General features: G+C 40.2%; 1 protein-coding gene across 2 annotated transcripts; it reads right to left on the bottom strand.

Annotated features, from left to right (window-relative positions):
* Positions 1 to 30258: 30258 nt before the first annotated feature.
* Positions 30259 to 59126, bottom strand: LOC117960508 (vasorin-like). 2 transcript variants are annotated; one of them, XR_004660174.1, is made up of 3 exons: positions 58861 to 59126; positions 30841 to 33147; positions 30259 to 30804 (listed from the first exon to the last, which is right to left on the bottom strand). XR_004660174.1 is itself a non-coding variant. In XM_034898456.1 (2 exons), the coding sequence occupies exon 2, from the start codon at positions 33125 to 33127 to the stop codon at positions 30995 to 30997; it is 2133 nt and encodes a 710-aa protein (XP_034754347.1). In that variant the 5' UTR covers positions 33128 to 33147; positions 58861 to 59126; the 3' UTR covers positions 30259 to 30994. The 2 variants fall into 2 exon arrangements, 1 of the variants encoding a protein (XP_034754347.1); XM_034898456.1 differs by having other exon boundaries at positions 30259 to 33147.
* Between the last annotated feature and the right edge of the window lie 12963 nt (positions 59127 to 72089).

The following is a 72089-nucleotide window of genomic DNA, read 5'->3' as shown; positions in this document are numbered from 1 at the left end:
GAAGCTCTGAGAAACTGTTTGCACAATCAGCTTCTTCCGTGGAGGTTAACGGGGTCCTAGATTGACACAAAAGATTTCTGTAATTAGGTGTCTTTGCACAGGCCTCATTAGGAAAGTGGTGATGTCATCCACACCGTCCTGATAAAGAAGGTTAGAATGTTAAACTTACTTAAGACGTTTATTTTTTCTAACCTTGACTTGCTTTTTAGAATAATTTGACTTTATAGTACTTTGACTTCATGCAGTTTTACTTTTGTGGTTGCTTGCATAATTGTACAATGTGAAACTATTCAGAACCATCTGTTCTTCACCAAAAAGCCACAGCGCTCCCTCCAAGGCAGATTTACCAGAGAAAACATCTTTTCAGCAAATGTGAATGTCTGACTGTTGTACAGAATGTCTTGTCCCCCTGTCACTGTATACTTGTCAGTATCCTGTAGCGCGCACACACACACACACACACACACACACACACACACACACACACACACCTAAAACAATCTTTTGCAGCTTGTGAAATAAAACCATCCTTAAATCCCGTGGGTTTATGCAGGCGAAACGAACACCAACATGTTGGTGTGCATGTTGTAATTTGTTAAAGGTTCTGACATATTGAAAGTTAGCCAAGTTAAACACCATTGGTGGTCCATCCATTTTGCGCTGTATGGGGAGAAAAAAACATACTTGTTTCATTCCAGAGCCGAGATGAAAGAAACCTGACCCAGTGCGATGCCCCGAGGCTGCAATGTATTTACACATCTCTGCATAGAAGTAAAGAACACAGTAGGTGATGGTGACGGATACCATTTATCTACTGTCAGTGTGTGAAGCACGTTTCATCTGCGCTGCACAAAGGAAACTACTGTTGACCTGATGAAGATATTGTTTCTAATCAAACCCAAATCTTACACACTGTGCTCTTATATCAACCTGGGATGTTCAAAGCAATCCAGTAGTTCTGAGATTAAAGGTGCTCTGTGCGATGTCACACATTTCTTTTTTCTTTTTTTTTTCTTTTTTTACTGGAAAAAAAAAACAGCGGTCTCTGTAGACAGCCCAGTCTCCACAAACAACAACAAAAACAAACCGCGCTAACCTGCACCACCAAACCTAAACCGTGTTCCAGCTAATAACCCACAAGAGGGGGATGGGGGGTGGACAATACTTTTTGAACGTCAACAAGAAGTGATATAACCCATCAATGCTTAGAGCCCCTTAAGTCTTTTTTTACAGACCTGTTGTATTTGCTCAACTTGCCTGCACATCTTTCTTTCAGTCAGTGAACTTCTATAACGAGTGTTGATTGTAGTTTTGAGGCTTTTTATCTTTATGTAAGCTGGGCGATATAGACAAAATCAAATATCACAACATTTTTGAACAAATACCTTGATACCGCTACAGTATTGTAGTGTTGACTATTGGTGCTTTTGCAAAATAGTAAAACAATGATATTCTTGATAATTATTAGCACTGTAGATATAATGACGTGAAGTGGGTAAAGGCAAATAATACAGTTACAATAGTCTGATAAGTTCAGAAAATGACATGACTTTACCGTATTGCAGCCTTTAAAACAAAGAAAAGACGACACTTAGGCCATATTACGACATCCAAAATCTGAGACTATATAGCCTCATATCACAATATCGGTATAATATCCATAAATTGCTCAGCTCCTATGTAATATGACCAAATCCAGCCAAAATAGCCATGATTGAGGAAGATTAGTTATTACATATCCTGAAATGCATGTTGACAGCTCCTAAGGAGTGGGTGTGGACTGTTTTCAGCTGTAGGTAAAACTCAGTTAGTAGGCAGGCAGGCAAGGCAGCTTTATTTGTATAGCACATTTCAGCAACAGTAAAACTATAACAAGCAACAGTGGGAATGGCACAGCGCATAATACAAGAGTCCAGAAATGAGATGAGAAGGCCAGGAGAGACTGATGTCTGTGGGGAGAACTAATCAAATACATTTGTCGGTAAATGTTGCAGATTTTTAAATAACATGTTATTATAATAAAATATTCACGCACACAATCGGCATTAAAAGGTGACAGTCAGTACAAAATATAAATGTAAAATTAATTATTATAGGTATATGTTTGGCCAGTTACTGACTGGCCCCAGGCCTGTTGAACTGTGGGAGCTTTGGGAAGATAAGGCTTGAATGATTATGCTCATTGTAGTATCTGTTTCTCCAATTAGGTTTCACTCCCACAGTCGCTGGTGTCCAAGCTTGGGTTACGGTTAGAGTGCCATTTGCAGAAGTAAAACATAGTTGAAAAAAACAGTAGGCTGTCTTTCTAAGCTTTGGTCGAGTGTGTACAGAAAAGAATTAGGGCCACATGTGAAAAAAAACTACTGTTGTTTAAACTCAAATCTAAGAATGAAGTCTGAATTTTGAGTTTAAAGTTGAAATCCGGATGTGTTTCAAAAAGCATTTCCTACACGTGGCCCTAAGCCTGTTTGTTTTTCAAGGACACATATTTTCAAGTACTTGTGAGGTCTGAGCTGTGGTGCCCTGTTTGGTCGGAACACTGGTGTAATGTCTTTGGTACTTAAGGGAAATATTAGGTGTTTCCTCTGCTGAGGGGTGTGTTGGACAGATGTTGCAACAAGGTGACGCCCTGATGTTGAAGTTCCTGTTCATATTTTCAAAGCCATTGTCAAATAATCATTTTAGGAAGGCACCAAAGCCTTATTTTAACTTTGACAATCATTTTTGAGCTAAATAAATGTGTTACCAAATGGTTTATTAAGAGGAAAGATAATCAACATAAACACTAGTCTTTCATTAAAAAGAGTCTGATAATTTTCGCTTGTTAGCACAGTCTTGTCACACGGTAACAACATGTTTGATTGCGCTCTTAACCCTCCCCTCCCATCCCATTTTGTTGTCTCTCACTACATACTAATCTCAATCTTGCTCTTCCCCTCACATATAATCTTTTCCTTTGGCTTTCCTTTTTCCTTTCGTTTGGTTTTAGTCATTTACATTGCAAAATGGTCCTCATCTTTCTTTACCTGTTTCTTCTTGTTTTTTTTCTCTCTGACAATGAGAAACTTCCGTGACCCATCTGGGTAGATGAAAGTTGATAAAAACATTGCATTTATGCTGCAGATGTGCATTAGTTCTGATCGCACATAGTCAGCTACAGAAGAGTAGTCCTACTCTGCATCAATTGCTCAAGAGCCCTTAAAAAAAAGTCGGGCACACTCTTAACAGCACAATAACCCTGCATGGTGACACGGAGTGAGGCGATTAAAGGAATAATTGAATATTTGCAACCAATTTTCTTTTATCGTAAACATTGTATACATTTTGTTTCTATTCCTTGTCGCTGGTCTTTTGTGGTTTTTGTTCCATCTTGAGAAAGATGAGTCATCTCTTGTTCTCCACTTTGCTGTGTCCCATAAAGCCCATATATCAAATCAAAACTGTTCAGACACAAATGGCAAATTCATTGTTGTCGTTACAAAATCTAAGATCTGACTGCTTCTACAAAATGTGTCCTAAATTAAGGGGCCATTGCAGTAATGTTGCCAATTTATCGTGTTAAACTTGATTTTCTGGGCTCTGTTGTTTTTGCGGCAGATGAGAGCAGACGATGGTTATGGTGTATGAAGGCTGACCGGTTTGTCGAAATGATTTTACTTAGTGTTTTTCCAAGTAAACAGTTCTGTGGTCCAGTTTGTTTTTTTAAAGATAAAAATAGAGAGAAGTTGTTTTCTTCCTGAACCTTCCACATGCAGACAGAGAGACTACCCTCCTCTCCTTTGATCCTGATTTTTTTTTTTTAGAATAACCCACAAATACTACAGTGGTGACCCTGCAGGTGGTACGGTCGCAACCTCTCAGCTGTTCCTAGCAGTGGGGAATGGTTATGGAAAATATTCGTGACAGTTTGGTGCTTTGCCAGATTACAATCTAAAAAGGTTTAGATAGTTGCTCTTCTAAGGCAGTGGTGCTCATTAGTTTACATGCCCATGCTTAATTTGACTAAAAAGAGGAATAAAAAAAAAAGAGGTGAAATCCAACCTTTAAGGAAACCAATTTTCTGTGTGATTGAATAATGTATTGTATATAAATAAATGTTCTTCCTTAAAATACAGGGGTCATTAGTATGCACCACCCTATGTTAAATTCCCATAGAGGCAGGCAGATTTTATTATTAAATAAAATAATTTGATTATTATAATGATATTGATAATTTTCTGATTATGATAATTATAATGATTTTATTATTATCAGCGGAGCTGCCGTATTAGACTGCATTATTCTAACCTTATTAGAACCAATTTTAGTTTAACACACTAAAAGCAGGAGAAGTTTTGAAAAATGAGGACATTTAAACGTCTCCTATTTTCTTCAAAATGGTTGTTTAAGGGTTAAAGACTTGGTTTAAGGGTTAACTTAGATGTAGGTTTGGTTAAATTAGTGTGAAGTTTGGAGGTATGGTGGTTACTTTGTAATGTTTGAGGTTCTGGGTTCTCACAAGTAAAGAAGTAGAGACGTGTAAGTGCTTCTCTCTGCCACATCTGTTCTCCTCAAATTAAAGCCAGAAAACCTACTAATCAGACAAACATGCTAAAAGTACATGAAACCACTGTCATTTGTAATAAATAATAAAGAGTGGGTTTGAAGCATTTTTGATTCAATACAAATGAGAGAGAAATTCATAATTTGCAAACGTGTACGTTTTCTGCAACAGTAGGTCCGTGCGGTCTCTGTGAGACTGACCCACAATTTCCACCAACTGAGGACTGGCTGCGGATCGGCTCTGCGGCATGTTGGTGCCATCCTCCGTGATATAATAGGATGCAGTTTCTGTAAACAGAACCACAACACCGCTGACCAATTGATTTCAAGCCTGTCTCCACCATAGTGACGTTTTCAAAGTATAGTGCAGGGAACTATGATCCGCCCTGAGCCCGATGTATTTTATTTAAAAAATTACCCGCATGTTTTAAATAGTTTCTTTGGTCGACTTCCTGTCCTGCACAATCTGCCCTGTATTACAGAGCGCTCCGGCATTCGCCAAAAAAAGAAGCTTCGCGCATCTGCTCCGGAGGGCTGTGGATCGCCGGTGCTGGGGCGGATTCGGGACGCAGCCATTTTGTAGTCAGTGAAAATACTCACATTGACTGAAACTTATTGACTCCGCTGCTGCTTCAGAATGGATCCGCAGCCGTTCTGCAGTTGGTTGAAATTGCGGGTTATGATGACTGTTTCCACCACAGCGTGTTTCCTCAAAGCTGTAGAGAAGTGACACAGACAGCCATTTGTTTTTAAGAAGGATTCCACCAGAAAGGAAAAATAAAAAATGTAACATGTACTTAATCAAGGCTGCATGCTGACTTGGCAAGACATAAGTCTGAAATGATTACCCTGCAGGTTTTCGTTGAGAGAGGGTCTGACTTTTCTAGTTTAAGATGCAGCATTAGATGAAAAAGAGACTAAAAAGACAAAAAAGAGGATCATTTATCAGTTTTAATGGAACATATGACTCACAGGAAATTCCTCCCCGCTGTGATTATCTTGCAGTTTATCTGCATAAACACAATCACAGCAAACTTAATGGGCCTCATGGTCCCTCATTCCAGACCTGACTCCAAACATTTAAAGACCCGTCAGTGACACCTGGGTGTAGTTCAATGCATGCAATCTTTCAGACAATTACAGAGACACTCTGCTTTCTTTCTGTGATACTAATCTAGTGTTACTGTTCCTCCTGTAGTAGTTCTCATCTGGAGCTGTATGCTAGTGCACTGCTATGCTACCAACCAAGACTTGAAGTCTACAGCCATTCCATAGGCACAGTGTCGGTTAAAGGTCAATGCTAACGTCAATATGCTAACACGTTGACAACTCTAACATGCTGATGTTTGAAAGGTATATATTTACAATATGATACTGATGGTCATAAACCAAAGCCTTGGACAAAAAATACAATGGCACTGGATAAAAAATCATAGGATCACCAAAGTTAGTAAATCCTCAAGGTACCTTCAGGGGCCATAGATGTCTGTACCAAACGTCAAAAGCAATCCATCCAATAGCTGTTTAGGTATTTCAGTCAAAATCATAAATGTCTACCTCATGGCATTGCTAAAGGAAAATTCAGAGGATCACCAAGGTCGTTAGAACTCGTCCTCTGGGGATCAAGAATTTCTGTGCAAAACATAATCTTAATCCATCCAATAGTTGGAGAGACATTTTGTCTGGAGCAAAATGGTTGACTGACCGACTGACACTACCATCATTTTCGTCTTTTGAAACCCGGGAGCTACAGTGGAGAAGACCCTGGGCTGTCTACTGATCGAGTTCACCGACAGCCAGGACGCTCTGGACATGAGTCCTGACTGTCTGCATTGTCTGTTTGATGAAGATAATTTCTTATATTGATTGGCTAACGTTACCTGCTTGGGACCCAAGCTTAAGGATGCCGTGTTAACAGCCTGCCTGGATGTGGCTGCACCAGTCGCAGCAAATTTCAACCCTCTTAGCGGGCTTCCATCACACGTAGCCGTGGGTCCCTTACACCGGCCAGTGCCCAACTTCTCGCTGGACACCGAACATTAGAGCATCCTGGTCTGACGTGGTTTGCGGCCGAGGCAGAACCTCAGGAGGGGCTCCATCGCTTCCTGCATTGCCTCCCACCATCAGCTTATACAACCCCTTTAATGTCTTGTCGGAGCAGGATGTCAACACGGCTAACTGCCCTGGCTCGCACATGAGGACTGGGGCTACCCGAGCCTCTTATCTGTTGGTGGCTTATAAAGTGGCTACGACCTATCTTGGACCAACCCCTGCTGTGGTCCCCCGTGGATTTATATCGACTCTCTCAGAGTTAGCTGTTATGAGTCCTCACAGCTTGACGTCTTCTCCTCGGATGTCAGCTGACCCCCGAGCTTCAAAACCGGCTGGCCAGCTTTCATCAAGGGAGAAAATAGCTGTGTCAAGTCGAAAGCTTCTGAATGAAGCGGTGATGAGACGTTCGGGTGGCCTAAACCGCCTGGACAGATTGAATACCAATACAATCAAGCAATCTTCTCTTCCTTGTCCATCTGAAACCGCCACTGACTGTTTTCTTCCTGACACTGCCCGTCCAAAATCCCCCACTCCTTGTCCGCTCTTCCTTCCAAACACAACAAATATGAATAATTCCAACACCCGGTGCATACGCTTTCTTAAATGCTGTCACACACTGCTTTCCTGGAGCCTGGCTTAAGTTGTAGAGCTGATGCCCTCATTCCCAACGTTCATTAAACGCATCCTGGTCCAGTGTGGACACAATGACATACCGGGAAAGTAAAATACACAAACGTATGCTCCATATATCTGGAACAAACTCCCTGTAAACTGTAGATCAGCACCAATGCTCTGCTCTTTTAAGTCAAGGCTGAAGAACTTCCTTTTCAATATTGCCGTTGTTTAATTATGTGCACTGCACTGTACTGTGAATTTATTCTGGTATTCAAGCTGTTTTTCATTGTTTTTAATTTTGCATTGTTTTTAACTTACTTTAACTAACTTATTTACTGTTCTTAATTTTGTGTTAATATTTGTTATATATAATTTCTAATAATGTGTTTGATGTTTTATGTAAAGCACTTTGAATTGCCTTGCATTGCCTCTCCTTACCATCCCCAGAGCCACTAGTGTGACTGAATCCCACTCAGAAATATGTTGCAAGCTTTGTAATAGCGCTACATGACCAACTCATGCAACATTTTCTAAATACATATAGTGTATCCACAAATATGACATATTTCTTTTGACTCACATGAAAATGTTTATTTATGCTTGGCATTAAAGATCTACCAAAGAAAATAAATGACATGACTGTATTCAGAATGGCCCACGGCTGAAACAAACAACACCGCCTTTGCTTGAACCCATCTGAAACCATGCAGCTCTTTGATTTGTGTGATGTAAAACACGCTCCAAATGCTCGCCCTCGCATGAGAAGAAACCAGATATATAATAAAGGGAATCTTGTTCAGCTCATGAAGGTTGCACCAGAATGACTGCGCTCGTGGTTAAACGGTGATTGCTGTTAACTTTTTTAAATGTGTTAAGCTTTGTTCACATTTGTGTGTGGTGCACTGTGAAGTAAGACCGGCTTTTCTGGTTAGTTTACAGAGTAAACACACTGCTCAAAAAGAAGGCATTGCTTTAAAGAATAACTCTTTCTGTACCAATAAAAGGAGATCCTTCAACAGCAGGCTGATCTATGCATTGAGTGTAATTGACCGAGCAAAGTTTGAGTGATAAAACGAGCGATGGGAGGGATTTGTGTGTGTTTGTGTGTGTGTGTATGTGTGTGTGTGTGTGTGTGTGAGAGAAGGGGAGCATGTTAGTCTCACTGCAGTAAAGTAACATTCTGAGTTGCAGATGAGGCGTGACAGAACTGGCAGCAGTGGGAGTGTTTTTCATTAACAGCAACCAATAAAATGTCATGTTTATTTTTCTCTGTCCATACTCCTGCGTGCTTTACAATCCCACCTTCGCATGTATACTCATATGGTAGTTTGATACTCTTTGTAAGTACTAGTAGGCATATATTTTAACTTTGGACACAGCCAGACTAACTGTTTCTCCCTGCTTCCAGTCTTTATGCTATGCTAAAATAATCTCTTCTTAACACTAGTTCTATTACTTATGAATGAACATGAGAGGGCTCCATTCAGAGTGCAGAATTGGGTCAACCTTTTTACACAAGCTTAATTGATTTCCACGTTTCGTTCTACAACATAAAATACGTCTATTAATACTCCACACATGAAAAGCTTGTGAGTTTCTGTGAAAAAGCAGTTGCTAACAAGTCACTAAATAAGACTTCAGATGTTGCCCAACGGCATAACGTCCTACAGACAAAAGGTAGTGGTGGGGACATTGAAGTCATGCAACTGGGGTGTTGTTCCTTCATAGCCTAACATTGACTTTTTACTCCTGGCGATTGTATTTACACTTCTAAAATCTTAAAAGTGGTTTTCAAAAGTATATCGCTGAACAATACATGTGTGGTGAACTGTTGTTTGCCACAGAGCTCATTTCTTTAGATATAATCTAAAAGCAAATGGGATAAACCCATTGGCATTTTGTCGAGGGAACCATGCCGGGAGATGCTAACTTGGTAGGTCTAGAAAAATACAAGGTCCCTGCAGCACTCTATTTCAATACTGGTGTGTCCACTTTCCCATACATGCCAGCACACATAAATACAAGCTTTATGTCCTACACACATTGGCTCCTATGGGGAAGGTTGTGGGTTCCGTCTTTTGAGGTGGGTGGCCCCGCGTGGGGGTCCTGTCAGACAGGACAGAGGTGTGTTTGGAGGGGGGGGCTGTTTGTCACGCTGCATGCCTTATTAAGATTGTCAGGGTCATGTGAAATATTGACCTGGCTGTTTGCCTTCACAGGACTTGACTCAGATTAAAACGGATCACTACCTCTGTAATCAGTGACAGACACACACACACACACACACACACACACACACACACACACACACACACAGTTCAATTGGCTTCAACATCTCTCACCCCTTTCCACTGTGATTGTCTTCTGTCTTTTTTGCACATTTGCCCATGTGTATAATGTTTAGTTTAGTATCATAGTAGATTTTGAAGTAAAATGTTAAGTCAACTGATAACATTTATTTGGGGGTGTCCAGGGTTGTGTACATTATTGTAATGTTTATGTCCTTGAAAACAATTAGATGAAGGGAATGTAGTTCACTTTCAAAGCTGGGATTGGCTTGGAACTCTCCTGGTTGAATTGTGTGAACATCAGCACACAGAAAATATCTGGAGCACGGTTTGCAAAAACAGTTGTCTCGAAAATAGCAGAAGCATTTGCGAGTCCATTGGGAGTGGGACTCTGCAACACATTCTCAGATGGGTAGTAGCATGGCATTTGTTTTCATTGGTGTGCTTTGACATGTTAAAATGAGCGACACAATCTTGTGTTGCTAATGGCAGCTTGCATTTTTAGTAAAAGGGCCCCCCCCGTTTCTTCTCAAGCTAAATCCAATGGTTTGGGTACATGCTGCCAAGAGTGGGAAGTGAAAGGTTAAGCTTTGCAGAAACCTGATATTCAGCAGTTCAAATGTGTTCACATTTGGATTCTTGTTCAACTTTGGATGAATTCAGAAAGTATGATGTTTCCAGTTTAGCTAAGGAACCGTTCTGAATTTGCTAACAAAATGTACTGTAACAAGTAAGGTATCTTACATTTTACCTCTACGGTTGAATAAGCAGTAAAGTAATATGATTATTTGCCATAAACAAGTGAGTAATTAACTCACTTTTCAGAGTTATTTGCTCAGCACTGGTTGTGGCAATTGCTTAGTAGATCCACAAATAACCCTGGAAAAAGAAAAAAATATATAATTATTGATTCTTTGTTGTTTTTTTCTGCAGCTTTTTCTCATTTGTGTATTTGTGACGTCCCTCTCTTCTGTTTAAATCACAGACCGATGATGCCCTCAGGCTCTAACAGTGGTGAGCCTTGAAGAGAGCTGTTTATGAATCCAGTAGAACTGCACACATACACACAAGCTCATTCCTCTTTCTTACAGCCTCTTTTTGATACATTTAACATGAATTACAGGAAACCCTCCAAACCTGAAAGGTTGCCATGGGGTTAAGGAGGGAAAAATTGTGGGAAAAAATGTAATAAAAACCAACAGGGAAAAAGGCCCAGCCAAAGGAAGCCATTAAAAACGTATGTATGTGAACTTGAAGAAAACAGAAATGTGAGTTTTAGATTATAGGTTATACATTAAACAGTAATAGGCTGCAGACTCAAGAACTCTTTCGTCATCTCTGAATAAAACCTTCAGTCAGATGAACAAATTATGAGAAGAGCCTTGGATCACTAGGCAGCGCTGCAGTAAATCCGTCAGCATTTCCACCTTAGATTTACAGCAGGAACATTCAGTTGAAACCGGTCGGTAACACTGTTCGGTGGACTCCCTCTTTTTATTTTATTCATCCAAGGAATGTGTTAACCGCTTCTACTCACTTTTACACAGTTTATACACATTTACACTTTTTCAGATGCCCTGTTTTTGCTCTGCTGCATCTGTCCAAAGCCCTAACTGAATAATAAATTTATTTAAAACACTATACTGAAGTAACACTGGCTCACAGGAAGTTCCACATATATCATCATCGGTCCTTTTGGCATGAGACTACATTAGGAATGCATACCAGTAAAATTCAATTTGTGGGTGTCTTTGTTTCCCTGTTTAGTATTTGTTGTATTCAGCACACATTTTGGATGGCACTGTTCAAATATTTGTGGTGTTTTCCCATTAGATGGTATAGTAGTCTGGTTTTTTATTCTCCATTTTCTCTCATTGTCTTTCTGCGACAGCATGGCCGACTTTTCAAGACTATTTCAACATTTTGGAAAATGCGCTTATTTGCTTTCATCAGAGAAGATTGATCTAACTTTCATGTCTGTCCAGTAAATATGTAACCGAGCCTGGTTAGCCTGGAACTTCGGCAAAGGAGCTGTCATTTCCATGGAGTCTCCACTGTCCAAAATGAAACATCCTCCGAAATTATAATACATGTCATTTAGCTGACTCTTTTATCCAAAGCCACTTCCAATGAAGTGTTTTAACCCTGAAGGTGCGAACTCAGGACAAAAAGTAGAAAGTGCCAGTACATTAGCTTTAAATGAGCAAATCTGCGAACATTGTTGTTTTACACTTGTATTCGATCATTCAAGAAGAAATCCAGTTTATTATTCAGCTTTAGAGGTGTTGGTAGACTGTTTTTGTTATGTTTGGACAGAGCTAGACTGGCCGTCTCAGCCTTTCTAGTATTTAAGCTAACTGGCCAGAGTCTCCAACCATCCGACTTTAAGCAGAAACAGTTGAAGGGAAAGACACAGCATTTCAGAAACGTTCCCCTCAGTTGCTGTAGTAGTGGGTACGGCAAACCAGTCCTACTTCCCTACTACACAGTTTCAACAGAAACCCATTGGAATGTTTCTCGAACACCGTAGCCATCCCTTGAAACCACCGCTGCTTAAAGTCCCTAGTTACCGAACAGACAGACTGGTGACGATTTACTCTGGTCAAACAAACTATTCCCCAAAATATATAGCAAGTCATTCAACTCACAGACTATACAGAAAACCATAAAAGCAAAGAAGTATTTTTATGAAAAATAACTAAAATATATAAGTTTTAGAAGGTCCATAGCTCTGCTTACTTTATCTCCTCTAGTTTCTGCAGTGCAGCTGATCCTGACATTTAACCTCTAAGAAAGAGGAAGTGTTGGGTAAGAATCCCCCGCCCCCCCCCCCCCCCATGAAGCTCAACATGTAACATAAAACCATTTTTTTTGTGGGATATTGGCATCAAACATGCACACACATTTTAATTTTAACTCAAGTTTCAGTGAGTTCAGGTTTTAACTTGTTTGTATGTGGTTGATAGGAAACACATTTATAATCTGATTCCTAACGAGTCACACAAACACAAACCCACATCCTACACAACTGGAATAAGCACCGTCGGTCATTTCATCAGTTTGCTTAATTTGTTTAACGCAAAACAAACTGACCACTTACTAACATACAATACATGGAAACAAACATGACTCTAAGACATAATCAAAGAAATCCACTCTTCATTTAGTATTTATTTTGTTTTTCCATTTCGAGGCATTTTAACAGTGTGTACACATAATAATATTTTCTTTGTCTCTCATCACCACCTTTGACCATATGGCTTGGAGAAGACTGTAGCCAGAGAGTTTGGTTGAGCTTCATGCGTCATCTGCTAAGTACGCATCATCCATCTAGCTAAACAGTATCTTACCTGTTCCAGCTTCCTGTATTTTCTCTGGCAAAACCCTTCCTGACTGCAGCCTTCTCTCATGAAACCCCCATGCATTAATTAAGACGTCTAACGCCCACAGAATCAGGGCTGATCCGATCCTGGAGACTTGGAAAGCTGGACTGATCTGACAAACTAAGCGGAAAAGAGAGAGCGAGGAATTGAGAGAGAGAAAAACTTATAATGTGATTTTCAAAAGGGAGTTTGATTTCATCCTGCAGGTATTTGAAAAGGAGACAGGCTCCAGGGATAAGGCTTGCCTTTGTGTAAACTTTCCGCTGTGTGTAAAAAGGGAAAAAAGGACTACTTTAATTTCTGGGAAAGAACACTGGAGGAGCTACGGTGGAAAGTTGGGGGCAAGTGCTGGGCATGTTTTCGATTAAACGGTATGAGGTCCTACAAGGGAGCGCTGCCAGAGCGTTTGCTCGTTCTTCATTCCGGCTGTCAATCAGCACTTGTGTACCTCAGACGAGGAAAGTGAATGAGAACCAGATAAGAGTTTTTAGCCCCAGGAACCTTACTCAGATAATGTATCAACCTCATTGGTGAATTTAAACTATGCTGGATGAAGCTGTTGTGGACCACATGTTAGCTAGCTGATCGGTTTGAATGGCTTGGTACACTTGTCACGCTACAAATAAAGAATAATCATGACAGTATCCCAAGATGGTGAAAAGCTAGTCTATTTCGACGACTGTTCATTTACACATAGTTACGATGCTGCCGGTAGTTCCACCAGATGTCCCTTTCTTTCCACTTTCTTTCTTTTGGTTTAAAGAAATGCCATAAACCAGAGCTTGTTTTTCTTCTATCCAGGAATGTTGTGTGGTTTAGCCAGGCGGTCCTCCGCACCGATGTGGAGATAGGTCTGGCTATGCAAGACTAGTGAGTGATATAATAATATAAGTAATTATGTCATAATATTCAAATAGGTTTGCAAAAACAATCTCAGACAAAGAAAAAAGTTGTAGCTGTAGCTAGCAAGTCTTCTCTGGCAAAAACAAATTTGGCGCCCATCAATATCATCCACTTTCTTTAACCTGAGACCACAAGTCCCACTTAACTAATGAGCATAGTGAGATCTGGTTGCAATGCATGCATAATCAAGATAACATGAGCACATGTTGCAGTTTTTTTTCCCAGTTCCTAACACACTAAACTGGCATGCATAGCACACTTACTTAAACTGACAGAGATCAAAACCTCTTCTCAAGTCGCCAAAAGTCTAAACACATTTTCTGCTTTACACACATTTTACAAATCAAAATCAAAAACACTGTTCTCTGCATAACACACAACAATCCGACATAAAGTCACATGTTTGCCATTTCAAAACACTGCCATTCAAAATGATACTACATGAGCTAATTGGCCAATAAATTGTTAACTGTTACCACTTCAATCAGGGAGTAAGCACCATGGACCACAGGTGGGCACCTTTGTTCTAACAACAATGGAACATGCTGCCTAATTATTTTTCTTGTCTTTTTTTTAATCTGTATATAAATATACATATTTTCTTTCCGCATTTTTCTTTTTCAGTTGTTATTTGTGAGCATATTTTAGTTAAGTCCACTGTAAATATATTTGCTGTGCATATGAATAACAATGAATGTTTGTGTGTATCTGCAAATAATTCTTTGCATGTGACCAATCTGAAAAGTTTTCTACAATTTGAACTGTTTTAGTATTATGGCGACACATACTAAAGATGAATGCTTTTCATTACGCCCAACAGTGTGTAGCTGGTTAGACAAAAATCTGGTAATTTGAATGAAGTGTGTGCCATTTGGTGCAAATGTTTGATTTTGACAATGCTATGTGTAGTTTTGGTTTCAGTGCTTCATTTTGCATGATATATGAGGTATTTTGCGGTTCGGATTTGTGGTTTTGTGAATTGTATTAGGAATTTTGATCAAACCAGCCTAGTTAGCAAAATTGTGTTTTAAAAATTGGAAAAAACTGTAATAGTGTGATGTAAATGAGTCTTTATCCTTTACGTTCCACTTCCAGGATTGCTCCAGTGCCGCAGGAGATTCTGCCGGTTCCATGTATTTTTGCTGATCTCCGTTTCCTTTCACTTTCTGTGTGTTGGATTTCATACTCCGGTGGATTTATGAGGACTATGGTTAACTTTTTCTCAGATCTGTGCAGGGTGAATTGAGACAGCTAGCTAGACTATCTGTCCAATCTAAGTTTTCCCTCGCACGACTATTTTACAGGGGCTCCGTCTGGTGCTTAGCCCCGCCCATGACGACAGTGATTGGTTTATAGAAATGCAAATAAACCAGAGCATGTTTTTCTCCCATCCCGGAATGCTGTGCGGACTAGCCAGGTCCGCAGCGTGTGGATGGTCTGGCAAAGCGAGACTAGGTGTAAATGCAAAGGCTTATGCATCAAATACAATTATCTCATTAATGTATTACACAGTTAAACTATTGTTCCACTCAGTGTTGAGCCATGATAAGTAATTTCATGTTTTTTTTGTTTAAGAATAACATTGCATCAAAGCTCTTGTCTGTGGTGGGTCGTTTGAATTCTGAACAAAAACCTTTTGTGCTAATTATCTGCAGCAGCTCCTGGACATAAAGAGCACGACTTCCCAAGGTAGAGATAGTGTAGAGCAGTTTATCAGTTGGTAAGACAAGAAGAAAGGCATTGCATGTTAGTCAGATTGGTTTTAATGTGTTATATTAACAAACCATCAACAGTCCTCTCAACCTCATGGGATTGCATCATGAGAGGTGCTATGGAGCAGTGGTCTTGATTAGCTTGCCTTGTGCAACACCAGCTCCTGTCACTCAGTAAGTGCTCTAATCCATGTACTTACAATGCATTTTCATAACGTAATTAAAATGTTACATAACATACCTTTAAACCTTCATACAATGGTAGCTGATTAGGAGATCTCGGCCTGCAGGTATAACTCATTTTATACTGGTGTGACTTGTTTTTGTTTTCTAGTGACACCAAACGGTGGCTTGCTAAGAAACTTGGCAGAACACTGGCAAAATGTCAATATCTGTTTGAGCAAAGTAAACATGCTGTCAAAATCACATTTTGCTACATTAAATCCATCAAATTTACACACAAAGTAGGGTGTACTTGTCTGAAGGAGGTTGAAGAGCATGTGAAACACTTGTATAATGTACTTTGAGGCTCTGGGGGAGCTTTTTTGAAAAGGTTACTGTAAAACAAAATGCAAAGAAGAAACTGACATTAAGGAAAGAAGGGATGGGTTGAGTTGCATTATGGGAAGTGGAGACTCCAGTGTTTTTGGAGCTTGTCCCATGCTTGTGACATTTCTCGGTCCTTCTTCACCATGGCTGATAAGATTATATCTAACACAGTCATCATCATTTCATGATTCATAAATGTTGATTTATTTCATCAAAAGTTGATTTATTTCATGTTTGATTTTTTTCTTGAAGTTCTTACTTGTCCTTAGAATTCTGTCAGGTGCATAATTTTGTTTGAGATATTTTTAAAGAAAAACTAAATTTCACAAGTGGTTCACTTGCTGTTTTTATTTTTAATGTATTTCGAAATATCAACATGCTGTAAAAGAAGAATAAAGAGCAATAAAACTGAACTCACAAATGGCTTGGGATTAAGAAAAAATAGTCAAAATGCATCAGAATTCACCCAATCAGTTTACAACATTTCAGCAGGCAATTTTAATATTTTCTGACTTTGCAAGTCAGAATCAATGCACCAAATTTATGTTAAATCCCAAGTAAGTTGAGCTACACTTGACCAAAATCATTCATTCTTGTTCAACTTTTTCACGTTGTGAAAAACAGATTTGTCGATTTATTAAAAATGATAATAAAAAATGAAATTGTAGAACTTGTAAAGTGTGATAGAGCTGGAGACTTTGGGGTTCCAACACTAGGGAATAACAGTTTTCACTGATCCTGTCTTGATTGAAACTATCAGAACTGTGCTGTGTGTGCCTTCATGCCAAATTGCTTGTGTTGAAATCGTTGCCAAACAGCTCGACTTCCAATAAGAAGACGAAGCGTGAGATTTCCACAGAGCTTTGCCATAAGCCTTAAGATTAGTTTGTTAGTGTAGTTCTGGTTTTAGCGTCTGTATGTTGGAACACACTTCGGTTGGTCCTGTTTGACTGCTTCGGTGTCTTCCACTGTCGCAGGTTTGTCTTATTGACAATGACGGGCTTACGATCAGTGATTGTTGTTTTTTTAAGACATGAAACATATTTACATGATGCTGACAGGATGCTGCAGTTTGGGCAGGGCAAGGAAATTCATGCTCGGCCAAAATGAAACCCACATGTGCCTTTAGATGCGGTTCAACTATAATTAATGGTTATTTAAAATGCAGCGACATCTAGACAGTTGTGGAGTTTTATTTGTTTTAACACACATTGAACAAGAATGTCTCATATAAAACAAATTGTACCAGTTAGTTTCAGCATGAAGGATACATATTTTGAATATTTCAACACATTTACCCACAAACACACTCCTTCTCTACTTTTCTCTACCTACTTCTCTCCGACACACATCTGTTTGGTTGCTCTGGGTTCTGTTCAAATATTTCTCCGTCAAATATTCCCAGACAACCTGTCACCACACACAGATCTCAGCAACACATCATGAGGCCTGGTTGCTTTTCAGCACGACACTCTCTCATATCTCCTCTCAGAGGGAGTTTTAATATTCACTCTCCCACCTGTGAGCTTTTCTGTGAGTGTGAGTGTGAGCGTGTGTATGTGTGTTTCGGTCTGGCTGTGTGTCTGGCACAATGGAGTTCAGAGTTGGTTAAACTGATTATGATTTTATGAATTAGAAAATCTCAGAGGTTACCATCTGAATATACGTTTTCATCACAACAATCTTTCTGTTTGGCTTTGGTGTATTCACTTCTGGATTTACCACCTCCCAAAAAGTGTCAGACCTGAAGCCAATCACAGTAAAATGTCAATTAAAAAGTCAAATACCATATTTTGTTTTCAGATGCATGTATTGATTTTATAGTTAGATAATTGGATAATATTAAATAAGAGTACACTTTGAGGTCAAATTCCTCTAAAATTTGTCTTGAATGCAAAACAAAAGTTTTGACTCTTTGAATCTTTTTCTCGGGGGTGCAACAGAAACCAAGTCTTCACAGAAATGTAACCGACCAGATTATTTTTTTAATTAACATTATAAAGAACTATTATTAATGCCTATTTTTGGCCTAATCCAATGCTAGCTAGCAAGTTTTCCCTCGCATAAAGAAAGTGGGCACCCATCTATGACATCCACTCCATTTGCCCTGGGACCATAAACCCCACTTAATTAATTAGCCTAATGTGATCTCGTCAAGACCACCTAATCCAGGACCAAGTCTTCACCAATACCAGAGGGCATTGAGACCAAGACAAGACCAAACAACTTAAACATACAGTATATAAACAACTAATCTATATCCTAGACCTTCCACTTCAGGGATTGCTCTGGTGCCGCAGGAAATTCCGCCATGATGTGTGTGAAATTACAAAGGCTTGTATCATGTGGATGCAACAGTGGTGTTCTCGTTATTTAGAATTTCTAAAGGGGGCGAAAGAAACTACGCACTATTTAGTTTTATATAATCTATGATATGGAACTTGTTTAGGGAATAGGGTTGAAGATGTCCTCCTATAACTCCTCCTCTTTTAAATGGTTTATGAGTTCAGTGACTAAACAGTGCTGAAACTAACAGTTGGTAACCCACAAATTCAAATTGGCATTCATGTTGCTTGGCTCCCATGTGGGAACATAAATGACAGGGAGGAATATATGTATTCAGTGTTTGAGCATTCTTGTATATTGTATGTGTTTCTCACACTGGGAGCATAGCTGACCTTGTCTGTCTGTCTCCAAGGTGAAGTCATTGTGGGCTCACCGGACTGCATCTGCTAATCAAGTGTGCGCTACACGGAGTCGGACCAGATTAAATATTTCATCACATTTGGCCGTTTCAATAGAGATGGACACAATGTCTTTTGTTTGAGGAGGAAAAACTCATAACTGAGAGTGGAGGTCACTCATTTGTTTCGGGGCTCGTAGGGGGATTTATGTGAAAGGAAATGAACTGCTGTTTGTCAGTCAACAGGTTCAAAGTAGCCTCACATGACAAAAGTGCAGATAGAAAGAGAAAAGAAAAAAGAGAATTGTAATTTCATCTTGGGGCTACTCACTAAATGTTGTCTTACAACCTCTCTCATGATAGTTCAGACATTCTGAATTTGGCTACTTTCAAACAGACGGGATAACATGGTTGGATTTAATGCAAGAACGAGTTAGTTTTTCTCAGAAAAGAAATGAAAAACCATTTATTATTTAATGACAAAGAGTAAAAGATCACAGTATGCTCATAAAGTTGAGAGAACAATGTAGTATTACAGGAACTTTTGGATAGGATAGAACTACACAAATTCTGCTGTAATTCTGCTAAATAAAAAAATTGTATTCATTATTAATTTTACTTTTCCTTTTAGACTAATTCCATTTCCTAAGACTACACATTTTTAATTGTCTTCATCGACATCATGGAAACATTAGTTAGTCATGTGACAAAGAGCTAGTGAAATTAGCTGAAAAGGCAGCCAAGTTACAGTACTCTGGTTCAATGGAAATTACAATTGTCAGATTAGGGTGGGGGGGTTATTTTTGTTCTGTTCTAGCCCGGCCCCTGAGATCAAAGTGCTCACATGTATTGGTGTTATTCCATTACATGGTACCTACTCGACTCGGCCACGTTGCCCCGTCCTCCTGTTTCCAGTGCGGAATAGTACCGTCTCATGCGTGAGGCGAGCGGGGCTGGTCGTCACAGCAGGAAATTCTCGTGACATAACGTGACACACACAGAACATCAAAGATGAATTGCTTTTGATTCTCTGCATCGGGCTGTTGCCTTAGCCAGAAGACAAACTTATTTTCAAGAAGCTGAGAGTTCTTAAGAGTTCCTGAGAGTCTTGCCGAGAGTTGCACCAGAAGATTCATACCAGTCTCATGTTTGTTTAAATTAAATGAGAATCCAAACTCTAAACCATTTCTGAAAGCTCAAAAGTTCTTCGAAGATCAACTTGGTTGTGTCAGCCAGAAATCTTTTTTCCTCTCTCGTTTACCACATTTACCTTCAGCAATTATCAATCTAAGTTATACCAAAGTTTTAAGACAACAACATGCAAGCTAGGGCTTATATCTTAATAAAGTTAAGTCTTCAACTAGACTACATGCTTCATTTTTAGGGAAACTATAAAGGTTTATTCTTTTTAGTGCACCCTGTAAAACTAAATGTCCTCAAAAGTCCCCCAAAGACACTCTTCAGTCCTTTAACATCATTATGTAATCATTTAAGTGTAACCGGTTCATTATGACCAGCTAGTTGCCTTAACTCTAGTATTAGTGAAGCACACACAAACCAATCCCACGTCAAAACAGAAAATAAACAAGTCTGATTTTGTCCACAAACGCCTCATCCTCCTCCCTCTCCTCTCAATATCCCCCCCCCCCCCTTCCCCTTTTCCTTCCTGCTAGGTCATGTCAAAACCTGCTTCACATCTGGCCTAACAAACACCAATAAAACAGGGCCCTTTGTTATTCAATAACTTAATTGGTATCAATTTGATGAGGGGAGGGGAGAACGCCTAGAGGCTCGCCAGGCATTTCCTGAAGGAAGACATGGAACGAGAGAGGGCAGACATCAATGGGAGGGAGAGATGGGTGGGAAACTGAAAGGTAAAAAATGTATCCTTTTTTATTTAAGTTTTGTGTCACTCTGCCAAAGAGAATGAGAATAAGAATTTAAAGAAAATGTCTCATCAAATGAAGTGAGAACAAGCTGAGGGAAATGATGAGTGGGAGAGATAATTAGAAGCAGCAGAGTGAGGGAGACGCAAGAAGGAGAATGATAGAAAGCAAAGTAGTTAAGGCTGACAGGGGAATGGGAGGAATAACTGAAAATAGCACACAACACTTCAAACACACCCTTTCTTGTGGCTATAAGTGGGCCTAAAGAGGCTGGCCGTGGCCTATTCCTGCCAGAGGTGGAAGGTCAAGGGGAACAAGCCCTGCAGCAGGGAAGCGTTTAGAGAGAAGCTTTGTATAATAAAGCTGAGCTGGACAGACTGACAGGACATCAAGAGAAGTTCTTAGTGCTGATACTGAGTCACAAACCATAGAGACGTTTAAAGAAATTCAATTACATTTTTTTTTAGAGTGTCAAATCGTAACAGAAGTTATCTCAGGACACTTTACAGATGACTTTAGGTCTAGACCACACTATAATTTACAGAGACCCAACAATTCCCTCCATACAATGGACATGCATGCACGCATCTAAGTTATTTGGGGGCGATTTGGTTGTAAGGAACCCATATTTCGGATGCATAGAACTTTGAAAATTGGTCGGATTTGACCCGAGGACAACAGGAGGGCCACGCTTGCACCCGGCCTGGGGTACAATTGGTCTTGTCTGTTTAACTTTGCTGTGAGGGCCTAGATAAGGTGCAAGGACCTCGTAATCCCTGCTCTGTGCAGTCATGTCATCTCTTATCACAACATGACCCTGCCTGGCCCTGAAGGCCTATTGTTGGGCCGCAAAAATACTGGCGCCCAATAAACCCTCAGCTGCTGCTCCAAGGCCCCCGAGTTCACTGCAACAACACAACTCCCCTCATCTACCTGCAGCTTACCTCTGCCGACTGGACGTATTTTTCACTTCTCCTTCTCTTTATTCTGTTGCTCCTTTTTTTCATCCCACAAACGTTTTGGAAGTTTCTAATTCTGTAAAAAAAAAAAAAAAAAAAATCTTTTCAGATTCAGAAAATGTTATTCTCTGTCAAACATACAATATCTTATTATTAATTTACACAGGATGAAAATAATACAATGTAATTGTGCAAAGTGTTTGCGTGGGTCATTACCATTTATTAAGGATCTTAATGGCGGTGGAAAAGGATTTTTTGCAAGTGTTTTTTATGGCTAGAGGGACTTTAAAGTGGTAGCCTGATTGACAAGATGATTGTTTAGTCACAGAAAAAGTCAGTCTCTTTTTTCTCATTTTTTGATTATTCATTACAAAATTTAATTTCTTTCATTGGTAACAGTAGATCACACAATGAGAAGAATTCCACACCACATTTTTGGGAAGATTTTTTGGTGAACTTCTAGCTAATTTCAACAATCAGCTAGATCTCGGGTGGTCCTTTGTGGCTCTGTGTAAAGTCTTTTTCATTGAACTTAAAATTCTGCCCCAGAGAAAATGGAAGTCATTAAGGGCCCTGGGTAAGAGGAGACCTTTGGTCCACAGGCAAATTAATGGCAATTAAAGCTAATTCAATTGCATTTGAGGGAGGAAAAGAGCCATCCACAGCTTCAGCCACTGTGTTTTTCTCGTGAGAATAAGGAACATGAGCTCTCAACCCACTCAGTGTGGGAAGCCATTTTGGAGATGAATACAAAGTGAACCTGTATTGTGTCTTGATTCAGTTTAGCTCTTCAAGTGATTAATGTTGTCTAAAAGCAGTAATGTAAACACATGTGACCATCAGTACTCAATCTGCTCCTTTTTAATCTCAAATGTAAGATCCAGTAAACTTGGGCAAACCACAATGACTACGTTTACATGCACATTGTATTCTGGTGTTTGCCCTTGTTCCGAAAAAAAAAGGGTTTTCTGACTAAGATGTTTATGGCTAATGAAAGTTAATATACCACTAACTAAATCCCATTCACATGTGGCCATGCAATTTTTTTTTTTTTAAGTTTTCCCCCTAGCGGCATGTGTGCGCATGTCCAAAAAACGTTGATATCTAAGTCTTTCTTGGGGTTCTCCTTCTTTACTTTTAGGCATGCATATCTAGTACAGCTTTGTTGGTTTGCGTACAATAACCATGGCAACGCACGGCTGACAGATAGCTGTAAACTGCGGTAAAACCTCCGATTGAGACACATATTTTGAATGTGCTGTATACATGTCCAAAGAATGTTTCCTAAACCGGAATTATACTGGCATTTCCCATGTCTTTATCAGAAAATGCTAAATTCGGAAAAAAGGCCGTGTTTGGAACATCCAAACGGAATATGCTGTTCACATGAACTGTATCAAATGCGGAATATTTTCAAATAAAGAATAATGGTAGAATATAGGTTCCCATGTAAACATACTTACTGTTTCCCTAACATTACCAAAGCACTTATTATGACCACCAGCATGTTTCCTTGTACCTAACCAAGCCTTGGCCATGGCATTAGCACCCAAAGGTTTTGGATGTCACTGACAAATAATTATTTGTTGATAGGGGTGTCGGATCATAAACCGCTTCTATGTGTCGACTACCAACAACATATTTGCTTGTTGTTTGGTTGGAGGACTGGATCCAAGATGAGATGCCGGGACAAAGAAATTGAGTTCAGAATCCATTTTAAAGATTACAAATGCATCCTGGGAAAAAGGACCATAGATCTGTGTTATGAAGTACTGCCAAAAGCTTTAGTGCATTCATAAACGATTTTAAACACTATGAAGTATGTGATTCCCTTTTAACCGAGCCAGTTCAACGCTACGTGCCAGAATTTGCTCTTCAAAATGCATCAATGTACAAAAGACATAAACCATGCTTTTAGTGTGCTAGCAGCTGTTGTAAACATTCTCCTTCAATCTCTCGTTGGCCTTTATATGTTACACAGGTACGTCAGCATTGATAAGAAGATATATTGCAGCACAACTGGGTTGCACATGGAATTCCCGGTTGTAATAGGGTATATTAGGTATAGTGTTTAGGCAGAAGTATGTATGTACACATACACACACACTGAGCCGGGGGTTGAGAGGCTTGGAGGGCCCATTTAAACCATTATCAAGTCCAACAATCTGTCTGCAGTTGGATTTCACCCCATTTACTCTTTCCTCCCCACTCTTTTCTCTGCAAACTTCAGCTATCCACCCACGGCAACCCCTGACTGCTTTCATTACAACCAGATTGCTCAAATAAATCAAGCCTACCCCCAACTTGCCTGCTTTCTTTTTTTCTCTCTCTTTCTCTTTCTTTTCTCTCTGCATCCTGCAGCCGTCCACAACAGGTCTTTAAACGAGAAACATATTTTGGGGCTAATGAGGGTGATGGGCTGTGAAGTTGGGATTTGTTTTTATTTAGGGAGTCTTTGTATCCGAGTGTACAGTGTGTGGTGTATGTATTAACTGTCTTGAGTCAAAACCACAGATTTAAGAAAGGAAACGCAACTTTTGACCACACAGAAGTCCAAGCACATAAATGGATGTCTTGGATTGTGGACGTGTTGCTACTCCAGGTCTTAAGGGTTTTGTAGTTGAAGCAGTGTACTGTACAGCGCTTTGTGGCAATTTAAAAAACTACACAGTAAAACTATTTGTAAGAAACAATACTTATTCAAAAATTCAATTCAATTTTATTTATCATATCAAATCATAACAAAAGACACTTCATAGATAGAGTAGGGCTAGAGCACACGCTATAATTTATAAAGCCCCAAAAGTTCTAGTAATTCCCCCAAGGGTGAGCAACTAGTGCGTCAGTGGCGAGGAAAAACTTCCTTTTAGGACGAAACCTTGGAGAGACCCAGGCTCTTGGTAGGCGGTGTGTGACGCTCGCGGTTGGGGCTGTGATGCACAGTTGCAATAATAGTCACAACAAAGATAATGGAACAGTGACTATAAATGGTAGTTGTAGTAGATTATGTCATACCAGGGCATTGCAGGGCTTTACAGGGTGTAGTGTGGCGTAGCAGAGGACAGGTGGACGTAGCGGGGGGCAGAAGGACGCAGCAGGACACTGCAGGGCATCGCAGAGCGTAGCAGGGAGTGCAGCAGGACCCCAGCGACAGCTGCAACCAAGATCCTGACGTCATCCTAATCCAAATACTGTCTGAAATCTTGTGTAACACAATCAAAGTTGTCTAAATCATTAACACCTATTGCATGATGTTTTTTTCTATTAAGGGGGGGAGAGACTCACATCCATCAAGTCTGACTGCTTACTTTGGCTTTCATATTTTTAAATCCTCCTGCTAAATAAATGATGTGATGTAAATGTGAAATTCTAACATCAACACAGTTTTTCTCAACAATGTGTTTTCTTGGCCTAGTCTAAGACCCCAGGGGGCAGCAGACAGAAAGTTACTTCCTGGTGTGAAACAATCTGAATCTTTCCATATGTTAAATACAAGTACATAAAAGTGCCGGTTTTGACCTCTTCACAGAGATTATGCATATTTTCCCAACATGACTGCATCAGACATACACAGAAATACATAGTTTTTAAAACATTTTATTGAACTTTTTATGACTCAACATTATACATTACAAGTTCTTAGCAGCACCACCCGGCTGCCTGCCAGCTTCAGTGTCCACTCTCTCTGTAAAGATAGAGATGAGCAGCGCTGTGTCCGTGGTCTATGCAGCTTCAGGTTTATACAGGATGCGGTCTGGAGATTAAGTGGGACCATGCAGCTATATTCCCAGATGACTTTAATGGCAGACTGGTCAGAGACCAACACTTTCGTGATTTCATGAATTTCATTTTCTTGTTGCTTGTCCTTCTCTAATAAAATATAGTTTGTGTTACTCATTAATATGTAGGCCTAATGTTTTTTAATAGGGATTAAAGCTTACTTTGGTTTCATTACCTTCTCAATAAGTCTCAGATCACTGGACCATTAACATGGCCTACGTATGTATAATGTAGTGTACATCCATCACACAGGGAACACCACAATGCTTTTAAATCTTTTTATTTTGGTGCTGTCACTTGTCAGCTTGGAGCTTGGTAGAAGAAAAAAACACATGAATAATGAATTGCTTACAGTGTATATTGAAGTCACTTCTTTTTCTAGTTTTTGCATTGTTCTGTGTGAACACTAATTGTAAAAAGATATTTAGAATTAGACATAGCTCATATAGATTTGAGCATTTAGTTGTAAAACATGTTCTTACTCTGTGAATAAGAGTTTGAAATCAAGCCTTTAGTCCTTATGGTATATTTCCCGAGGAACATTAATTCCCTCTGCTCACTTTTAAGACAAAGTAGGGTAAAAATTTGATTTTTTTAATTTTATATAGTGCTTTACATGGTAGGCTACTCAAAGACACTTTACAGTAAAACCAGCACATTTAGCACAGAAAAGCAGATACAGCAATAAAACCAACACATAAAACAAGCATATTAAAAACAATAAACACAGTGTTGTCAACTTTTGTACAACTTTGTAAAAATGTAAAGTGACTAGTAGGCAAAGTAGATATTTGTAAATCCTTACGCATTCATTTGGTCCGCTATAGTCTGTTGGTCTTTGTCTCCGTTTGACAACAGCTATATTTCACTTTCTGCACATTATATGCTTCACCTCCTCGTTACTTTCCATTAGAAGCTGCTGCTCATTGGGTGACACATATGTTGCATATGTCTTCTCAATTCTTCATCAGTAAATCTGTGATCGATACCGTGGTCTACTTAAGAAAGCCGTGAACGTGCACTTATCACCGCTATCTACACCTGGCTGGACATAGCTTCACCTGTTCATCCTGGCTCGGCAAACGTGCCACTGATTAAGCCGCGATGAGCAGATCACACTCAAGCTGCGCTTTTTCAGTCATCCTGGATATCTTCATTCTACTTGTGTGCAACAGGCCCCAGGTTGTGATTCAGTGTTTTACTCAAGGTTTATGTGACAGTAAAGAATGAAGGGAAAGACATTCTTTCATTTCTTTCACCAATAAGCTAATCAAAGGGGTTGACCAAGACACATTCTAGGTGGCTCAATTTCTGTTCCCTCTTTTATCTTTCTGCACTATGCAGACATTTTATTAGTTTTGATTTGACTTTTGTGTACACTACAAATTGTTTTGCTGAATCCTACAAAAAGAAATTTTTCTTTACTGCCACAGTTATGCCATTCAAGGCCACACCCTTCAAAAGTGGTTCTTGTTTTAGCAAACACGCAAAACAACCCAACAAAAATGTTAACACCCCCCCCTAGTTTTTTTTCTGTGGAATTCACAGTACTAATCTCAAAACATGCCGTCTGAGCCACAGTTGCTGCAGCATTTTAATCTCATTTTCATTTGTAGCCGAAAGGGTATAATCTGTTTTGTGAATATATAATTAGATTTGTTTTCTTTGTTGACTCTCTACTGCTTTACTGGGCACGCTGAACTGGCAAATTGACTGATCCTGAATGGTTCCAACCTGTGGAAACCACCTCATGACATGTCTATTCGTAAATGGACCCTTTCCTTTTTGGATGTCATATACATAGAGCTCTCCACGGCTCGCATTAATTGAGCACCAGGAAAGACTTTGGACCCTTTGCTTGAATCTTTGAAATCTATGCTGTGGACTTGTGCTAAAGCCTTCTTGCTTCTATCTGTGCGTGTTTGGTCCCTTTTGTTTTATGCCAGTCTCCCTGCCAATGCCTCTTGTTTGTGTGTTTGTCTGTTTCTGTGTGTCTTGTGTGTGAGCTGCAGACATCTTTTTTGCTGTTGTGTTTTCCTCCTTCCTTTTGGTGTGGAAACATTTGGTCGCAGGGACATATTGTGGAGGAAGTGCACTGTGTCTTCTTCAGTACGTGTAGTTTACTTTTCTACATATTGCAATCTAGACCAAAGTTTAGCACTTTTGCTTAAGAAAAAAAAGTTTTTTATTTTTACTTTAAGAAAAACATGTTTATATTATATTAAGGCTTGAAGTTATGCAAAATTAAGGGCATGGCTGATTTGAGTGACAGGTGGCTGCTGTCACAGGTGGCTAGCATTGACTGTAGGCTTCAATTGGCCCACCTTAGCTTCATCCACGCCCCACTTGTTTGCCTCTCTGGATGCTGAAACCGATGTGTCGTCACTGAGACTAGGTCCATATTTTATACAGTTTGTGTTAGTGACACAATGCTGAAATTGGTTTATATCTGAATTAATAATCTAAACCTTCACTTGGTAGAAAAGATTTACCAAATGCTCAGAAAAGAATTGAACACAATTTTTTTACCCTTAAAAGTTGCTTTTAGTTGACTTTTCATTGTGGTTTACCAATGCCGAAATGTTGAGCCAACAAGAAAACAGCCAATAGTGACAAGCAGCAAAGCCATGTAATGTCTATTTGGAAATTGTGTGTTATTAAGTAATATTTTCCACTGGCATCTGTTCTTGGCTATTAGCAAAAATATAAAAGAAAATACAGAAAATGACCTCCGTCCACAAACCAACCTAACGTCACAAAGTAATTATGTTGTGGTTGAGGTTAGTGGGAATGTGTGAGTGTATGAGTGTAATAAGGTATTGAGAGATACGGGCTGTGTGTAATCAGCTTCTGTTGTTACTGGAAATCCTACCTCTGTTTTTGTATTTAACATTGCTCTATGACAACATCCAGAACTGAGCCTCAAATGGGCCAAAATTCCTCAAATCCACAAGGAGGAGTTACTGCATCATTATAAAACAATATAAAAGTAGCTTAAATCGGGAACACCAAGACACACAATTGCGGGCAGATTTAACATTACATCTTTTTAATACTGTTCTTTTTCTCAGCATTGCTTTTCTGACAAACACAAACACACAATTGACATAATTGACAAACATAAAACAATAAGAAAAAAATAGACAAGCTTCCCTAAATAAAAAGGGAAAGTTCTGTAACGAACATGTTGAAAATACTTCAAACATTTTCTGCCCCTATCACTGTCCAAAGCAATACAAAGAGTCTTCCAGTTGATATATCGGGGGAGAGCAGATATGTGAGCATCTGTGTTTATACTGGAATATTGACAGAATGAAGATAGCAGAAAAGCCAAAAAATGGTAGGTTGATTTTGGACACATGGACTCAATTATAGAGCAAACAAGGTACTGTAGAAGTGTGCTGGTGTGTGTGTGTGTGTGTGTGTGTGGGGGTGTGTGTGTGCGCACACACCAATCCATGCTTTCTGCTATTATTGGAGATAACCAAGGAGTCTTTTCTTTTTACTTGATTATGTTATTTTTAGTTTGTAAAATAAAATAATTGAAGGAGAAATAAAGACCCTTCTGTCTTGAAATACACATCGGCATGTAATATGACACCACAAGAAGCTATCTCTGCACAAATGTTGCTAAGGCACCTCTCTGCAAACCTGTTATACTTTGCCATTTAAGATTTTTTCTCATGAAAAGGAGAGTATATATATATATATATACACACACACACACACACACACACACACACACACACAATAAAAGTAACACTAAAAGCATTGTGACATTCCCAAGCCAAGTGAGGAAATACAGAACAAATACATCAGAACGGTACACTTAGCCTGTGCATTTCACAGTCTGGTTGGCAGTAAACAAGCAAAACAGTCACCAAACACACACATGCCTATAATGCTTGTTGACCAAAACACACTGGATGGTTAGAGTGGAGGCACAGAGAGCCAGTGACAGGGTGTGTGAGAACAGCTTCAGGGGGACACTGTCTAGACCATATCTCAGAAACAGTTCAGTCAGAAGCGCCAAGAGGAAACTAGTGCCTAAAACTCACTGACACTCACAGCAAATTTCCTTCAAGCTCTACGAACTTGCTTTTCTTTTCCTCTGCACCCGTGTGCTGCTTTAAATCAGTGGGTTCTGCGGCAATAGGCCTTTTGAACACCATTTTGAGAGCTCTGGCTGTCAAAACTAGTCTTGTGGCTTGTCCGTTATGTATCATTGGCAGACCTGGCAGTGAAAATAGGTGTCTGAAAATTAATACACTTTATGGTTACATTCACTTGGTGAGTTCTTCAGATGTATTTTGGCAAACCTCATACACAAGCATTATGTAAAGATGACTGTTTTAACTAAATCTTTAAATTGAAGCTTGATTGGACATTTGATGATTGGTTGTGTTTAGTCCTTCTAGCGCAGGAACCTGAGCTAGTATTTACTTTGTACACACTGCAAGTAGCTCTACAAGGTTTAAGCTTAATGCAAATAGAAAAGGAAAGAATTCCTGATGACATGATCAGGCGTTTTAGGAAGAACAATTCATGTTTTAACTAGCAACCATAGCAATACTTAAGAGACATCAACAGCAAAAACATGATTACAATACAAAAAACATGATCAAAACAAAATATCATGATATAAGTTCGATGAAACAGCCTACCCGTCACGCTACAGAACAATGCAGGCACAGTCCATTCTCAATGGCTTTTTATTCAGTCCATTTATCTTTCACATCAAATCCATCTCCTACAAAGCCAAAAGCTCCAGGATGTGTGGAGAGAATTATGGTAAATCTGTTGACACTGACGAATCCAGCTCCACATGGGAAGAAACTTAAGTTTTGTTTCCGATTAGATAATGTCAACAGCAAAATATTAGGTCATCAACCTATTACTAGCTTTGTCAAAGTCTTTATGTTATTGCATTCCTTTATGTGACCATCATCAGTCTTGTGGCAGTTTATGACTGGGACACTGGAAAGGAAAAGAAAGATTTCTTTTCAGTGCAAGTTCGATTCATAATCCCCATGGAGTGGTTGGTCAAAAACACCATTTTTTTACCGGAGCGTGTGGTCCAAGCATCACACATCTGCATCGCTGTTTTTTTATTTAAACCACAGTAACTTACTCCATTTCTATAACCCAACCACTGGGGCACTTTTCTCCAAACTGTATCTCCCAAATCCAGCAGCAGGATTTCAGCTCATTTGTATAGTTTCTTTTATATAAAGAAAGATTTATTTTAAATGAGCCAATGGTGACAATGCAAAAAGGCACTTCCATATTAAGTCTGCTACTAGGACCCTTCTAGTCAATTGCACTTAGTTTAGGTTTCACCACCATCAAACTCTGCTTGATGACTTTAAACCACATTGTGATCATAGTCCCGCAGTGGTTTAGCACATTTCAATATGCTGTCATCCTAAATTCATCATTTAGTAGCTCTAAACAAATGATCCAGTCCGTAGTGTTATCATTTAGACAAAAAAAAAGATAGTAAGCGCCACTTTTCAAATTATTGAAATCTGAAATTGGAATGAAAATTAGATTTTTAACCACTAAGTAAGCCATAGCGGGATCTCTCAATTCCTAATGGGCAAGTACAGTCTTTTAAAAAAGTGTTATTATTTTATTGCATGTTAAAAATAAGATGGCTTTAAGGATGTTAGATTGTTATTTGATGGGCAGTGTCCTTGCATCAAGGATACTTCATAGTCCAAACCCTCATTTTGGTGCAAGGATGGCGACGGCTGAGGAGTGTGACAGCGGTCGATCTCCGGCTGTTTGTGGGGTAGTGTACCATTTCCCCCATTCTCAAGGCAGGACTTGATCCCCTCCAGTTCCATGGGATCAGGATCTGCCGGGCCAAGCTCAAGCTCCATTCCTGCCTTTGCCTGTCTTCTTTTTCGGACACAGATGATTGTCCCTACCACCACAGCTAACCCAAGCACCAGGGCCAGTGCAGCTAGGGCGAGGATGAGAGTGTATGTCAGCGGGCTCTGTGTCTCCACCCTGGACTCTGGGGATGACGGTGGAACTCCTTCAGTGCGAGCCTCTGTACACGACCCTGTTTCTACAGAGCTGTTGGACCTAGAGTTAATTCTTTCACCCAGGGGACTGGCACAGACTGAGTAGGTACAATTTGGTCTCAAACCACGCAAAGTGTACTCAGGGTAGGATGCCGGTACACTCAGGATAATAGGGCGGCGGTCAGGCCCGGATAGGTTACGGTAGGTCAAACTGATGCCACGGATATGTGGCCGTGTCTCGATGAAACGGTGCAGGTCAAGAAGAATAGATGTGGATGTGACCTGCCGTGAGCTGATGGCATCAAGTTCAATGGGCATCTCATGGGCAACTATCAAAACCTCTGTTGCTGATGGTTTCGGCTGCTCAGGAACCTCATCCACATTTTCACAGTAGAGGCCAAAGGTTCCTGAAAGACACACGCAGCTGAGTTGACCTAATGGGTCAAAATTACAAGTGCCCCCATTGAGGCAGATGTTTGATGGGCACATGTGCTCCCCTACCTCCCCGCTGTTGGAACTTGGAGAGACTGGAGGTTCTGGTGAAAGAGGACTGTCTGTTTTTGAGGAGACTGTTGTCTCACTGGGTGGAGGAGGAGGAGGAGGAGGAGGAATGGCGTTGGTATGAATGGTTTCTGGAGATGTGGTGGGTATCAAGGGAACATGAGTACTTCCAATGGGGGAGCCAATCAGCACTGTTGTGGTGGGTGGACAGCCAAAATCTTTGTGCTCCAGTGCTGAAAGCATCTTCCCAGCATTAACTAAAGGGAAGTGACATCTGGTTTCCTCAGGCCTCCCAAGAGTCACATCCTTCTCTTTTAGCCAGACATGGAACCAAGCTAATGGACACATGCAATTAAATGGGTTCTCAGCTGCTGTCAGGTGCATTAACCTAGGGAAGGTCTGGAAAAAACTTTGTGAAAATCCCTGAATATTAAGACCACTGAGATCCAGTTCTTGAAGTCCACTTAGTTTCTGGAAGTCTTCCACCCTGAGCTCGCCCAATGGGTTAGCAGCCAGGCTGAGCTTGATCAGCCCCTTGAGGGAATCCTGCTTTAGAGCCTGAGGTACCTCAGTTAACTGGTTTGTGGAGACGTCAAGCTCATGGAGGTTCCCCAGAGAGGCTATGAGATCTTCATCCAGAGAGGTAAGCCCCAGAGAGGCCACCTTAAGGGCTTCCAGGTGGGGAGTCTGGAGGTCTGAGGGTCCCAGAGTTGGGATGTTGTTGTGGCTGAGGTCTAGAAGCAGAAGCTTGGGGAAATGAAGAGATGGCAGAGAGGTGAGCTGGTTCCCTTGGAGCTTGAGTTCCAGTAGCATCTCTAAACTCTCAAAAGCTTCCATATGTATGCTCTGAATGTTGTTTGCGTGGAGATACAGCCTCTCAAGCTGGACCAACCCAGAAAAACTGCCTTTAGAAATGTGGGTAATGTGGTTGGTGGACAGGTCCAAGTTCTTCAGCTTTGAGAGCATCTCAAACACACTGTCTGGAATCTCTGCCAGCTCATTCTGGCTCAGATCTAGCATCTCCAACTCTCCCAGACCTTTGAAGTCCTCTTGAGACAAAGTGTTGATGCCGTTCTGAAAGATGTATAGATTTTGGGTAGTGGGGGGGACACGAGGCACATTGCTGGAGCGTCGTTGAATGCAGAATATTGAGCCATGGGCCTGGCAGGAACAGTCTGCTGGGCAGTCAGAGGATAATACAAAACCAGATGAGAGGAAGAGGAGCAGGAAGTAGGGCAGCATGGTGACGTTGACCTAAAACTCTGAAAGACATAAGAGAGAGAGAATGGTTGGTGTTAATCACCCTTTGCTTACTAAGCAGGTCACAATTATAAAGTGAGGCTTTAAAGTAAGAAACCAATTCAGACATAAAAAAACTGTAAAAGGATGGATAGACTGTTAACGACATCATTACTGAGGAATAAATAAGTAAGAAGTATTTTTCTCAATCTAATTCCTAAAGCCTTAGCACTATTTGTTCATAAATAAGTGCCAGAGGAGTTTTGTCTTCATCCCTTTCAGAAATGCATCCGTACACTAGGGGTGGGGGAACACATCGATACAGTATAGTTTTGTGATATTTTCCATGGCAATACTGTATATATACACAGCCGCCAAGTATCGATATTTTATTATATACAGTATGTGTTGGTCAGTTTGTCTGCTTGACAATCCCATTTTGCAGCATTAAAACTGAAGTAATAGGAAGAAACAGAGAAAGGTATCTTTTTAGATAAAACTTTTGGGGACATCATTTGAAATTGGGAAAAATTAGAAGTTGTAAAAAAGGTTATAAATTGCAATATATCACAAAATACTGCGATATGTTAAAAATCGCAATAATATCGTATCATGGCATAAGTATCATGAGGATATTGTATTGGGAGGCGTCAAGTGATTCCCACCCCTACCATACACTCATATTCAAGCACACAGACAAGTGTAGTACAGTACAATACAATACACAAACACACACACACACACAAACACACAAACAACCATTAATTTGCTGTTTTACATCGTTGGCGAGCAGACACCCCAGGGATCAGGACCCACAGGCTGAGGCGACGGGTTAACACAGCCCACCCAGGGTGAACTTTCTGGGGTAAGTGAGGAACCCATTCAGCCTCTTCCCTGTGTTTATGACATGGTCCTTAGCCCGTGAAACCCAGTCTGCAGTTATGGTGCTCGACACTCGCAGCAACACGCGGCTACTACAAGCAAACATATCCAAGGTAAATATGCTGTGTGTGTGTTGCACACGGACACTTAATCACTTAATCTTTCGACAAATTTGTGTAATCATTTTACCGAAAACAAGTGTGTGGGTGTGTGACTTAAAAAAATGTATCTAATTTAGATCAGACAAATGAATGTGTGCACGTGTTAGTGTAAGTGATGGTTACAAATGCAATAGAAATCTAAGTGTCCATCGTACAGCTACTGAAAGTTAGAGAGCACAAGGTCTTAATAACCAAACTGACCAAACAGAGCTCGAAGACTAGATAAGTGGTTCAAAACTTCAAACTTTCCCAGCCTCTCCTCCTACTTTTCCAACTTCATCTTCTTTTTTACGTTCTGTCTATGCAGTCCAGATTTAGTGGCCTCCTCCTACACAGGCCTTCTCAGTGTAATAAGTTATTTGATTCACTTCACTGTGCAAGAGGTTAAACAATCAACCTTAGTGTCAGCCTGACTTCTACAGAGGTAATGCATTGTTTACTTTCCTTGTGACTATTTTGTCACTCCATAGGTAAACTATATGAAGAAATAAAATGTTGCCCAAGTATTGGTACACATAATTGTTTTATGTTTCAGTGGAGTCAAGGAGGATAAAGATCCTCTTCACTTGTACAGGGCTATTATAAACCTCTCTGTTTGGACTGGAGAAACTAAAGATTGTTTTCTATTTTAGATGTAGCCTCAGGTAGAATGGGATATGTTGTTTGTCCACGCAGTCTGAATACTGTGACGTTATACTTTAGACCCGTTGGAGCCTAGGATGCAGTATATATCTCTGCATCACCCTTTCCTCTTATCTCCCCACTGACTCTCTGACCTGGTCTGTGTTCGTAAACTCTTGCACTCCTGCACTCCCGCCCTTTCCAGGACTCCTAAGGTGGAAGTTTAGGAGAAACTTAAGACGCTTTATTAAAGTCAGGGGCGCACCTCTGGCCCCATGCCCCCGTACCCTTTCTACCCTCTGTCTCCTCCGTTTATCTCCCGATATTCATAACATACAAGGTCAAAGCCCGTCAGTTGACAGGAATTTGCAAAATTCTCTCAAGATCTGTCCTTATTAAGCACAAAGGGATGAGAGAAAAAGGAAGAGGGTGGGAAACAAGATGGTTAAAAAAATATGACAACTGACAAAGAGTATCTTAGTGGCAAACACAAGATTGAAACACAAGATTTGTTTGTTTTTTTAGAACCAAAAATGGGACTTCAAAAGCAGCTACTATAAACCAGAAGCTGCCAAAGCTGCCAATCTTGTGGTTGGGCTTTAGGGCTGGCACACTTGTGGAAGATCAAACCTCTAACCTGTCACTCGCATGACAGACTAAACAATACCAACATGCCACGCTTTATTGGTTGGTCTGTAAATTCAAAATGTGTTTGTTATGCTTTTCTTTTTTGTATAGAAAGTAACTATTGCCACTAACAAATGGGTGGCAGTAAGGCAAATGAATGAGGTGGAATACAAGGGTTTTGAGTATGTAGAATTAATACAGAATTAACTTTCTTAATCTGCCTTGTCTTGTTGTAAACCACATAGCGATGTCAGATCTCTGACAGGCTCTTAAGTTTTGTTAAACAGATCCCAAGTATAATTTGTTTTCTGTTGATACTTGTTGGTGGAGTGTTTTTTTCTTTTCGGTTTTGGCCAAAATTGGCGGGAACATCTATTGAGGTGGAAATATGCCAGTCCTACACCCATGAGATAAATCCTGCTTGTATGTATTCAAAGAAAGAAACTGTTTCAGCCAATAATTGTAAAAACAGCCTTCTATTAAAACTCAGCTCTACATCATTCTGCATAATTAATCTCAAATATCCAAGTAAAGTAACAATAAGTCAAAGATATTTTTTAGTGTAGGGGGATTTGGATATTTGATGTGAAGAATCAGATACTGTCTTATTTTAGAAATCCCACTACAGTTGAGATGCAACTAAGTTTAACATGACCCTTGTACAATTCATCAATTGTTCTTTGCCAGTGTGATAGTAGTTGTTTTTTTCTGTAGTTGTTTAAGTGATGAGTGAAGATGACCTAAAAAATGTGTCATAACGTCGCTGAAGTTACCAAACCAGTCAATCATCATCATCATGATTCTAAGTAAGAATCAGTCAAACAAGAACAACGCACACCTTGATGCACATGCACTGTGTGCAACTTGACAGCATGTTCCACCGAGGACAAAGGGCTACAACAAGGCATTTGGCTGCTTTTGTTTAAAGTGCATGACAAGTTTAAAGACACGCTCGGCTCGGGAATCCGGATGTTTCATTATGTGCAGACATTTATACTGTTGTAGAACGGTAACAGAGTTATAGGAAGAGCTACGTGTCATTCCTTCAAGGGTGCTGCAGTGGATGATTTGATGACAGATGAAGAGTGGAATGACATTAATTGTGTTTCGGCGTCAAGAACGAAAATAACTACTCATGCATATGCTAATCATGCTTTTGACAACATTACAGGTTTCAGCTCTGGATATTATCCCCTATACAAAATGAAACTTCCTGCTTTGTAGTTGACCCTGACTTCTGACCTCCCTGTAGGTAAGAATGAGACAAAAGACAGTTTTGCTTCAAATGTCTCAAGGATCTTCTTATATTAGTAAATTTGAGCATTGTCTTGCCAAAAGGTGTTAGCATTGCCGTGTTGATGTCATCAAAAGATCATCAGTATGTACTGGGAGCTCCTGGTCTGGAGCATTGTTTTGTTTTATATTCACAATTTTCTGCAATTCAAGTTGGTTGTGGAAGCATTTAAATTACGTTTTGTTAATGCTATGTTCCTAAAAAGTCCACATACATTGTCTTGTGTTTTTGGTAGTTTTTAGGTTCTAATGAGCTATATTAGTCCTGATTTGGTGTTACTTAATACTCTTATGTTATAAACACACAAACACAGTTGTGCTTAATTTAGGGCTGCACAGTTAATTCAATTTTAATCAGGATTTTGACTTCCCATGATCAAATTTGCGTGATCGAGCAATATTTTAAATAAGTCATTTCATATAATGCTCCGGTGTATTTTGCAAAGCCAATCTACATCTCCGTAAACCACTGTCTAATCACGTGCCAGTCAGAGTTTTTCCAAGCACCGCCCAGCTTAGTTTCTAAATGGAGACAGTCACAGAGGACAGAGTAACGGGAGGAAAATTCCACAACAGTTAGCAGTTGGTCATTCATCGGTCTACCAGTTTACCAGTAAACGCAACATTTTGTCCCGTCTGTGTTGTTTTCAGACAACAGCAGTGACCAGTGCTAGTTAGCGTCTGTTAGCCCACAGGGCTTTAGGGTGCGACTATCATTTTTCCGGTCGCAACAGTGCTAATGTCCTCGCATCCGCAGCCTCTCCACAAACAAAGCAATGTCGTTTATATCGATTTGGTTTCATTTTAAGTTACGTGACCCATGTCTGCTGTAAAGCTGTGCCTGTGTTTGGATCTCTCCTCTTACTCTTTGTGCAGCCCCGCCCCCATTAACTCACACACTGCGCCATAGCAACATGAAGAGACACAGCCGCCGTCGGTCCACACTTCTGACATTTGTCCACAGTTTTAATTGTTATTAACACAGCGGTATATTGTTAAGTATGAAGGGCAAACCTGTATTTATACCAGTGTTTCCGCTGGTAACTCTATTATTGCGGCCGCCACGGCAAAAAACACAGAAGAAGTTATGGAATGCAACTAACTTCAGTCCGTAGAGTAACAGCGTGTGAGACGGAGCTGCTGGACCTGGGCCAGAGATGTGACCCATGGCCAGAATATCATAGTTCATAAAAATGCAGCGCAGTGACGATACAGCCATTTTATACACACGACGTGTGTAACTCTGCTGACCCGCCATTCGACCCGTGCTGGACCCATTCATAGCAAGTCAGCCGTAACTCTGTGCGTAGCACACGTCCATTGCACTCCCCCTCTCTCCCTAGCTATTTGAATCAGTTGTTGTTGACAACAAGTGAAGGAGCTTTTAAGAAATACACCGTAGTCCATTTATTTCAGATAGCTAATTTTCATTTACATGTGTTGCAGCTGCACGTCTATACAACTTAAGACAGAAGAATGTAGCATAATATGGATATGAAAGCAGTTATAAATGGCCTATGTGACCATAAAAAAATTGTTTTGGTTAAAAATGAACAAATAATCGTGATAATTAATCAAGATCTCAATATTGATCAAAATAATTGTGATTATCCTTTTGACCATAATCATGCAGCCCTAGCTTAATTTCAGTTTATCAGTGCAGGGTTTTGAAATACTCTTAAGACAATTATAATAACTTATGATTAGTATTAGTTGAAGTAGTAGTATAGTTTATATGCTGTACGTGTGACATCCTTGTTGTGTGAGTTTCGACTGCCAAGTTCAGCAATGAAAAACAAATAAAAAGCTCTTAAGCCAAGCATCATGCCAAATTGGCAAGGCAGAAATTCCCTTGAAGAACTTGCAGGTAAACATCTTTGTACTTAAATCACAGCTGGTTGATAATGCACTTTTTGAACTTTGCTCAAATGTTAAAAGCAATGACTGAAAAAGTGGGAGGGAAAAAGGAGGCAGGAAGAGATGAAGTGAAGAATGAAAAGCTGACAGCTCAATCTGTTCATAAGTACTTCTGTCTTTTATCATCTCGGCGCTCTTCTGTTTTCTATTGAACGGGTGCCCACATTACAAAGCCAAGAATCTGCCATTTACCTTATTAACCACAGCACTCATAACATGGGGAACAGCTTCTACCTCCATACACATAACATGGAGTTACAAAACCAGTAATCTTTGCTCTTTCATAAATCCTGCTGTTAAGACTACATGGCACACAGTGTACTGCATAACATCGGCTATTTGTCTGAGCGTAGATGAGGCCGCATGATGAAAGCAAAACATCGGCGTCAAAATGACACAAAACGGGTCAACATGCACACAAGACCTGCAGAGCAGCATAGCAACACAGCCACGGACACACACACTCCTGCACGTGTTCACACCAACAGACACACACACCCCATGTCTACAACACAGCTGGATTCTGTTACCCACAATACACTGCAGCCATCTCTCACTGTGAGACAGAATGAAAGGCTTACATAAACCATTGTCCTCCCTGTGATGAGAGAGAGAGAGAAATAGCTGGTAGCTGACAACTGCCTCTATATATTTAAAATCTGCTGTAAACAAAGCCTGACTCAGCTAAACTTAAGGTGCATGACAAAAGCCAGATATGACAGTGTATTCTCTCAAACTAAGGTGGATGGAGGGAAAATATGTTAGATGAACAATAACTATCTATTTAGATAAAACAGATGTTGACACAGTTTCCTTTTGGGGACACAGTTTGAAATTGGGAAAAATTTGAAGTTAGAGAAAGGGAATGAATTGCAATATATCACAGAATATTGCAACTTATTTGTGACACAAGTATCCTGATATGGAATCGTGAGGCCTCTGGTGATTCCCACCCCTCGTGGTGTGCAATTATTTATTTTTTAATTTCTAGAACTAATATTACTTGTGTGAAAATGTATTAACGTACAATTACACAAGTTGCTCTGTTGAAGACTACCCTATGTCCAACTGGCCATCACAAACATACTAAACACAGCCTTTGTCATTTGATTTCATTGTATTGTTTTTCCTTTTCATTCCAGTCAGGGGTGAGTACTGAGATATCAAAGAAAAGCGGCACAACCCCTGTGGTTATATCTTGCCAGGTGGGGAAGGCTGAGTATTATTCATTTGTTTGCAGTCTGTGCCAGTAGGGAGCATTATGAAGATTAAAGAAGTCACCAAGGGAAACTGGAAATACTGATGCGATAAAAGAGTAACAAAAGGGATCAGACATTTGGGAGCTGTTTTGCACAGGTGTCACTTTTCCCCACTGTAGCTCTAAGTTCGACTAAAACTTGTGTTTAAACTTGCTTCGGTGCACAGGAAGGGATGGGTTTTCCTTTTTTAGTTTTATTATTAAAAAAAACTAACTTGAGTTAGCATGAGCAGTAACATCCATCATGAATAGCACCACTTACAGGAAATCAAGAGGTTCAACCATGTTGGGTGAAATTGCCACAGCAATGACCTTTAATCACTAGAGACAAAGCCAAAAACAACTAATAAAGATTTCTGCTTACAGGAAAATGGGTGAGGAAGGATTTTGGGGGATTGTGGGAGAGGTGAAGGAGGGAGAAGGAGGAGGAGGAACAGTAGAGTTAGGAATGAAGGTACAAAGAGGGAGAAAGGGTATCATAAATTGTGTTAGAAAGTTGGTCTAAGGGGAGATTACTTCATTTTCATGGAATAAAAAAAGCAGACTTGAGTTTGTGGTAAAAACCTTCCATCAACTCCCACGCCCCCGAAACTCCCCAAAGTGGAATATCCTGTTACCTAATGCCTGAAAAAGCTTACAGTACCAGTGAAATCAGTTTAACGGCTTCAATCGTTCTAAAACTCTTAGCACCAAACACTATTGTGTAAGCAAATAAAGTTGGACATCTATGTGTTGAGTGGGTGTTGCAATGTGATGAATGGACAAGCACAAACAACCACGTGTAAGGATTTAAAAACATACAATAATCCTGATCTCAAACACACATACACACACACACACACACACACACACACACACACGCTTATTTTCATGTGGGGCAAATCAAACCAACTTTCAGTTGTGAAACCAAAAAGCACAGTGGAAAACACAATGCACCACATAAGTTAACCAAAGGAAACTAATTACTGAAACAATACAGCCTAAGTTGCTTTGACAACTCTTGATCTTTAACCCCTGTGCAATCAGGAAAATCTGCCCACTAAGAGTCTACGATAATGTTAGCAGCTCTCTAAGGCGGCTTAAGCACAAACAAACACCGTTTTTGTAGGTATTTGGTCACAAACAAGGGTATTGGACAAACAGAAATGTTGACCTGATACCGGCACTACCTGCAAAATTAGGAGGTAAAAGTTTGGTCACACTTTAATTGAAGGTACAGTATGTACGTAAGGGTAACATGACACTGGCATTAACATGCCAAAACAAGTCATAAACGTTTATGACGCAACGCTTCTTTCAGTAAATGTCATTCGGTTTTGTCAAGTCAGGGTTAGAGTTCATGTGTCATGACAGTGTCATGTTAGTGTCAAGTTAGTTAAGTGTTTATGAATATCTGTACAATATTTCTGGGCAATACTACAATATAACTGTTCGTATATTTCATTTAAAACCAAAAATGTCAACGTCATGGTGACTGAATAGGATAATTAAAAGTGCCATTAAAGTCATTAGGATATATTGTCTGGGAACCATAAACATCTATATAAAAAATGTTCTTAACACTTTGAATCCATTGGGTAATTTGGATCTATCTTGTTAGTAAAAACTTCTACAGGAGGAAAAGTCCTAGAGAAGACATTTCTGTCTCTGCTTTCATGTGTCGATCAGTAATCCAAATAGACATTTAGTGTGAAACCGCTTTACAGTTTTATGATGTGAACTACAAGTAAACAGAGACGAGACACTGCCAGCAACTTAGTCGGCTTCTACGCAGCAGTTAACACGTGAGTGGTAACAACTGTTGTCTAGACTGGGAAATGACAGCTGTTATTAATTCTATATTGGGATGAAGAGTGACTTGGGAATTCTCTTACTTAAAATGATTAAATAAGGCAGAAGGAGCTGTGTCCAGGACTTGTTGTGGTATTCCCTCTACATGACAGTGAACTGTGCCAAATCACCTCTTGGTTTACAGTAGCGGAACATAAATATGTTGCAGTGAACACAGTTGCATGTAACTGTGTGAAAGAAAAAACATTAAAACACATACTACACTTACTTTATTTATTTTTATTTTTGGAAAGCTCATCTTCTGTGCCAAATGTCTTTCTTAATATTGCCATCCATTTTGGCAAAATACACACACCCACTCACCCACACACCCACACACACAATAAGCCCACGCACTTTAGATGACAGATGAGTCTTTGTGGTGAGGAAATGAGCGGGATCTTTTGTAGCAACAGGCCTGTTACCAACAAGTCACCTCTGGATCAAATTAATAACAAGGTGTGTGACAGCAATCTCCTGTTATTTAAAACTACCGTAAAACTCACTCTCTAGGCTTTCACCGGCTGTCGAATCTTGATCTGACTTGAGTCGCGTCTTTCCATACTTGCTGGAGTTTTCTTTTTCTCCACCAGACCTCCTTTCTTTGTGCCCTGTCTTAACCTTGTCTAAAGACTCTGGGCGCTCTCTCGGTCTACGTTTGCTTCAAGCTTTTTTTGCGTCAACAAGCATAAATCGCAACTTTGCTATTTGTCAAAGGCAGAAGTAGCTTCACGTATAGCACAAAGCTTCCAAAGCCACCATGTGGAAGACAGAGGTCAGGGTCATGGTAGGGATCCGGTGCCTGCTTCAAGCATGCTGTAACCATGTGAATGCATGATGATACAGCAGCTTGACCTCACAGCTAAGACGTAGTAAATGGTGAAATAAAACCCTCACAACTAAAAAAAAAGTGCACACTGCAGGCATGAAAAAAAGAATTAAAAAGACTAGAGTTAGTTAGGAGTAAGTATAGTTAATATGCACTCCTTAAACTGGTTACCCACAGTGGTTAATTAAGGGAATTAGGGAATTGCTGACTTATAGTCCACCATCAGTATTGACAGTCACCTTGACTAGATCAGTGGATGGTTTGGCTTCCACAGTGACGCCAGAGCGTTGTGGTGTCTGACTCAGGTACGGCAGATATGACAGCTATGCTGTTGCTGCTGCTGCTATGATGGGAAAAGGAAAAATAAAGCATTTAGGTGTGCTGCTAATGCGTGTCAGACCTCAATTCTCTTTGGGGTTTTGGAAATGTTGCTGTAAGGGGATCAACCCTTCTCCCAGTACAATACCAGATCCTGCAGGTTTCCACAACGGTATCTGGGTTTAGCTTGAGGAGTTTGTGGGCAAACGCCAACAGACAGTTTTTTGTTTCCTGTTGAAGTTGTTCCAATCAAAGATGCAGTGACAAGTACTTGACATTAGAGGAGTGTGTGTGTTTTTAAAAACCCTTGAGAGGGGAGATGTTTATACTTGTGTTTAGAGCCTGTGTAGACATACAGATTGATTAAAAGAGATGTGTATCTGTTTCACAGATGCATGTGAGACGACTGAAAAACATGCCTGTAATGTCCTTGTTTAGACACGCTGTAAGTGTAGGGGTTAGTTTCATGTCATTAAGGGTTGTCACAGGTAGAGTACAATCACATCTGTGGTGTGCATGAATGCATCCAATTATGGCAGTAAAGTAGTACACACTGTGCAAAATTATACAACTTTATGGATAAAAAATGTGGTGGGTGACTCTACTAGATCTTTTACTCTTTGTACATGTCTCATATTTAATCAGTTAATACACATATAGTCTATAAAAAAGAAACTAGCTGGGCAATCTGAAAGCGTAAATGTTTTATTTTGAACATTAGGCGCATGAGACACGTATAAGTAAAATCACTGATAATTGTTGCATTGCATTTAGTGCCAGGGCTCAGATAGCAACTTCAGCACAACTGCAACAGTTGTTGAAGTACTTCTATTGAAGTCAACATGTGGAGTCACAATTGTAAAATACCTACCTTTATTCATTCATGCTCCCCCTTCAGCGGGTTATAAATCTGGGACGATATGCTTTTGTCCCGATTCGAGTCTTGCACAATACCTGCGTGCCGATTCAATATCGATTGCAATTTTGGTTCTTCTAGAAGTATTGTGATTCCATACTATTGAGTATTGTGATATTCTTTTCCTTTTTTAACAAAATGTTATTCAAAAGTTGAAACATACACTTCTATAGACAACATATCATGAGACATTTCTTAAAAAAATGCACATCTTAAGTCAGTCATTCTGACATTTATTTCATTTGGAAAGAAGAACATGTGTTTCAGTCAGAAAAGGACATGATATAATCGCCGACAGTGGTACCGTATAAACAGAAAAAATTTAGTATCATTGGTTAAAAAACAAACAAAAAAACACGATTCTAGAGAAAAGAATCAATTTAAGAAATCATCGCGGAAATAATCAGAATAGATATGATTTGGGATATTTTCCCCTCCCCCCCGACTAATGGGTTGACAATCAGTTGCTTGTCTTCCAGCTGATTAATAACAGAGAAAGTGTGCTTAGCTTTTTGGTGTTCTTGATTCAACAATTTCCAGTGGCTAATAGAACTTGAAATGGCTCTGTATGACTTTTAGGGCGAGGATAATCTCTACAAGCAGAGTTGCTGTTTCAGAGCTTTCTTTCACCACATTTATAACCATTGGCTTCTTATAAATGGTCAATTCTGTATAGTTTGATGTTTCAATTCAATGTTTTTTTAAGAAGAAACATTATCCTTCAGCCCTAACAAATGTTTTGCATGCATACGTCATAAGAGGATTTTTTAATACTTTGAAAGAGGGCTGGGCAATATATCAATATTAAAACGATATTTTAAATTTTGGCTATAGTAACATCCTGATTTGACACAAGTGTTAAGAGTTATGTCATTTTCTGAACCCACCAGACTGTTCTAGCGGTTCCAATATTTGCCATTACCCACATAATTATTATATCAACATTACTGATGATTGATTATCAAAAATCTCATTGTGTCCACATTTTGTTAAAGCTACAATATGTTCTTATATAGCTCTTTTGTAGTCTCAAAGCAGTATGTATGAAGTATAAGTATGAAGAGAAGAGAATAGAGAGTAGATACACACCAATCAATTAACCAACCATGTTTGGTATTTTCTTGTGGCACAGTTGGGCACACACCCTAATTCAGGATGACTTTGGTGATACCGGTTTTTCGTATGTAAGTATGAATGCCAGCAATGAGGCGCAACAAACACATTTTGGCTTCCTGCCAAGTTTGTCTGTCAACACCTGACAATAAGCCTGTCACCTGCACTCATCTTCACACAGGTGTGCCAACGGGACACAGACGATCGAGACATCACTCCCAAAGAAAATATCCTACTCCCCTAAATATATTTGTTTATTTCTCCCAGAAGGGAAGTTACAATTCCTCCAGTTACTTTGCCAGTAGTACATTGTAAAACCTCTACAGTGGGGTATAGATGTACTACATTCTTGAAATTTGAGTACAGAAAGTACTTCATGGACTTCATGGACAATGTGTAAGAAAGCTCCACCTAACTTTTTTTCAGTATGCATCCTACGATGATTGTACTGCTGCACATTGCAGTTTTAAAGTCAAATACACTCCACATGTCACCTCCTTTCATTCATTCATTTATCTCCACCCATCCATCTACCCAGCCATCCATCCATCCATCCATCCATCCCTCCATCAATCCACCTACCCACCCACTCAAACTCTAGGCCAGTTTACTGAGTGATGGTCACCTGCGCGACTCTTACCCAATAGGGGCCCCTTTATGCTTGTTAGCCCAGCTGTCAATTACCAAAGTCTGGCCTCTGGCAGGGAACAGGGTAGGCTGGACTGTGGAGGACTGATGTGGGGTGCTAGACACCAGTTTGTACTAGTCTAAGCATTTAAAGTACCATTAATGCTTATCTAACATCAAACCCGATTCTGGCTTTGAATGATATATCTTTAATTTTATGTTTATGCTTATGCTGTTGAAAAAACATTGCACAACCATTTCCAAAGCAGTACTTGGAATTTGTGCAAAAGGAAAAAATGCTCAGAACTTCTTTCAGACTTCACCACAGCTTCAGCCGTAATATCATCATGGGACTTCTGTCTTCAAAAAAACCTACTAAGTAATTTGTGCTGGAAATGTACAGGCATGGCAGACTCTCACTGGGAAATCAACAACAGTCAGTGCAGGCATATACACTCAAACGTCTCCAAATCCTGTTTGTCTCGTGCAAATACACCTTTACACCATGAACACTGCCTCAGCTGTACCCCCTTAAATCCTTAACCAGATGCACCCATACACAAACACACACACACACACACACACACACACACACACACACACACACCTCCGCCAACCGTCCCCTGCTGCTGGATCACCTCATTAACCCGGTGTTAGGTAATGGAGTGTGGACAAGTTACTGCTAAGAGAAACTTCTACAGAAATTGGCAACACACACACTCACACACACAAAAATTGCATTATCATTAGCAAATTGGTTTTAACTAATCACTATGAGGCACAAACTGTTCAAGTGTTTAGAAATGTATTCCTTAAGTAGGATTGTGTGTGTGTGTGTGTGTGTGTGTGTGTGTGTGTTGTTTACTTTGTCACTTATCTATTTATTTAAACTCCTGACAGATCCTTGAAAAGTAAACACACACACACACACACACACACACACACACCAATTCTTGTCGCTGCTGAGAGGAAGAGGAATCAATTAGAGCGAACTGTGTTTGTTTGGCTCGGTTAAAGCCAGTGACCTCGGCTGGTTCATGACCCAGAAACAAAGGAAGCATTTAACACAGGAACAAAATTTCCTTTTTTTTTTTAACTCTCTGTGGTGCTGTTCAGAGCCACGCCAGGCCGTCAAGTTTACAAGACCAGACCTGATTCACACCTTTACTTTCACAGTGTGAAAGCAGCTACAGACGCGTAAAATGGGTCCTGGCGACTCTGTTAAGAACCCTTTGTGTCTGCAAGAGATGGAAAATATGGAATCATTTTTAATTAGTCAGTTAATTCTGTGCTATTTGAGCAACATGCCAATGCCAAGAAATCACTTTTTCGTACAATATTTTGTGAAAACAACTTTTACAATCCCAAACCATCACTGACCAAATAAAATCCCAAAATGGAAATGTTTACCAAATGGTACATTCCATTTGTACTTGAAAGTCAAAGAACCCCGCAGTTCCCCGAGCAAAGCCAACCTCAAAATCCAACATGGCTTCCCCGTGCATCAACAGTAGTAAAAGCTTTAGTATGAACAATTTAATAGCACTTCTGTCTTAATTGTGTCTCATTAAAGCGTACACACACACACAAACTCCTGACCAACTTCTGTCAAAATGTTGCTATGGTGTTTGAAGGCACAAAATAATATTTGCATTAATACGTTGTTATCAACTGTTATTGCTAACCTGGCTAACATTCCGCTTGTTTTAATGGAAAACTATCAATTCGGGTGTGACGTCAATCCCAGCTCCGACTTCCAGGTAAATGAAACGCAGCATCTCTTCACCACGCAGCATGGGTTTGGACTAGTGACAGTCAACTGAAGCTTCGCAAACCACTGTCTTAATTTTCTGAGCTCACTAGATTGCGCTCTCTGTTCAAACACACTAAATTGCCATTCCTTTAACCTTTTTCTGAAAAAAGAGCCACCTAGTGAGCTCAGAAAGTAAAGACAGTGGTTCGCAAAGCTTCATTTGACATTTCACAATTTCGGACCACTGATGACTGCACGCGCACACACACACACACACACATACACACACTTATCTCCTCAGCAGACTGGTAATCAGGACAGAAACCAGGCTCCGTCTCTCTCTCTCTCTTGCACTTGCTTACTATCAGCTGTGACAAATTGCAAACTTATGAACATTCACCTCACATAAGAGACAACGTATTCAAAGTCCTGAGTAAAGCGACAATGGGTGTAATGTAGCCTTTGCTAGGTTGCAACTGTGCTCTTGTAGACAAAGCAGCTCAAATTTCCCTACAAGTGATTTAGCCAAATAGGGTCAAAGGTCACGTTGACACACTGTCTTGCTTCTTTTGTTTGTTTACTTTTGAAGTGGGAAGGGTTTTTTCCTGCTCCTAGTGTTTGTGATTTATTTTTGATCATTTATTGTTTCATGTGAAAGAAGGAATAAACTCATTTGTGGGTTTATAGAAGAACAGTAGAACAGGATTTGACTTTGTTGGATGTAACTGGACTTTGTATTAGATATACTCCTTATTATGTATGTACACTACCGGCTAAAGGTTTGGGGTCACTTAGAAATTTCCATTGCACTCCACTATAGACAAAATACCAGCTGAAATCAGTTGAATTGTTTTTTTTAACCAGGCAGCAGATTTCAGATTACATTATGTGCTTACATAATTGCAAACAGGTTCTCCAGTGTTTTCTCAGTTACTTTTTTAAAATTATATCAGATTAGTGAACCGAATGTGCCTTTGGAACACTGGATGAATGGTTGCTAATAAAGGCCAATGAAGATGTTGCATTACAATTCAGTCACCCACTCAGATCAGCTGGTATTCTGTCTATAATGGAGTGGTATGGAAATTTGTAAGTGACCTTAAACTTTTGACCGGTAGTGTAGGTGCATAGCTATGCAGTGACTTGCTAATAAAAACAACCTTCAAATTAAAAAAAGTTGGAGATAGCAGATTGCCTTCAAGGCTTTGACTGGAAGAGAATTGTGAAACTTGTGAGAACAGAATTGGACAACAAAGTCAATGACGGGGATTCCAACTCAGGAAACCACGTGATTCCATGGACAAGAGTTAGACAAGAAAACTGGGAACTGGATTCCCAAGTTATTTTTTGCTACATGTCAGTAAGAAACAAAGTATCTTCAATGAAATATCAAGATTAACTTTGTATAGGAAACCCAGCACAGTACAAGATCTAGTAAACATACACAACATTTCCACAAGAGTAAAAGTAAACAAGATGCAATCCCAACAGTTGCACAGACAGCTAAACAATTGGATGACTTAAAATTTAAATTAATTATTGTACTAAATCCCAAATCAACAATCAAAACTTTAATAAAGGTGTAGCTCGAGATAATGCTCTAAGAAGGGCATCGGGGGAATGGATAAAAGATGCCAGTTTGTTGGTTTAAGTGCCCGCACAAGTCAAATGACCCATAAATGAAAAAGTAAAAAATAAACAAAAAGGAAAATAAACGTAACTCTTTCCTAAACTCTGTTGACCAGTAGCTTCTAGCTATTAAAAACTGCAATGCTTCTTTCTCATTGCAAACATGTCATTTTGCTTATGTGCAAGTATCCTGCAGGCGTCGCTGCACTCTGCGTAGCGTAACTGGACTCTGAGGAAAGGAAATGTGAAGGAATGGCACGCTCCACTGCAGAATGGATGCTGACACACGACTTGGGGGGGAAAAAGAAAAAAAACACCCCGAGATTGTAGCGATGGTGTAGAGGGAATTCGGGAGGGGTTGATAGGTGAACATAAACATACACACACACACTCCCACAGAAGTCACCCTTATTTGCACTGATATTAGCAAGAATAATGCTCGCCTTTATAAACAATGAAAAATGTAGTCATTTTTGGTTATAAAATTTCATTAGAATACATTGAAATAGACGGAGTAATTGGAATAACCACCAGAAAGTTCCCACATTTTTGTTTTTTTATCCTCAGTTTCAATTCAATTAACACATTCATTTTTTTTTTTTTTACACTTTAATGGGTTTCAAAAGGAGCTGAAATGGACCATTGAAAGACATGCCATGCTTCTATTCAGAATTTTTTAAAGATAATATCTGTCCTGTTCAATTCCATGTAAATATATGTGAGTTTTAACTAAAAAAAAAAACAGGAAAACCAAACATGGGGTACATTTCTGGGAGTGTGCAGTTTGGATATGTTAATCAAAATTGTAAATCTAGCTATGGAAATCAGATGTATTTGAACAGATTTCCTCACGTAAAGCTTTGACCACAACAGCTGTTAATAAACACACAGGTATGCATAAACATAAATGCTGAATCACAGCTTGACAACGGCCACTCCACAAAAAAACTCAAATCACGCTAAGACAAAACATTTTGTTGTTCTGTAAGTTAAGCTAATTGTGCATAACATGTTTTTGTAAACTCAGTTCAGGCCGTCACTTCAATTCTATTTTAAAGCAAATAATTTGTGCATCTATTAATTGTGCATCTATTCATATTATCAGATCAGGACTACATCACCAGTTTAGCACATTAAAAGTAGATTTCCCAGCAGGCCTCCTCGAGTTCTTATGGCCTGAGTGTTGTGGTTTCCACATCATCCGGACCAGTGGTGTTGCCTCTTTGAGTTTGGTAAGAGCATACATTTACTAAAAACACATTGTGCAAGAGCGTCGTGAGCCACAAAGATGTTAAAACAAAGAACCGGTTAACATATAGGCTCAGCTGTTCTTCAAGCTGCCAATTATGAAAATACAGTTTGTTTGTTTCAACTTTTGGGACATTACTGAGTGAACTTAGTCTTTACTCTTATGCCAACTGTTCTTTGCTTTCTCAGCTGTCCTGTGTGCCGACCCTGATGTGTTGTCACCCTCAGCTTGCAGACTAAACTTGTGACTCCCTCTAATGAAGCAGAAGCAATAATATTACCCTTATTAAAAAAGTAAAACATAATGATGCATTTGGTAATTTGTCACCTTCCTCAATTACCTAACTATACAAATTGCAAAAAACTTTGAGGACCACCTCTTAAACGCCTACAAACGTGAACATTTCCATCCCTGGAATAATGGTAGCAGTCAAATTGTAATGACCAGGGAGTTAAGCGAAAGCCAGAAGTCTCTGAAGTGACCAACAACCCAATTAAACCCAACACAGATATATTATATATATATATAAGTTCATTTTCTGCTATGAGGCTGTGAAATTGCTCCATCAATCTTTGCTACAACGGTTTGTTTAATGTGTCCCATCTGTTCCAATGAGGGTAACAGTCTGGTGTGTTTTGGCCTCGTCAGCGGTGCGAAGCGGTGTTTCTGCAGCTGACTGACCTGCTCACTGCTTGTCTTGGACTTGTGTTGGTCTGTCTGTGTTTATGGAGTGTCTTGGTTTAGCACTAATGCACTAGCTCACTACACATCGCAGACACAAAGAAATAAACACATTTCTCCTCTATAAAACCTTTAATATAGAGTCCAGCAGGTACTGTATCAGAGCCCAAATTTTTGGTAGTGGACCCATAAAATTAATTATTTTACCCTCTAATTACTTGAAATGTGCTCTTAAATTAATAATTGGTGCACACAAACAACAATTATCCTATACAAATATGTTTTGGGATATGTACTTCAATGGCAACCCATAATTGTATTTGGCAGCCAATGCCATGTCATACGTTTCGCAACCCCAAATCACAATAAGAAAACTTTAGTCCTTAATCAACCCAAGAATCCAATTTAAATTGTCCATGAGCTGATGGGTTTTATTCTTTATGTTTCCCTGCATTTACACAGCACCATGCGTGCGGCTAGCTGCTTGTTGGCAGAAGGTAAACAGAGAGCGCTAAACATGTAGCAACAAATGTAGCGTCCGATGTAGCCTTAAAACGCCATAGTGTGTTGTGGAATGAGTGCGATAACTTAACGCTATTAATCTCACAGAATTTACTGACTAATTTGAGGGTACCCAAACATTAAAAGCAGACGCTAACTCACTGCTAACTCCTTGCTAACTGAACTAACTAACTAACTAGCTACTAACTGTGTGGGCTATAATTTCAGTTTGAGGGCACAACAGTATCCAAAATGTCACCCTTTATACTGTCTGGGCTCTTGCTATCTTCATTACTTTTTTGCATGCCGTCTTTTTTTTAAATTATATATATATATTTTCACATATACTTAAACTCTTGCACACGCAACACACACTTCCATTATTGCCTCTTCTTCCCGCCAGTGTGCATTAAAAACTGCTGCAGCATAACTTCTGATTCGCTTGCCACCTTTTTGAAGTGGCTTTGGGTTCTCATCTGTCAACAAGATGTCCAAATTAAAAAATACCACAGGCTCGCCCACAGCCAAAGTTTTCTAGGCTGGGTTCAGTGGGTAGAGGATGTGTAAAGTGCCAAGTCAAGTGCAAAGCAATTTAGACTGATGTCTTGAGACATCAAGAAGTCAAACAGAGTGTTGGTTTGAAAGCCGGGGGGGAGTGTTTCATTTGGTTGTTTTTTCACCAGATAGTTTCTCTGTTGTTTACACTTTTACCCTAATGCTAATAACATGACCACACTTAAAGCGTTGTATTATCTTGTACCTAAAAAGCTCAGATTCCGCTGAAGAGGATTCTTCCCACTGCAAACATACCACATGTGACTCTGTGCTTATTCAACTCACAACAACTTTAAAATGTTCATACTGAACATTCACAACTGTCTAAAGTTTTCTGTGGACCTTCTTGGCTTGGTCTAAGTATCCTCAGCTTCCTGCATATTTTAATATTTTAGTAGCCGTTTTACAGCTGACTAAACATTGCAATGTCACCCACAAACTATTTAATACATAGCTTTGCCCGGCCGTTGCCTTTTTTCACTGAAGCACCAGGCAAGGCTGATTAATTTACAGAAACGTTCTCACTTCCACAGTAGTTTTATTTGGGTACTTTGTATTATATGGATCATTTGGCCTGTCCTTTTGATCTTATTTTTAGTTTTCACTTCAAGATTTGAGGTTTTTATTTATTTTAGTTTGCCATCAGCGGCCTTGTTAACACAATGGAAACTAATGCCAGGGTCTAGAAATATATTTGGTTTTTACAATATAATGTGCAAGTTAACTCAGGTTTTTTTTCTTATGGATTCTAGCTATTTTGTAAGCATTCCTAGTGAGAATATGCATCATACTGCTAAAAGCTGGCTATTTGGAACCAGGCTTTTTTGAGGAACGAAAGTGTTGCTTTGAGAAGTTGCATTGCTGATTAGGGCCAAAATGATAATCATGATTATTTTGATCAATAGTGAGATCACGATTAACTATCACGATTATCTGTTGATTTTAACCAAAACAAATTTTAACAGTTAATAGGGGTCCCCTCTTAATACACTACAGTGTGTGCATAATGTATTACTAATTAATATGTCTCGAAGATCTCAAGAGTTCTTCATCAATACATCTGCTAAGTGTGGGTTGATCGGATTAACGGTTGTCGAGAAAAAAAAAACGATGGACAGACAGCGAATCCTTCTTTTTATCTTTTTTTTTAGTTTGAAGATGTCAGCAATGCTTTATTGCAGCGCACCTCAAGAACCCTCTGCTTTCAAAATACCACAGAACAGGGTTTCCTCCAGTGTCTTGCATGCCTGGTGGCCCACCGGGCCTAAGTTGCCCCCCCACCATGCCAAAACCACTGAAAATTATTAAAATATTTTTAACATGTTTTTTAAACTACAGTTGTAGTGGGGTGGCCCGGTTTGAAACTTAGACATATGTTGTTGTTGTTGTTTTTATTTCCATTTAGCACTGACTTAATGCTGGGCCCCACGGAATCTGTCTTATAGCTTTTTTAAATTTCACGATTCTGTCAACAATTCTGTTATCCATGAACTATTGAACTCTGCATTCACTGACTCTTGCCACCGGGCTAAACAACCTTTCCGACGGGAAACACTGCACAAACCTGCCAGGATCTGGGAGATTTAGAGCCAAGCCGACACGGTGAACCACAGAACATACTCGCTCAGTAGTAGGCAGATTTCTTCTGATTGTAACTTTGACTCTGAGTCAACACCCTCTCTCTCTTTCCCTGAGTTACTTCTGCTTTGTCGGTTCTGTGTCGCCGTCCCCACTGGTCCCCCCTTTGACTTCTGACCTCTTAATCCCCTGCCAGCTGCAGCGAGGCCTCCAAGGAGGACTTTGTGATCGTGTGTGCATGCATGTGTGAATGTGTGCGTGTATCTTTAAATGTGTGTGGATTGGTGAGTGGGCATGTCTCGGATCTTTTCAGCATCAGTGTTGCGACAAGACATGAAGGACTGTCAGTTAAAAAATATTTTTATTGGATATTACATCATAACCGAGTATGGCAAGACGGGGCATACACGCACCCAAACTGCAATTATACTAGTTGCTGCAAATACACTTGAGGGTATTACTTACCAACACAGAAGTGCAATTACAGTTCACCTGTGCACAAACACTATGCGTCTGACTTAAGGCAAAATAAGTCAAGTCAATCACAATTTTCCTGGTTGAATTAATTGAAGAGCAAGTGTGATGCCACGCCTCAAGGCTGTGATTCCGTATTCACCCTAATGTTACTGTAGCACAATTCATTGGGTTCAATTACACACCACTCATAAAGCAACAAATAGAACACTCTGTAACCTATAATATAGTTTTAATGTATCCCCTGAATCCAATCCAATAAAACTGAGGAAACTATAACAGCAAACAAGAGTTTTAACCAACCGATCAAAGTTCATCAGAGTGCATACAATCTCAATGGTTAGATGCATATGTGAAGCAGGTTGAAATGCAAAAAAATTAACACTTTTAAAATAATCATACAGTATATTAGGTCTAAGTACCTTTTTTTAAGCATTTCTCTGCATCTCCCTATTTTAAGAGTTCAAATGACGAACATGCACACAGACACAAAAGCAAGGTTTACTGAAAAGGAAGGTAAAAGGGGACATGATACTTCATGTGCAGCTGAATGCAGACAGATATGAGCACAAAACACATTCCTCTAATCTTAATACCTGAGGCAACGTGCAGCTCAACACTGGTTCACACATCCTGACACATTTGACGATCTACACACAAGCGTTGACTTTTGCGCACGCGTCCATAGTAACCATCCCTATCGGATACCTTCTGTCAAACGGCTTCTCTCTTCACCTGTTGTACTTTTGAGTTGTTCAGGACATCATAGATCCAGACCTCGGTTCTTTGAAGTGCTTTGTGAGGCCCTGCAGCCCCCAGGCCATGGTCTACCTCCAGCGTGTGTGTGTGTGTGTGTGTGTGTGTGTGTGTGTGTGTGTGTGTGTGTGTGTGTGTGTGTGTGTGTGTGTGTGTGTGTGTGTGTGTGTGTGTGTGTGTGTGTGTGTGTGAGAATGACGGCTGTTGAATGGGGATGAAAGAGTGTGTTTGTACAGCCAGAATACATGCCCTCGGGATAAAAGAGAGAGGGGCTCAGAAAAAGGGAGCTAAAAGGTGGGGTTTCCCTAATCTACCCCCCCCCACACACACACACACACACACGCACACATACACACACCCACACCCACACCCACACACAAACCCCGACAACTCTGCTCAAGTAGTGGTTTGGCTGCTCTCGGACTATGGAGGGGGAGGGATGTGTTAACTAAAAGACTCTGGACAGATTAGGTGTCAAGTTAGAATATAAAAACTTTCTGTACGTGCATTCTCTGCTTTTAAACGAAAAGAGGAATGCATGTTTAATACTTGGTTAATAATTGTGAATACTCAGGATGATTTTCATTTGTTAATGGTAAAACGTGTTGGATTAAGATCTTGGACACAGAAAAGGCGAGGTATTGTTTCCTTACTAACGACGTTAAATAAATGAGGTCTGATAAGATTCAACGTAAAGCAAAAGCGTTCTTCATGCAGAATGATCTCCCTCTCTCTCTCTCTCTCTCTCTCTCTCGCCCGGTCGCGTCAGATTGGCGCCCACCAGGAGCCAGGCTCCGTCCGAGGTTTCTGCGTGTTAAAAGTTGGACCACGGCAGGCCTCCGTTGCTCCGCTCCTCCGTGCACTGCCGCCAGGGAGGGAAGCTAAACACTACTCACCTAAACACACTGCGCACACAAAGATGACACAGAACTTGATTAAAAAAATCAACAAAGTAACATAATAATAAAGTAGCAGGGAGAAACTGATTATATCAGGTTATCAAAAGGTTAATTGTTGAATCTCAGCTGTGGGTTAGGTTTGCATCTTTCTGTCCTGGTGCCTCCTGGTACCACAGAGGAATGTTACGAGAAGCTTGTATGTGTCACGCTCTTTAACTTCCTACTGAACCGCCGTGTTTATAAAACACACCATGAGGATCGGGGGGGGGGGGGGATACTTAGAGACACGCTTCATGGGTTGGTAAAGGAGTAGCAACCCCTAAACCCTCCCTAGGGGTGGAGGAGTGGAGGCGGGGGTTGAGTTTTAGGAAAGTGGAGGTGCCCCTCTGGTGAGCATGTTAAGTCTCAGCCTGTTGTAGGTTGGAGTCTAGAATTCCTCGGGTGTCAAGGAACCTTGTAAAGATGTAACGTGAGACTTTTAATGTCGCTGGAAACAGACACCAAGTTTAGCAATTTCCTAACTGCCATCATTTTATTAATACTCTGATCAACAAGAGAGTAATCAAGAATGAGAGTGACAATAGTTGCACCTCTAGACACTTCCAGAGTTAGATGGTATAGAGTGCACCAAACTTTGGAAAAATGCATTTGCCAGATGTTTGAGCAAAAATAGAGCAACCAGGGAAACAACCTATCGTCAGCATACATTATCAAAATAGCTTGTTACTGTAAATGGTTTCAGCATGGCTGCAGAGTTCCAGCATGTTCATGAGGGGGGAATTAGCCCCGAGCAGCATAATGACTGAACTGAGCGGAGTGATTTATCAGCAGTCGGAGGCTTGATGCTGGACGTCCGCTCCGTCTTCGTGGTCCCTGCTTCCATAAACGTTCCCAAATGAGCCGACAAGCCACTCGGCCCACCCCACCTATACATCTATCTGCACGACGGCAGAGATCAAGATTTTTCCACCTGTTTTTATGGGCAGTGGGATGTGTGCTTAAAAACATTCAACAGAACACCAGCAATAAAAGCCAATGTTTTCAACCGAGCCTTACTGGGGGTGAAAAATGCCATATTGATAAAGAAAAAAAGAAAACCAATCTAAAAAAAAAAAATCTTCCCCACCAGTGGTACAGTGACCGAAATCTGACCTGTGTGTGTGTGAGTGTGTGTTCACAGCACCACAGGGCACACTTAAACCCCACTAAGAGGAGGGGCTTTAAGGTGGTTTGGCTGATAACAACCAAAATCACACACACACACACACACACACACACACACACACACACACACACACACAACCTTGTACCTCTTAACTTCCTTCATGGGGTTGTTAACTCCCTGATTATGGAGCTTTCCTTTGGGTTCACTCCTATTTAGTTGTCATGGTGGCATGACCCAAACACTTATTAGCTGACCCTCGAGATTACTCCAAGCTGGAAACGGGAGGGAAGTGGGGTTAAGCCTTCACCTTGAGGTGCTCGCTGTAGCATCTCACAAAAACCTTAATTAAATTGCTCAGACGCCGAGTCAGGAATGTTTGCTTTGCTATCCCTCTCTCCCGTGCGTACTTCAGCCTCTACCTTTCTTTGCTTTTCCCATACTCATAGTCCAGGCTGGCTTTATTTTTTCTCCCTGCTCACAGATCAATATTGATTTGGAAATCCCTTATTGTACCCAAACTCAACAAGTTGCAATGTATAAGGTAAAGACAGCAGCACATGGTTGCCATACCGCTGACTAGATTTATTTGATTCTCCATGCATTACAAACTCTGGTTGACATATTGCTCATGGATTACCGATGCATACCACAACGTTCAGGTTTATCTGGCAGTTCAGACATGAACAAAGATAACTTAAGTTGTTTTCGTCTTTTCTAAGACAAGAACAAGGACTGCAAGGGCACAGGCAAATATCACAGCTGGAGCTGTAATATATTTTTAATAATATGTGATACCGCCCATATCAACTTCCCAAAATGACGTCCTATTAACCTTGTTTGGTCTGACTAACGATCCAAAGACCTTGAATTATTAAACTCGCAGTGATATAAAACAAAAGGAGAGCAACAATTCCTCACACTTGATATGCTGGAAGTGAAAAATATTTGGCATTTCATTCTTTATTAAAATCTAAAGTAGTTACTCAATGATCAAAATGCAATCATTCCATCGACTGGATCATTTAATTTCAGCCAATTTACAGTGAGCATCTGCTACAATAGAGAAATATGTATATAGGCTGTCAGAAATAGAGAAGAACAGAATAATATGGGGCTGCAACTAACATATTATCATTGAAGATTCCTTTTCTCATTCAATTCATATAAAATGACAGAAAACAGTAAAAATCCAAGGCTGACAAAGATACTCAATTTACTAACACATCCACACATTTAAGAAGCTTGAACCGGAAAAGGGTTGACATTTCTAACAGAAAATGTGCTGTGGCAATGAATCAGTTATCACAGTTGTGTGAGTTCTATATCATAGAATAAGATAGAATAGCAGTGCATGAATACATGACTATTCACCTGACTATGTGTGCAAACACTAAATGCTTACGGAATGGCCAATGCAGATGGGACATTAAATGCATAAATTATTAAGTAAAACCGTTTTAAACCCACAGTCAACCTATATGTCTCAATGGGAATGTCTCTATGTGTCTCTGGGGATCAGCAGCCAATCTTACAGATTAAAGTCTCCTCATCCGAAGTGAAAACAAACGGCTAGAGGTGAGAGGGACCATGGAGGGGAAGATAAAGCTCCTCTAATCCGAAACATTCAGCCGAAACACGGTCTGAAGCAATGACAACGATAAGAGCTAATCCTGTTTCCACATATCTCTGCAGGAAACCCTCCTCTCAGTGTCTCCTGTCCGTGCCTCCCTCCGAGCGCGTCTGGCCGCCAGATCCTGACCTTAGATAGTGAGCCGCGCGCCGGGGAGAGGAATGCGAGGATACGCTGACAAATCTGACGACCACAAGGGAAGCTTTCACACGTGAAGCCGGCGCGAGTAAAGAAGCTGATTCTGGATCAATTATCAGAGCCTCTCCTAGTGTCACCGTTTACAGGATAACTGGTTAACTATGTACTTTTAATCAATAATACACACAGCATCTAAACGATTTCATACACGAGGAGGGGGTGCTCTTCTATCTTAAATGAGAAACATGTGGAGTTCTTGTTTCATTCAGTCATTCGCATTTTGCACAAACGTGCACTTCTGTATTTCCCTGCATAGAAGTCACGGTTGAAGCTTACCTTGGTAAAGTAACCCGGAGTCCGCGGGAATGCGCTCGAGTGGCTTCTTCCCAAAACTTTGTATCCACTTAGTCTGCGTGTCTCTCTGCGCGAAGCACCCAAACTGTCTTCAAAACCTTCTTCTTGTGACGAAGCGGAGTAAGCGTCCACCCGAAAACCCAAAGGTGTTGTTCTACCACTGCAGCGCACTCGCACGTTCCGCTCGGTCTGTCAGAGTTGGAGAGACCCAGGTCCGCGAGCGTTCAGGGGCGCACGGACTTTTCAACAAAAGCGCTCATTGAAGTAAAGGAGACGAGCACTTAAACAAGCTGGGGAAGTGGGAGGGACCGTGTGGAGCCGAGGCGCGCGCTCGAGCGCGTTCCCGAGGCGCACTACGAGGTGCACTACGAGCCGCACCTGCAAAAAATATCCACAGCAGGAAAGATGGTTTATTGGGAAATCTTGACACTAAAAAGTTTTTCACAAATGCAATTTACAAGACTTTCTGTTTTTTTTCTATCTTGCATCTGGTTATTTATGTATTTGTCAATTTCTAAAGTGTCTGTACACCAGTTTTGTATGACCCATTCTAAAGATTTTAATTGATTCAGGGGTTCCATGATGTGTTTGTAGTATCTAATGGTCTGTAACTTAAATCAGGTTCTGTTTGAATTAATGAAGGGGTGGCAGTAGATCAGTCCGTAGGGAGTTGGGTTGGGAAGCGGAGGTTCACTGGTTTAAGTCCCCGTGTGGGCCAAAAAGTATGGAGTGTGGAGTGGTGGCTGGAGAGGTCCAACTTCAACTCCTGGGCACTGCCAGGTGCTCTGGAGCAAGGCACTGTACCCCCCCATCCCACTCACTCTACCATCTCTCCGTTAGTGCATGTATTGGTCCTGAGCGTGTGTGTATTTCAGGCCTGTGTGTGACTACTAACAAAGTGTGGACACAGAGTGTAAATTGTAATTTCCCCATTGGGGATAAATTAAATTAAATTAATTAAATTACTGTTGATGCAAGGGGGTTTACATTGTATTTTGGTCATGAGTTGGAGTGAACTTCGGAAGGGATTTTTGGGCTAAAAGTGATGACTTGAATGTGATCTTTGGTTTACCAAGTAGCAAATCCTATATGTTATCTAACATGTGACTTAAACATATCCTATATAAAGTATGTCTAAGGTACTGAAAGCTATAGTGTGTACATCTGACACTCTCCAAGCTTCTGCAGAGCTTGAATCTTTGATATAATAATCTTTATCATCCAGAAACAGTGTAGAGGCGGCTTTCTTTCCACACATCATCCAGCATTGTTGTTCAGACACCACATGATCAAGGACACTTGAGGAGCGTTTACACCAACATTTTGTAGCAGTTTATCAAAGTTCTGGAGCTGATCTACTTAAAGCAGCATTGATTGATTTTTTGGGCACTTGGGGGCAGTGCAGCGAACTGTTCACACATCATTGACTTGTGTTGTCCTATATGACCACACATACTATATGGTGGAGTGTTTGGTAAACAGTCTCTACATAAGCATATTTACAGACACACAGACATTGGAGGGTTGTTTTAGTCATGCAACAGAAAACTCAGATTGGACAGACAGTCTAGCTAGCTGTCTGGATTTACCCTGCATAGATTTGAGAAGTAGTTAACCATATTCCTCAGAAATCCACCAGAGTTTAGAATTACAACACAAAGAAAGGGAAAGGGAACGGACATCCAGCTGAACGAGAGCAGTCCCAAAAGTGGAACTTCGTGGATATTGACTAAATTGGCTCTGAACCTGATTTGTTGTCATTTGTTTCTAAAAATCCCCAAAATGCATTTGTGGGTAGGCGTTTTTAACTTACAAGCTACACAGAATCAACATTTATAATACAAGTTTGCCTGCTTTGCTCTTCTGAAAAATCTCCCAGCCAACTGTGTCGTGAAATCTTGTCCACTTATTACATTTCTTTTTATTTACAGTTCAGTCTCAAAGTATGAATTTCCATTTTAAGCCTGTGTATTTATACACAGGCTTCGGAAAGTTACCGTAGGCGAACCGCTAACCAAATACTTCCTAAGATCACCTTAGCTGTTAATGAGCTGTGGATGAAGACACTAAATTCTACTGCGGGGTTGTTCTGCGTGTTCAGGAACACACTGAAAGCTGAAACTCGTTGTCAACAGCCCTCAGCTTGTTATACTGGGTTTAACGGGACTGACCGTGAAGACCACAGGTGTCAATCACACACATACACAGACATGTTTAACAACACACTATATATATATATATATATATATATATATATATATATATTTATATTACATGTGTGTGTACACACACACACACACACATCTGAGAGTCTAAAATGAGACGTTCAGTCTGACAGGAACATGCTTGAACTGGCCAAATCCCTCGACACGATCCACACACAAGCCAAAGGTGATGTAGCTATTTGTGTAGAAAAAAAAGGTCTTAAATACTTTGTCTATTAGTACTTCACAAACATTAAGCTGGACATTAACCCAGTCTCATGTTATAAAACAGTTATTTTTCTCTACGTTTTATCTGGATTGACACATGAGGAATCAAGTCTGTTACAAAATTGTTTTCACATTAGTACATTTAATAGTACATTAGTTAACAGTTTGAGTCTGGGTTAACAACAGTTGGATTTACTGTGTGTTTTAACCAGGACTTTATTAAAGATATTGCGCAATTGCACGTTTAAAAAAAAAATAAGCGTAAGCACCAAGCTGTTTGGTCCAACATAAACTCCAAACGCATTAATAATTTCCATTAAAGTTGAATTTCAATGAAAGATGCTTATGTTGCAAAGTGCACCATACCTAACGTGCTTTTATTAATGTTTGTTACTGTTTTGCATGGCTGAACGGTGCAAGTAGAGGGCTTTCTGGGGTCTGTGTTGCTTGGCTGTGTTTTGATGCTTGCGTGGCTTCCTATGCTGAATGTGGATACTGTTGATGTTTAACTGTGCTAATGTCTTGCTGCTTCCTGTAGCTCTGCATGGCTTACTGAGAAAGCTCATGTGTTTCTCTAGCTGTTTGCATGGTGTCTTGCTGACTTCTGTCTGCATAGTTAAACCTGTACTAATGTCTCGCTGTTTCCTGGTGCTCTGGTCTAAAATTGTCTGACCAAAGGACTGCAGTTGAAAATTACCTTTCTGCCTAACACTGGCACATTTACAGAAATGTTAATTAATGTTTGTTATCCTTTATAAAATAAAGAATAAGGATACTTAACGGGACGTCACTGTGTCATGGACTAAGGTCCGATAAAAGGTCAATTTCAAAATGACTCTTCAGTTTCACACGGGACAGAAGCCCAGTTTGTTTGACCCTTGACCTACCTTCAGATGCAGAATTTGGCACCCTCACTTGGTCACGTCACTTCCTTGTTTGCTGTTCCGATGATTACTACAGCCACGAGAGCTCTAACAAGAAACAGAAATGCATAGCATCAACCCGTACGGTTGTTTTTTTCTAGGTAAGGACAGGCGGATCAGTGGCCTCAACTTCCTGAACGAGGCCAGATGGGCTGTGGGATCTGTGTGTGTGTGTGTGTGTGTGTGTGTGTGTGTGTGTGAGAAAGAGGAACAGGGTTTGACAGGAGTGCGAGAAAACAAACACAACAACCCTGATCCTTCACACTCATGTTTGATCTGCTGCTTTACAATGAAACACTGAAGTGGGATTTTCTCATGAGAAGAAATCAATGCACTGAACTGATGGGTTGGTCACCGACTGCAGACGAATCAAAAGGGGATAAAGGTTTCATTGTGTGTATTTAATCATCTATTTAATCAGTGTATTCTAAGTACCGAACCAAAAGTCTGATCCATAATAAAATGAGAGAAGACCCCTTTGGTTTCTTTTTATAGCTGTAAACTGAAATCATTGTATTGTATAGATATGTATTTAGGAATAGACCATCAACAAATGTATCGACATCCAGGGCTGGAGCTCCTATTGAAGACACTAAAGTGTCCCACGGTAATGTTTCTAGAACTTCAGAGGGGGTTCAATGGTTTACATAATAGGATTATGCATATTTAAAGGTGCTCTAAGCGATGTCACGTGTGTTTTAGGCAAGAACATTTATTGACACATTTAGTAAACATCTCCTCATCATCCGCTGCTTGTCCCCTGCAACACACTATGAAAAAAGCGGCCTCTGTAGACAGACCATGGTCTACAAATGGCAACAAAAAATAAATGTGCCAACCTGCACGACAAAGCGTACACAAACAGTATTCCAGCGTTCCGGCTAATAACCAACAAGAAGGGGGTGAGAGGTGGAGGGGGAGGGGACAGGATGAGGAGATTGGGATGAGGGATGAGGGGACGGGATGAACACCACAAACCTCCACCTTGCCCCCCTACCCCTCATTGTGGGACCGGCTCCTCTGGCTGTAATTCTGCACCAAGACTGAATTTTGGGAAAGAGACTTCAGATACAATATTAAGGGACCATGTCATGGGACCTTTAAAGATTGAGTATGACTCCTGCAGTGTGAGTACCAGAGGGCTGTAGTTGGGTCCAAAGTGGGAGTGTTTCAGTCTGAGTGTTTATGTGATTCACACAGCTGGGGATGGGGAAGGCTTGACCCTTCACAGACCTCCCCAACACAGCGGAAATGACTTCTGTCTATGTAAGACCCTCGCTTTTCTCTTTCAGAACCTTCCACACTCCCCAACTTGTTTCTTTACAGGAATGTAAATTAAACAGAATTTACAATGATAGGGATAAGGCAGAGGGAGTGTTAGCCTTTGTGTACGCTTGTGTACGTCAGGGTACATGCTTGTGTGTGTGTGTGTGTGTGTGTGTGTGTGTGTGTGTGTGTGTGTGTGTGTGTGTGTGTGTGTGCGTCCTCCTCTAAGACTCTGCTATATTAATAGAACTTTTCGCCACTGATGATGAAGTTGCCATCTGTACCCTGACGCACACACGCACACCTCCATGCAGTGTGTTGATTCCCTCTGATTATCTCAGTTATGGACTGCATTTAAAAAATTTTTTTTAAACTCACACGCACATTATTCAGCGAAGGTCAGCGAAGTTACCATGCAAGGTTCTGGCCTGACCATAGGAAGCAATGGAGGTTGGGTGCCTTGCTCAAGCACATTTTGACATGTAAAAATACGGCGCTGGGGATCGGATCACAAACCCTGCAAATTAGTGCGTTGTCAAATGTGTGGGCCCTTTTTAAACAACGGAGCACTCTTAGAGTTTTAATGTAACCAGGTGTTGTCTGGCGCACTCCATATGTGCAGATGCATGTCAACGTGAAGAATAGAAAGGAGGCTAGTTTGGAAATTCTAAATGATAGTGAGAGAATGAGAGGAGTATGTTGGGAAATGCTAGTAGTGCACTCATATGAACAGTATATACAGTATAACAGTATATAAAACAGTATTAGAAAAAGTGCGGTGGCTGGGAAGTGGTTAGATATTAATAAAACAAGTCCTGTCTCATGATTCAAGTCATTGTTAACTTACACAATATACAAATCTAAAACTTTTGCTTCGAGTTCCTAAACATAATCCCCAAATCAGTAATTATTGTTTAGTTGCCATAAGCAAGTATTGTAGAGAAAACAAATGAAATATGTTGTCAGTATTTTGCCAACATTGTGTGCCTTGGCAGATGCTTTATTTACCTGTAACGCTATAACGGAAAAGGGGGAGATGGAAGAAGACAGAAATTAAAAAGAAAGATAGAGAAAGACAGAGAAAAAAGCAAAGAGGAAAAGAAGGTGAGATGTAATGATAGACACCGAGTGGGAAGAAGGGAGTAATACAAACAAAAGGGGAGAGGGGGGGTTACAGAGGGAGGGGGGTGGGAGATGACACAGCCATGGGAACCCATGTTTGGTCCACGCTCCAGACTCTGCAGTTGTTAGCCTCGCCAGTGTTGTTATTTTGTTTTCACATGGCCTTCAACCTCGCCGTGTGGACCGCAAACAGATGTTAATGACATTTCTCACAAGAGTTTCTACTCCGAGTCATCAGCGCTGCTAATGGGCTGTGGTGAGACGTTTTGTGAGGATGGACGCCACTGCAGAAGTAACAGAAGCTGTAACAAGACTGCAGCAGCAGAAATACCAGTAGACAGAAGAAGGGGTGTTGTTCGACTAACAATCAACTGATTTCTTTTTTATAATTGGCCAACAGATTCACAAAAGGAATCTATCAATGGATTTTTAATATTGTTATTAGAATCACAGTAGAGCAAAATTCCCACACATGTCATTAGTAAAGCCTGCACACCAGCTCAAAACCACAATTTTTAGTGAACGTTTATAATAGTTTCAAATTTTGTTAATCAAAATGTTTTAAAATAGTTACATAAAGTCACAGCTGACAGACAATATGTGGTAAAGTGTGGGTTTGCCCATCTAAGGTAACAATTATCTTAAAAAAAACTACATAAAATTACCTGTAACCAAACTGTACATCACAAATAGTATAGTACATTGTAATTATAGACAAATTAAATTAAAAAATCCATTATCAAGTATCTAAGTAAGGTGTTCGGTCACCACAGTAGCTTTTATGCTAAGTCTGTGGAACTTTACTGCAGACAAAATATTCCTCATTTGAAGTGCTCGTATTAGGGTCATTTCCAGGTTCATAATAGTATTTAGAGGTTGCAATAGAATAGGTTTACATGGTTTAATTTTCAGCAGCTCCTCTTTTCACCCTGTGTGGTGAGCTCTGCGTTTTAGCCACAGAGTGAGGCATCACGCTTCTGTTCCATCTTTGTTGGGAGCTCGCACATGCTCAGTCCCTCGGTGAGCCCTGCTAGCTAGTCAGTTGCAGAATATGAGGATGCGCCACGCTAGCAGCTAGGCGAGCATTATAACGTGTGTTACAAAGTGACGCACGTTCGTTACGGAAGTAAAGGCTGGACTACAATAGAGCTGTTTGGATGGAGCAGTTTGTGAACAATTGGCTTTTTAATTTTGGTATTTTAGTTGCCGTTTGTCTGATTTAAATGTTTATTATTCTGTTCATACCACATGTTGTGTGGCTGATAGGGATCTTTGGAAGTCAGAGAGACTAAATCTGTTCGGGTTACGGATCATCCATACTGTGTTCTTAATTAAAATCAGCAACAGATCGCATGTAGAGAATTTTGAGAGCTGCACAGTCATAATTAAAACAACTGGATACTTGTACAAGCTGATCTATGGGTCTGATAACAATTTATTAAATTGGAATCGGATCACAATGATTCTGTCACATCCTGTTAAGCCTGAAGGCTGCTGGCGACGGCTGGAAACTGTCCGACTTTACCGCTGATTTTGATCAACCCCCCCCCCCCCCCCCCCCCCCGGCTGCTGCGGCCTGCTCTCGTTCACTTTACAGGCGAGGCGCAGTTCATCTCAAACAAGCCTACTGTGTCTCTGTTGGAGATGTCCCTTTGGGGTTGACTTTGGCTTTTTCACCTTGTAAACCTATAATGTGCACAAAAATATATAAAACACAATACAGGAAAGGGAAAACGCCAAAAAGCATAATATGAGCACTCTAATGTGTACTTGATGGGGGTGGATAGCGCAGACTAGCATTCACTCCAGATCTCCATTAGGTGTTCAACTGGGTTTAAGTTTATCATGCTTACTAAACCATTCTCTGACACCTTGTCCCCTGGATACAAGTATCTGCTTTTGTCTCTAGCTTTTTCTTTTAGATTTTTTTTTTTATTAAGCCACTGTTTGAACAACCAAAACAAATTTAAATAAAAGGGGGGGGGGGGCTCAATAATAAGCACTTGACTACAAACAATGGAAATTAGATTTAATTAATCTGCTTGATGTCAAAGTGCAGAATAACTTGCGTGATGCATTGACTTTAAAAGCCTTGCACCCAGACAGTGACATGTTAACTTTACTCCATAAACTACGCTCATTTATAAAATATAAAAAAAATCCTGGGAAGCACAGGTTTGGGTTAAAAACCAATCTCCAGTTCTTCAAAGTAAAAGTATTGCACAAGTAGCTATATTTATAGTCTTGTGTGAAGGGGTTACAGCGTAGCTCCAGCGCCTTCAACATACATTACTGCAGCCATAGTTAAAGCTGATGAGGAGGACCCACCTAAAATATGTTGTTACACGTTGGGACCACAGAATCCATGGTGATGCATAAGCAACATATGTGACAATTGCTATGATGCACACAAAGCAAGATACTTTAGCTTTTTTTAACATCTATAGCAGAGCAGCTATAACAGCTGTGTTTGTCTCAAGAGACAGGGGGAGGACGTTTGATACAAAGCTGGAGGAAGAAGCCATGTGGGTCAGTATTTACTCTTGTTTTACTCTATGTCCACGATACGTTGACTCCTGACATGTTTGGGTGTTTTTGTTTGCGTCTGTGTGCACACGCCTGGAGAGCGAGCCACAGCAGCGTGAGAGGTTCTCACAGCCCAAAGAGGGACTCTCTGACAGGGATCGTGAGAAGGGCAGGTTCCTTGTGGTTACGAGAAATTTGACAAAATGTAGAGAGAACAAAAACAGCAGTGTTCCTAGATGTCAACAGCATATCATAGCTTATGGAAGGCATTTGACAAGTCTGCACAGGAGACTTTTTCGGTCTAGTTTTGCTCTTGCATTGCAAGACCTAGAGTAAGGTGTGGCCACGCCACACATGTGCTCCTGGATTGGAGAAAAAAATGGTCTGGATTGTTTGCATTTCTTGAAACCAATCACAATCGTCTTGGGCGGCGCTCACCTCCGGTCGCAAAGACGTTGGATCTGTAAAATGGTCTCAGGTAGGAACTTGGTAGGTTTTGGTAGAACATTTGCATACGTGAGCTTTATAAATTAGCGGGATACATGGTTAAACGTAATAAAAAATACACGTAACAAAAAAAGAAAGTAAAAGTACTAATAGTAAAAATACTGATCTAGAACTGGAACCAGCAGCAAGACGTCTGTATTTCTCTCTTTTCCCACACCTGTCTTCTTTCTTTTATCTCTCTGTTCTCCCGCTTTTCTCTGTGTTTGTCAAACGACACCATCTCCTTTCCGTCTTTCTCCCTCTGTCCTTCATCTCAAACTGCAGCTTCCCTCATGTCACTGTGAGGCTGTGGGATTATTTATGGGCTGGTGAATGGAGGGAGATAGTATGAGACCCGGAGCTTGGCCTCTACCCTTCTACTGTCTGCTAACCCTAAATCACCAGTGAGTCGCGCTCACTTTCACATTAATGGTGTGTGTGTGTCTGTCTTTCTGTCTGTCTCAGACAGACAGACGCTGTGGATGCTATCTGTTAGTTACGTCACATAATTTGACTTCAGATTTTTTCCACTGGTAGTAACTGCATTAAATAACAGATTGTAATCCAATCCAGACATAACTGCCACACTGATTCATCTCTAAATTAGCATAGATTTTCTCTCATTGTGCTTGGAAGCAGGTTTGCCACCGTTCTTTTTTGCCTATTGTAATAATGTTCCCAAAGTGTTAGAAAACAGTTTTAATGAATTGCAACCTTGGGTTATTGAGATCCTTGAAGGGGGGGTTCAGTTGGTTTAAACCCGTCAAAAGAGCCCGTTAAAGAGCTCATTTTACATGTTGACATTGTACAGACACACCGAACTGCTCGTGAAAAAACATCATTTTATTGCCCAAATGACAACAGTTATTTAGAGCTGAAATAATTGTGTTTGAGCCACTTGGAGGCAATAGAGAAAACATGTAAACACAACAGCAGCATAATGTCAACCTATAAAGTTGTCAGTTTCCTATTTAGCTGGGTTTTAGGGTTTACCAACTCCCAAACATAGCTGCTAAATACTCCACTATGTTAGCTATATTAGCTGGCAACTAACTTTTATTGTGCTTTTGGTGCTGGACAAGTACCTTGAAGTCGGTTTTTAATGAAAACACCTGCTTGCTGGGATTGGAACAAAGTGGATGAGAGCAGTGAGACTGAACCAAAATAATAAAGTGTTAGGCCATATGATAAAACTCCAAAAAACAATGAGCTGAGAGACGCTACACACCTCCGCAGAGCCGGGAGGTACTGCAGGTAATTGCTCATCATTAAAACATCTTTCAACAGTCAGTCCTACATTGAATGGCAGCGTAATCTCTTGCCTTGAAATTAGGATCCCGTTTAGCTTCACAACGTATTGTAACAAGAAGTAATTGATTGTCAAAGACATTTTGCGCGGTTAGATGTCACAACCTATTTGGTAGGGTGTCCCTATTGTTATGAATGGGGTTTCAGTAAAAAAGGTTTTTTAATAAAGTAACACCAAAAAGGTTTTGACAATGAATACCCCGTCTATGATAGTACTGTGTTTAAACCATGCATTTATACTAGTTAATGTTGTTTCAATTATTCTCTGTAATGAGAAGTAAAATAAAGGAATTTAAAAAGATCTAGCCCTTACTAAAGCCATTGTTTCATAACAAATATTCATGAATTTAAGCTAAATAAAGCAGTGGGATTGAAATAGATTGATATCCACATGGTCTGACTAGCAACCCCCAGAGCAATGAGACAACCATGCCCAACCGACCTCTCGACAAATGTTTTAAGCTAGCTATCACATTGCTTTAGCTTGCAAGCTTTAAGTTGACTCAAATCAAAGCTATTGCATGTCTTCAACTTTTTAATACATGTTTCACTTTTAAACAACATATGACCTACAAGGTCTTACTACCAAAACAACACAAATGTGAAAAATTACTCTGACACAGAACGTCAGAATATCTCCTCACCTTAATGTTTTGTGTGCGTTCCACAAAATGACCTGGGCAAAATGAGCAGAATGACAACGATGTTGTCACAGTGCTCTCTAGTTTAGCTGTAATGACCAGTATGACAACCACCCCGTGTGACAACCCAGGTCTCCTCTACTCATCAGTAAAATTAGTTGTTGTAGTGTTTAATTTACAAAGAAACCTAAACTGTTGTGGGCGGTTCTAGTTGCAGTAAGACCACTGTTCTAGTCTTCATCTGGGATCTAGAACTTCGCTGAGCCTGGCAGTGGTAAAGTGTACGCGTGTGTGTGTGTGTGTTGTCTGTTGTCTTGCCCAAAACAGGACCAGCTGAAGTTTGTGACCCTGCAGTGCTCTGTTTTCTCAGGGTGACAGAGAGGACAGCCAGTCTGCAGGGGGCAGACGGGGTGGGGGGTGTGTTGCATTGCATTTCAGCAACACCTGGTCTGCGAGTAAAACCGGAGAATATTGGCGGGGTTATGATATAATTTCTATGCTTTTTTAATGAAGTTTAAAGTTTTAGTGCGGAATGTTTTGATATTAATGAACGTCCATTACATTCAAGCCATTGCCACATAAGTTGCTCCAAAGCTCGTTAAGACTATCAGCTCCACACAACTGAATTTCTCAGTATGGCTGTGTTCAGAAGATTTTGGCGTCCGGCAACTTTCAAGCACACAAACTCAATTCAATATCAACAAAGATAATTACCTCTTCTGAAGAGTCCATCATGTTTTTTTAATCCTCCGTGTCATCCTTGGCTACAAGCAACTGTATAGAAGAGGGGTGGGGAATGGTGCACAATCACGGAAGGCTTGTATCATGTAGGGCAGTGGTGGCCTAGAGGTTAGAGCAGAGTGAAAGAGCAGCTGTTTCAGACCTTTATTACAGACTGTTCTGTACTTTTGTTTTAAGGAAAGGAACACAAATAATAGTGAATCCCCAACCTGCTACACACACACACACACACACACACACACATCACATACAATAAATAATACAGGATTAAACCAACTCAATCCCATCTGAGAGCATCAAAGTAGGGGAGAAAATGAGCAATTTCCTCTGTAGTTGTGCGTTTGTACAAATTGGAGCATCTGTGTAAGCTCTGTGAGGGTTTTGTGTTTATACCTGAATTAGCGAGACAATAAATGGGTCCAGTATCACAGAGGCAGCAGACACATACCCAAACAAGCTGTCTGGTGGGCACAGACAGGAAGTGGAGGAAGAAATATGTCTGACAAGGGGAATGAACAACACAGTTGTGCCAAAACAAGGCAGTAAATTCCAAAACTGTACATAAAACACACTGAAGGACTACAGGATTCATATGAAAAAGGTATCTATCTGCCAGGTGTAAAATTGTACTAACTTGCACAGTGGATAGTGCCAACGGTGATTTACGCTAGGAGGATCTTTGACATTAGATGGCAGCAAAACTGTGAATGATGTGTGGATCCAGGCTTTGGGCTTTCAGCATCTGTGTGATTTATGCAGGCTAGAATCAGCAGGAAAAGGGAGAGCAGGGCCTTTGACTTTGGGGGTCCTCCCTTATCTGACAGAGAGACAACAGATCATAGACAGCTGCAGATGAATAAGAACCCATGGGAGAAGAAAATACTAGAGATGAGGGGGACAGAGCACCAAGGTGAGGTCAGTGTCCTCTTTTTGTTTCTCTTTTCAAGGACCTATATGTGAAGAGAGACCCTGCTGTATCTGTGGGCATGGTTTGTTGTTAATTTAAACAAATCTATATATGTACTATACAGTGTATTGCCAGTGTATTTGAACATGTACATTGGTTTGTAGTGACTATTGGTTGTGCTGTTTTTGTTCTTAGGTCAATAAGATCATTTAAAGAATTTTATGTGATCTGCTTCTCCATTTACCACATTGAGGCAGTGGCGGTAGACATATTAAGATCCTTTCAACTAAACAGTACTAATACTACCGTGTTAAAATACTTTACTAAGTATAAGTCCTGCATTTGAAACTTAAGTGAACGTATGCAGATATCATCAGCAAAATGTACTCAATGTATCAAAAGTAAAAGTATATATTTTGCAGTGAAATGATCCCTGTCAGTGTTCTACTATTTTATTTGAAATAAAATGAAATAAAATTTCATTTTTAATGAAATATATATATATATATATATATACTACCGGTCAAAAGTTTGGGGTCACTTACAAATTTCAATTTTACTCCATTATAGACAGGATACCAGCTGATCTGAGTGGGTGGCTGATCTTTAATGCAATGTCTACATTTCCCATTATCGGCAACCATTCATCCAATGTTCCAAATGCTCATTTTGTTTACTACATTAAACAACCCTTTTGCAATTATGTAAGCACATAATGTAATCTGGAAACTGCTGCCCTGGTTAAAAAAAACAAGGCAACTGATCTCAGCTGGGATTCTGTCTATAATGTAGTCCAATGGAAATTTCTGAGTGACCCCAAACTTTTGACCGGTAGTGTATGTATGTGTATATGTGTATA

This window comes from Etheostoma cragini, chromosome 2 (genome assembly GCF_013103735.1).
Source record: "Etheostoma cragini isolate CJK2018 chromosome 2, CSU_Ecrag_1.0, whole genome shotgun sequence".
In the NCBI taxonomy this organism is placed as follows: Eukaryota; Metazoa; Chordata; class Actinopteri; order Perciformes; family Percidae; genus Etheostoma; species Etheostoma cragini.
Note: the sequence above shows the minus strand (reverse complement) of the source record. Positions and strands in the feature narration are given on the sequence as shown.

Excerpts from the sequence above, each read along its gene's own strand:
- LOC117960508 (XM_034898456.1), bottom strand. The coding sequence starts at position 33,127 with ATGCTGCCCTACTTCCTGCTCCTCTTCCTCTCATCTGGTTTTGTATTA.